At 40.8% G+C, this 71,756-nt stretch overlaps 1 protein-coding gene across 1 annotated transcript; it reads right to left on the bottom strand.

Moving 5' to 3' along the window:
• Positions 1–27,895: 27,895 nt before the first annotated feature.
• On the bottom strand, positions 27,896–47,125 carry PI16 (peptidase inhibitor 16). The gene is made up of 5 exons (XM_042461477.1): positions 46,955–47,125; positions 34,526–34,744; positions 33,354–33,463; positions 32,168–32,259; positions 27,896–30,381 (listed from the first exon to the last, which is right to left on the bottom strand). Exons 1-5 carry the CDS (start codon positions 47,123–47,125, stop codon positions 29,522–29,524), a joined length of 1,452 nt encoding a protein of 483 aa, XP_042317411.1. The 3' UTR covers positions 27,896–29,521.
• Between the last annotated feature and the right edge of the window lie 24,631 nt (positions 47,126–71,756).

Here is a 71,756-nt window from a genome sequence, read left to right as displayed (position 1 = left end):
TTCAGGTATTTTTTCAGATTAGTCAAATGTTTTGCGAGCTGCTCATTTCTTTTTGTTTTATTTTATTTTAAATATTTGCAGAGCCAGCATGGTGGTGTGGTTTGAGCACTGGCATAGGACTGGAGATCAGGGTTCAATTCCCTGCTTTGTTATGGAAACTCACTGGGTGACCTTGGGTGAATCACATACTCTTAGCCTCAGAAAACATGTGTTCCCCTTAGGGTCGCCATAAGTTGAAAATGACTTGAAGGTACACAACAACAATGACAAAGTTGCCAATATATATATATATTAGAATAGGCAGAAATGATCAAATTTATTCATTTTCCTCCAATCCAAAAATCACATTTATTATTATTAAATAACATCTAGTTATATGTAAATGAACTTTAAATGTATTTATACTGACAGCAGTTAATAGGATTTTGATTATGACATTTACTATTGATACTGAACTAAAAGGATTGATTATGATACTGATTATCTTATTGGCTGTTCCAATAACTATAGTGCATTTAGTTAATTGCTATAGTATATGAAGGGCTTATTCATATGATGAAAATAATCCAGGTTGAATTTGTTTTGAATCCCAGTTGTTCACACATACCCAGAATGCACCTAAATCAGTTTTGGGAGAACTACCAAAAAAATCACTTAACCTAGGGCAAATGCACCTGGGAATTTTTCTGAGTTTTTAAAAAAAGATTCACATCATTGACAGTGTGAATAATGATGTGAACATACCCAGATTAAACTAAGCATACCTTGAATACATTTCTGAAGTTAAACAGTTCTGAATACATTTGCATCACCAACTCGTTGGTGGGGCAAGGATCCACCCAGCCAGCTTTACGAGGAAACACTCCTCCTTTTCCTCTTTCCCTGCACAACTGGTTCCAATGCGTGGCTTCTGGGGGATCCCCAGGAGGAAAGTGGCATGTTCCTACCCCAGACCATGGAGGACAAGCTCAGGACTGGCAATGGGAGATTCCCCCCCCCTTCCTCAGCTGCTGGCTCCCTCTAGAATACCAAAGATTGATGCCATTTCAAAATGCGAGCAACAAAACCGGAATGCATGAGTGAGGATATTCACATCATTCTGGTTAAAAAAAAAAAGACATATGAATGACCCCCTAGTTTCTTTTCCTATTGACTATACTGCATTTACTGATTTGCCACCAAATTTCAATTACCAATAATGCCTATATATATATATATATATATATATATATATATATATATATATGAAAATAGAAAAGAATAAATTCTGGAAAGTACTGGGGATACTGGGAGCAACATGCAATTTATGGGCTCAACTTGATACCCCCCACTTTCTAACGTAGGTTTGCCTTTTTATGTCATAAAGCTGATGTGAGGTTGCTTGTAGGGGTGTGGATGGAGGGAATAATGAAAGTCCTATATTAATAACTTCTAAAATCACCAAGGATGTATATGAAAATCAAAACTACTCCATTCCTTCCAATCTGAATGCGCACGCATGCACACAGACACAGTGTATACCTCTTCCCACATACCCTCACTATTTGAGCTGTTCCAAGACTCAACCGTTCTCCATAATTGGAAAACCAAATGAAAAACCAGGAAGACATAACATACATTCATTTAAAATTGGGGGCAGTGTGCATAAATTATACCTGGATTTACATACAAAATATCAGTTTCAATTTCTTCTGAATTATTTATAGAATATCCTTAGCTGTATGTAGTAGTGCCCCAAGAACAAAGTTTTCTGCCATTTGAGGAAAATCCATTTTCATCCTTGTTGAAGTATCAAAACCAAAATTTCAATTCAGTGCATGCAAGGCTTTGCCCAAGTTTTTGCAGAGTTCTATCCTGTTATGAAAGGTGGTGATGATGATATTATCTGAAAATTAAAAGCTGGCTGCATACTAAGGGGGCACACACATCTTAATGCTAAATATAAAATAAAGGCACCTGGGTTAGTGCTACCATATGTCAGAGTCAACAAAACCAGGGAATTTATTAAATAAATACATTTGGTGGTCACCTCCAGCAGCTGATTTGGAGATGTTGTGGAAATACCATTTGTTCCTCCTCTTTGCTAAGTTTCTTCTTGAAGAAAGCAGTGATAATTTTAGCAATTTTCTTCCTGCTGCAAGAAAGTGTTCAAAAATGACACCGTTTTCAGTGCCTTTTCATAATTCGGTACCTGTTCTGAGCAAAATTTGCATATGGTTATTCTGCAGTTACAGCATATAATAGTTTATGTGTAGGAATACTATTTTCTGTGCAAAAAAAATGCTGTTTCTTTCAAAGAAGATACTGTAATTGGGGACATATTGTGCACAAAGAAAACAGCATTTTCTGCACAGTTACTATTTTCTATGCAGAAAATGTTGTCTACTGCACAAAAAATGCTGTTTTCTGCACAAAACAAAAATATACAAATTGGTGCAGAATACGTCCCGAACTGTGAATATTATCACCAGTTGAGGATTCTTCTCATCAAGGCTTTTCAACGCACAAAAATATGTTTTTCAAACATTTTTGGAAGATTTTGGAATATTCTTTCCATACCTACCTGAGCCAGTCCTACTTCACATTCAGTTATCTTGAACCAATGGCATTTTGGCAAGTCACTACAATGACAAAATACTTGTTTAAAAATATGACTGTGGGAATGGGATGGGAGGGAAAGTGTAACAGAAATACAATGCTAACAGAATATGAAAGTGCTAAATACATTAGGTTAAGGATCTATTTGGTCATGGCACTTAGTTTGGGATACTCTCCATCACTCTTTGCTCTCAGCTGGAGTTTTGATATTTGGTTGTTGTAATGCTGAAAATTAAGTGTTAATTCAGGAACATGCAACTAGGCTGATGGAAGCAAAATTCCCATAACTTCCTCCACACAGCAGCTCCTCCTGCCTTTTGAAAATATTAATGGGGACCATAAGGAATGGAGCGACTTGTAGTGTTAGTGGGTAACCCCTAAAATGAAGCAGAAGAACCTTCTGTGAGTAAAATCCTTCTGTCCACAGAAGGCAGGTTCTGCTGGATCCAGTCCTATAGGTTAGTGTGCTTGTGTTTTGTACAGCTTTCATCTTTAAATGTGGTCTGTTGTTTAGCTTTCTTATACCATGAGCTACTTATGGGATCTATACAGCTGAAAAGTAAATTAAAATACTTTTAATGGATGGATCCAGAGAAATTCTAAGGGGTGACATTTCTCCCAGCACCTCTCCCCAAAGGTCTTTCCCAAGATCTTGTGGGACCTGATGATTGGAGTAAGTTTGAAAGGAGGGCTGAAGGGAAAGACAGCATTACCAAGAATTAAGCAGAATTAATTTTCAGGTATCTGGACTGGCTTTTCATAAATGGAGTGGGTGATAAAGTGACCTTCCACCAACCTTTCCCACTGCTTTTTTTTTTTTAGAACCAGTACCATGAACATACTCTGGCCTATTCAGTATTTTTTATTTTACTATTATTATTTTAATTGTTTCTGTGATATTTACAGTAGGCATGTGGGTTTTAGATCAAGGCAGTATGTATTACAAAAGGAAAGCTTCACCTGTAAGCACTACAACTTTGCCTCTCATTTGTAAAAGAAGCCCATCACTAAGTTATTTCCAAAGACAAGGCTTTTGTCCCACAATCTGTCTCCTCAGTCACTGAATATTATTGCGTATGTGTGAAGATGAAAACATCCTCTGTTTCATTCCCGTCATTTCTCCCCTCTTTTTTCTTAAAAGAAAAGAAATGAAGATGGAGTGCACAATGTCTTTTGTATATTTAATCCCTCCCTCTGGAAGCACTTCTACCAGCTCCCGTGGAAATTAGACAAAATTAGAGATGGATTCATCTCAGTTTTGGTTTCTCTCCTTTCCTCATTTTCCTGTTCTCAGATCTGCTGTCTCACATGAACATTTGTATGCATCTTTCAGTGAAGTTAGGCTAGATGTACTTGCTTCTGCAAACAATATCCCTAATGCTTTTAAAATAATATTTTCAATGCTATCTGAATTTGTGTGTGCACTTCTCTCTAATATACATACAACATGGTATTCTGGTTGAGGAACTCAATTCCAAAATTGTGAATTGTGAACAATAATTGCATTTATCCCAGAAAGCTAGGCTGGAGAGGCTGCAAGACAAATCTTTCTCTGCAGTAGAGTCTTTTGGTGGAACTCACTCCCAAGGAAGGTCATGCTGGCTCTATCCATACTGAGCTTCTGGCAGGCAGCTAAGACTGCACTGTTTTATATGGCCTTTGGTAGTGTTCTAACTGTGTATATATTTAAAACCAGATTTAAAGATTTTATCTGTTGTGTGTGTGATTTTTTAAAAAATGAATTCTGTTGTACATCACCTCAGAGTCTCTATCATGTTGAGAGATGATAAATAAAAACTAAAAATAATAGTGTTAGTTTTAAAGTGTCAAATTACATAAGTTTGCATTAAAATACTAACTAGATGAATATTTCTTCTAGAAAAGGAAAGAGCCTGCCTCAGTGTTATTGCATTGACTGATGTTTCCTAATCTTCTCCTTTTACAGGTTGCACTTCACCAGCTTCCTGTCCCTGGAGCAGCCAGACCATCACCATCCTTCTTAACCATCGCCTTGTCAAGTTTGCTATTCGTTATCAACCAAATAATGCTGTCCTTGAGGCTGAGGTAGTAGATTGAATAGTTGTGGAGCCATATTCTCCCTTTGAGCTAACTATACAATCTACTGTCTTTCCTAAGGAGACAGTAAAGTCATCTGCTCCCATCCAACCACCCTCTCTTGATGCTAGGCTACTTGCATCCAAGTCATCTGCCATGGACTACTTCAATGCCCAGCACATGATTCTTCGGCTGTTGCAAAACATGTGAGGCCTCTCTCCTGCTCTGTGGAGGTGAGGTAGTAGGTTGTATAGTTTGTGGGAGGGATTATATCCCATTTCAGGTGATAACTATACAGTCTATTGCCTTCCTTAAAGAGCAGCAAATCTGGCTTAGAAAACAGGACATAAACATTTCACGAGGCACAATTACTGTATAATCTTACAAGGACGCAGCCCCTTACTAGATACTTTTTTTAGAAGTACAGCGCGCCTGCATCATACATGGGCGCGCTTTACGCGGACTTGAGCATACACGCTCAAGCCGCGGGGTGCGCACAGGGCGGAAGGGGCAGCGCGTCCCATTCAATTGAATGGGCACGTGCACCCGTTGCGCCCCTTGTGCCGCCGCGCCGCCATGCACAAGCCCCATTGCTTCCAATGGGGCTTGAGCATAGGCGGAATTCGCCTTACGCGGAGGGATCCGGAATGGATCCCTGAGTAAGGCGAGGGCCGACTGTACTTATATATCAGTAGTCTGTATTGGAGGAAAGCCTCCTAGTACTTTGCCCTTCCACCTCCCCAAATTTTCCCATACCCTAGGGATTCTCCCTTTCTCAACTGAAATTCCACATTATATCCAATCAGTAAATGAAGACTGTATTATTGATATTTATCTATGTAGAGTCCATAGTGCAGTGCAGTACAGTGTAACAGTCCAGTACAAGTGAGCTTATGGTAGAAGCAGGAGTAACGAGTCTGATGCTCCAGTAAAGTAAGAAGGAAATGTACTTTAATTCTCTGTGGAAATCCATTCAAGAATAGGAAGATATATATATATATATATATATGAAGGAAGGAAGGAAGGAAGGAAGGAAGGAAGGCAGGCAGGCAGGCAGGCAGGCAAGCAGGCAGGCAGGCAGGGTTACAAAATTCCCTAACACTGGCTGTTATGTGGAAATAAGTCATCAAACACTGTGTTTGAACGCCTGACAAAAGGAACAAAAATAATTGTCTGACTTCTTTGAAGAAGAAGAAGAAAGTGACCTCAACTGGTTGAGAAGAAGCAAAAAGCCTGAAGTGCTTATATCTAAGTAAAAAAAAGGGGGAAATTCCAATGATTAATATTTACCCATTTCTCTTTCACATTGATAGATGTATTGATGTCTTTCTTTTTTTCATCAGGGACTCCTTTCTACCCCACTAATATTCTGCATTATTGAGTGGAGGGCAAGAAGAACAACAGGGATCCCCACCCTTTGCCCCTCATCATCCAATGGAGCCAAGTCTAAATGACCGTGAAGTCGAAGGCTTTCACAGCTGGCATCCTTTTTGGGGGGGGAGTAGGTTTTCTGGGCTATATGGGCATGTTCTGAAAGTGTTTATTCCTGACATTTCGCCTGCATCTGTGGCTGGCATTTCTCTAAAGATAGCCAAAAAACGTAGCCACATAGCCAAAAACCCCACAAAAACCTAATGACTTTCTCTGTATCAAGAGAGGCATAGATTATTGTGCTTCTCCCAGCACAAAGAAAGTAAAAATAGAAGATGGAGAAGGGTTGAGCCTGTGAAGTCAGACCAAAAGACAGGGCATGGGAGAGAACATTCCACCTACCTGCACATATCATCCTATCCATTAGTCTGGTTTCAAAGGCAGTCCAACCCCTGAAACCAAACCCCTAGAATAGGTAATGGCATTACCACAAGTCATTCCTTCTGTCTTAATTATTAAATAATTCATTAGTCTTATTATTCCTTCATTGAATCACAATCATGTTATTATTCATTTGCTAAAATCATATTTGTTTTGTTACTGACATCCTCCCTCCCTCCCTCCCTCTATCACCTGTAGCAGCAAGAAGACTGATGATTTTGGCTGCCATTTTATTTTCCCAGAATATCCTGGATATTGCATCATTCCAGGTCATTTTTCAAGGGAATGAATAGCAGCTGCCACAATACATGGTAGCTTCCATGGCTCAAACATTCAAGGGGGGGAAATGGCAGCCACCAAAATCAGCATCACTATGCTGGAGAAAAGTACAGTTTCCACTCTTGCCCTGCCTTTGCTTTTGCACTGCCCTGCCCTGCCCTAGCAATGAACAGATGCGATACAACATGAAGCATGGCTGAGATAAGAAGAATGACTCTGTTCATATCTATTCCTCATTAATGGCTTTTATTTTATAAGTGATTCAAGCAGAGCTGAATGAGACAAAACAAACACATGCCTCCTAATGGTGTACAATTCATCTGTCTTACAGTGTTTTAAGATGACACCTTTATTGTGGAACCTCCTGCTTCATTCACAAAATGGGGGGGGGGGGTTTCCTGGAAACACTGCCCTCCACTTTGTATCCCTTTCATCTTTTCCCAGTCCTTCTGCTTTTTTCTTTATACACACACACCATAAAGGAGAAAAGATGGAGTAGCTGCATTGCATCTTATACCTGGCAGCTGCCTATCTGAAAACACCCTTCATTTTATTTCATTTCATGTTATTATGATAATCTTTTATCGTATTTTTCTGAAAAAAATAAGCATTTCAAAACCAAATGATTAATGGGGAATGTTTTAAACTGTGCTTGCACAGTGGCTGTACAAATAAGGAACTTGGCATGGGTTCTGGAATTCAAGGAGCATATTCTCGGTGCTCTCAGTAGCCACTCCTTAGCTCTCCTTAATAGTTGTACATGGTTTCTGTACCACCTAGTTTTTTCTCTTTTCTTTCTTCTGTTTCCTTCCTTTCCAACTGCACTTGGTCCCATTGTCCTCCAGAAATTCAGTAGTTAGTAGGGGGCAATTCATTTTGTACACCTTATCTCCTTCCCTGTTGCTATTGTCTGTTACCAAACAATGTATCCCTAATTTTATTCCTAATCATTTCTTACCATCCAGTACTCTTGTTCTCTGCATTTGTACAATATCCTGAAAGATACCAATGTTGCAATGAGAATTGTGTATGTAGCCATTTGAGGAAATTTACAGGATACATTCTGAATGCAAAATTACATTTGGGTGCATTTTGTCCTAGCCCTAACCTGACATGAAGACAACAGCTTGGCGTTTGGTAATAGATTTTTTTTCTGAGCAAAAGGGATTGTTTTAATTCTATAGAGCTGCTGGCTCCAGTCCTGGACCAATAGCATGACCATTGTCCAAAGGAAATGGCAACTGGAAATCTTACAGGGAAGCAGCATGGTAATAATGCCTGTTCACAACATTCTCACTCTTTTTCACTTTCTTTATTTCTTGCTAAACAATAATCTATTTTCATTTTTTTGGATAAAGGTTTACCAAAATTTGCAGGTGGGATTTTTTTTTTACTTTCATTTGATATAGTACAAATTTCAGAATAAAACAATTTCAATGCAGGAGAAAGAAAAAATGGCAAATTCAGGCCCAGGACATTTTCCTTAATTATTTAAATCCTGGGAGTAAATCCTTGTGTGTTTCATCACATTGCTTTTTAATTAAAGTTGCCGGTATCTTTTTTTTTCTGACCTTATATTTAATATCTAAATGACACATGTTTAGAACATAGTCCTCTCCTTTGTAGAAATAATTGCACTTATGGAATTTTACCCATACAAAATGGGGGATAATTTCAGTTTAGTTCATCTTTGAAGAATTTACAAAACTTTGCAAGTGACATATAACAAGGAAGGAATTCAAGCTGTTGTTTTTAATGCAAATGTAGGAGAAAGCAAAATTGACAGATTTTCATATCTGTGGGTGTGAGTGGGTGTGATGTACCCTGTAGTGCTGGTAGGTGGGAATATTCTTCAAAAAAAGAACATGAAAGAAAAATGAAATGAAAGTTTTTTGCAATGAGGAGACATCACTACAGGGGAAGTATATGTGAGAAAGTGATAAGTGTTCTTTACTCTTTTTGAAATGTTGAAACAATTTGTATGTAATACATTTTTAGCAACATTAAAACTACACAGGCATTTAAGGTGAAAGGTGGTTGAGGGATAAGTAGTGACTTGACACTATTTTTCAGCTCCTGGTGACAGTCATGCACACATCTTTCACAGGAATCCTGGTGAGATGGATTTAAGCATTCACAAGTATCCACTGAAGTGCTAGGAAAACTTTGAAAAGCCAATTTCTCAGTGACAAATACAGTCTCTCATATTTGTGGGATTTTTTTATGCAATGAAAAGAGGACAAGAACGACCCTTTCACAGGGGTCAATTAAGGCCATCGGAAAACACATATTTTTAATTACAGAGGAAGTGTATTAAAGGGCCACTGCATTAGGAAGGTTGAGAACCACTGACATAAAGCATGTGTTCTATACATGTGTTCTAAACATGCCCACTTGCTCAGAAGCAAAGGAAATAAAAACAAAAATCTCATTCCATCTTGACACATTTTTAGGACAGACACTTTGAACTGGAGCCAAGTGGATCTCTCAGAAACCTGTAACTTTGAACAAATCTGACAAAGCTGTTTTGATTTTAGAGTAATGCATTATACAATACTTACTGTTTATTGTTAATTTATTGTTAATCATGCTGTGCGCATGTATGTGTGTGTGCTCGCACACAAAATAGTGAATTTATTGCCTTGCAGTCCCCCACCCCCACCCCTTTTAAGACTTTCACAGACTCAGTACATAAAACTGCAATGTTTCTCTTCCTAAAACAGTAATTCTGTCAGTTCTTCCTCATTAATAACTTTTGACTTCTTGTTGCCTGGTCACATCCTTTTGACTGCACTCTGATGTTGCTCAGTGACACATGTCCTGGTTTTCATATGTAGTCTGTGATGAGCTAAAAAGTAGTCTATAGACCACTGTGGCTGCTTGAGCCACTAGTACCAGAAGATCGATGAGTATTTGCAAACTGTACCTGCAAACCCTAATAGTTAAGGGCAGTACACAGTCCCAGAAGTAAACAGTGCTTGGGAAGTGCCTAACTTGTTTAATGATTCATTGTGACTTCTTTGGCATAGCAACATGGCAGCAAATTTGGTAACATGGTAGTGGGAGATGCAGCCCCATACAGATTCAAGAGCAGGCAGATGTTGCCCACCCCTGCTTTAGGGGAAGTGTAACCCCATGCATAAAGTGAACACCATATATCTGAATAAATGCTAAACAACTGAGTGATGTTTATATTTGGTGGAATTAGGATCAGGAGTCTTTAGACTCACAGGATGAGGTGCTGATTCAACTTCCATAAGCTCTGCAGCTGACCAGCATAGTGAGGCAAACACCCATAATGAACCCACAGAATACCTGAACAGAAGACATTCTGGAACATTTGCTAAACCTGTCAGAAAGATGTGATGTTAACTGTCTGTATCAAATCTTACAGTTGTACCCTCCATCTTGAAAGAGACCAACTGCTTGCTTTTGGTTTCTTAGGAGCATCCAACAAGCATCTAACAAGCAAGGCTTATCCCACTCATCATCCATTGGCCAAGGGGCCCTGCAAAAATTCACTTGTGCTTTATTAAAACTGGGTAGTTTTTTGTGCTGTGGTGGTGCACATCAGCTTAAATATGCAGTACCAGAAAATAGAGTGCAAGTATAGATCAGGAACCTTTGAGCAGGGGTGGTGGGATGTGTATGAGCCCACAAAGTCCCCCAGTACAACACCCCCTTCACTGCCTCAGAGCTCACCTACACACTGTGTGAATGTGCCCTCAAGTTGCTAAGGAAGACATCAACTTCAAAATGGACACTCTACTCCAGTAGCCTCCAGAGGGTAGGATTGTTCTGTTTGAAACTATTTCTCTACCTCCATTTCCACCTAAACTTGGAGCCTGAAATAGTCTTTTTAAAAAAAGAAGAAAGAAAAGAAAAGAAAAAAGTTAAGTTTACCTTCTTGTCACTTCCAGTTTCAGAAATGGTGAGTGCCACCTGTGGAAGTATGGTGACATGTAAATTGGGAAGGTGAAGATGTCAGACCCTCTAGAATTGCTCTCCTCTACTTTAGAGGATGGATGAGATTTGATACTAATAATGGAAAGCCTTTGTTGTGTAAGCTGCTCCAATGCACAAAAATATGAATTATTCTGATGTGTTAGTAACAAGATCCCCTATAATTCATCTTCTGTCTCTTGCAAGTGTAACCATGCTATAGTTGTGCATCAGGCTCTTCTCATTGACGGAAATGAAACTTATAAATAAAATGATTGTAAGATGGGGAGAAGCAAAAATATAGTTATTGCCTGTCAGTAGCCCTAGCTGTAATTTTTTATTAGAACAATACACACACTCTTGCGCACTTAGTGCATGTGTCAGGAATTTCATACTGCATGGTTATACCACTATGATTCCACTTTAACAGCCATGGTTCCATCCTGTGGAATATTGGAGCTGAAAGTCTAGGAAGGTACTAGAGATTTATGGTTGAAAATTCTGAACACCCCTTCCTATTCTTCTAATACAATGAGTCCATGGCAGTTGAAGCTGAATCACTGGTCTACAACTGTGCAGTGTGAAAGCCCCCCCCCCATTTTTCCAACATGTATTTGCCTTCAAGGCATTTTACACCAAACTTGAAGACAATAGAATAGAATAATACAAATGCTGGCCAAAGAAAAATGTTTTATATTGATGTCTAAAAGCAGTCTGGCCAAGGTATTCAAGGTGCAAGATATAACCCAGGGGTAGGCAACCTTTTTGAGCCAGGGGCCGGGTTGCTGTCCCTCAGACAACTGGGGGGACCGAAGCCAAAAAATAAATAATTAAAGTTTTTTTAAAATTTAAATAAATAAATAAACCGGGACAAATGTAGGACAACATTTTCAAATGGTGGACACTTTTTTTAAAAAAAAGTGGAGGACATGCAAAAAAAAATTGCTGGTTTTAAAAAAAAAAGTTAATATAAATGCATGTTTCTGAGGCGTCTATAGACAATTGCCCCCCTTGCCCCTGCGCGCGAGAGGCCAAAGGCCCCGGCGGCAATCGGCGGCAGGACCGGGCTGGGGCCGGTCCCAAGGCCTCGCTGGGCTGCATCCGGCCCGCGGGCTGCAGGTTGCCTACCCCTGGTATAACCACTGAAACATCCCTGTGTTTGCAGCCACCTCACCTCCATTTTCAAATGTGAACACAGGGCCCCAGAACAAGGTCTGCATACGTGTGGAGATGTCTTTGGACACTAAAGTTATGCAGTTTATGGATCCCAGTTGTCAACTTCCCATACTTTGTGCCAGCTGATGTTTTGAAACATTTTCCAAAGCAGTCTCGTATTTAATATATTGAAGCAGTGCAGTAACAATTTTACTAAATCATAGATATACTATAGCAAAAGCAAGTTTGCTAATAACATCAGTTTCAATCAGTGGTTCTTGTAGCTATAAACATACTTTTGCATCCAGATTTGATGAATGTCACAAATATCTCAGGCAAAGTGATCTTCTAGTTTGATCTATCATGTACTTGCATTATGCTTCTCCACATGATATATGTCTAGGACAAATGGCAAGTGAAATATTGTTCCTTATGATTTGCTGTGAGGGGGCAGAAGCATAATGGTACATTTTGATCAGTGGGTGCCCATAACAACACTCCAGACATCTGCACCCCTGCAGAGAGTCAAAAATGTTGGCAGCTGTTTTGACTAGTAGCAACCAACCAGTTCTAACTATTTTTCATCTTGACCAATAGCAGGTCTTTTGTAAACCCAGTAGGCCTTAATTGCCCATTCAGGCCAGGCACAAATAACCCTGCATGACAATGGGAATAGCTTGCAACAATATGCAGTGGCTGGGAAAATCCATTCTGCTGCCTTCTAGCAAGCAACTGCAAGGCTTGCAACTGAGGAAATGGGACATTTGGCAGGGGGTGTGAGGTGGAAGATTATGTCATTGTCCCTAGTAATCAGAAGGTCCCACCACTTCCAACTCTGAGATCCCTGGGTCCACTGCATCACTGGAACAGTGAAGGGCAGCAGGATCCTAACAGAACCTTTGTGAAGCTCTGATTTTCTGTGGTTGTGACTTTATATATTGCCATAGGAGTGCATGGCTGTCCTTTACGTGTTGCTGTGAGATCAGCATTCTCCTTCATCTCCCTGTAGACATCAAGCACCTCACACCAGCAGTTCAGCTCTTAGCACAGCAACAGGGAATTTCAAGAAGCTATCTCCTGAGTCATGAAAATCCATAGTGCGGCTCTGAGCAACATCAGCAATGACCTTGGTTGGAAGACAGCAACCTTTCCTTTGAAGTGCATGCAAATGGCTTCATTGGTGCCTGGCTGCATGCAACTGCCTCACCATTGGTGGTCACCATAGTGAGGGCTGTAACCTCAGCCACACACAAACCAGCCTCCCCAGATCTTTGCTCTGCCTTCCTATGTGCAGAATGTGTAATTCAGAGATGCATGAAGCCTCTGACAGAGTGAGGGGAGGGGAAACTTGGAGTTGGGCCATAAATACTAACAAAAGGGTTTGTGTTTGACAGTTTCAGCTGCTATAGCAACATGGCTGCAGATAAAGAGTGTTTGCTGTCCCATCCTGCGATTCTCAGTGCCTCCAATACACAAGTGTGGGCAAAGAGGAGGGGTAATTCATGCCCATGGCCATCAGGGCAGGCAAAGGGAGGGAAAGAGGCATTCTCAGTCTCCTGCTCATCTCCCTGCAATAAATGATTAGTGCAGGGGCAACTTATCGCTTCTGTAGTTCTTAATGTGTAATGTGCTAGAAACCAACCAGTTCTATAGTAACTCTTGTTTTAGTCACTTATGAGCAGACATAAAGCTTTTGAAAATTCATTGTACCTTACAAAGGCTTGGTGTATATGTGTGTGTGTGAGGGGGAAATACTATTTTAAGCTTCCTTCCCCAGTCTCAAACCCCTCAATGTCTCAAAAGTTTTCATAGAATCATAGAATTGGAAGAAACCACAAGGGCCATCCAGTCCAATCCCTTGCTATGCAGGAATACTCAAACAAAGCACTCCTGACAGATGGCCATGCAGCCTCTGTTTAAAAACTTCCAAAGATAGAGACTCCACTACTCGCCAAGACAGCATATTCTGCTATCAAACAGCTCTTACTGTTAGAAATTTGTTCCTAATGTTGAAGTGGAATCTTGTTTGATGTCGAAGGCTTTCATGGCCGGCATCCATAGTTTTTTGTGGGTTTTTCGGGCTATGTGGCCATGTTCTAGCAGAGTTTCTTCCTGACGTTTCATCAGCATCTGTGGCTGGCATCTTCAGAGAATGTTTGCCTGGAAAGGACTTGGCTATATATATTGTGTGATCTGGAAAGGCAGGAGTGATTTGCATGTGTATTGTTGGTGGCTAATGGCAGTCCTCAGGGTGTGAGGGTCTGCACAAGAGGATCTGTTGGGACTGTTTCCCAGCAGACAATGAGCACTAATCAAGCAGACATTAGTCCTCTTGTGCAGATTCATTAGACATTTTAAAATTCATTAGCAAGTACATTTCTATACCGCTTACTGATGTACTAAGCAGTTTACAAAGTGCAAGCTAATTGCTCCCAACAGGTTGGGTACTCATTTTAGTGACCTACAGAAGGCTGCCAGGTTGCCCTGGCTGGTATTGAACTCACACCCTTGCGGTTTGTGAGTGAGTGGTTGCAGTACAGGCATTTAACCACTGCACCACCAGGGCTTCTTCATAACATTTCCTTTAGGATGAATCAAGAGATTTGTTTTGCTCAAAGACACTCTTCCAGTTTGATCTAGAGAGTGTTTGTAGCAATTTCCTGGACCAGCACTAGGATTCTTCCAAAGGTTTTTGAAAACTGGTGCATGGTTTCTTGAAATAGTTCTGTGATCTGAAAGTGCATATTTTCACATGTGGTTATTTAAAATAAATAAATAAAAATCAGTTATAGTGCAAAAGTACCATTTCACAAATGTTTTGATGCTCTATAAACTGTAGGCAAAAATGAAATGGAAAGGAGGTAAAAAGGAGACTTTTTTGCTCTGACCTTTCTTGGAATTAAAAAAAAAGAAATAATTTCAAGGTTAGGAATATTCCACCAAGAACCAGAACTATGGTCAGAAGCCAAGGACATAATTAAGGAGGAATGCAGAAAGATGCTATCGGTGGCCAAAAAGAAAAGAAAACAGACAAAACACTTCAAGCAATAAAGAAAAGAAGTGCAGCAAAATAAAAATAAAGGGAAAGGAGATATGAACAAAATCAGAATCATGAGTGCAATAGTACAGTGGTTACTGTGCAAGGATAAAGGTAACTATTACAACAACCAGTGCAAAGAAATAGAAGACAACAACAAAAAAGGAAGAAAGAGAAACTTCCTCCACAAGATCCAGGAACTCAAACAGAAGTTCCAACCAAAGGCTGGGATGTTCTGTAACAATAAAAGGACGATATACAATAACAAGATCAAGAAGAAATAAAAAGACATTGGATGAAGTATACAAAACAGTTATAAAAGTGATGAAAAAATGAATGGCACATGGAACAAACAACCATATGAAGATAAACCCCAAATACTAAAAAGTGAGGTGGAACCTGCAGTAAGCAAAACTGAAAAAAATAAATCACCAGGAACAGATGATATTCCAATGGAACTACTACATCCAAACAGACAGAATCATTGCTAGTGTTAACTAATGGATATCAACAAATATGGAAAACAAAATGGTGGCCAACAGACTGGAAATGATCAACATACATTCCCATCCACAAAAAAGGAAACACAAAAGACTGCAGTAACTATAGGACCATAGCATTAATTTCCCACGCAAGCAAAATTATGCTCAAAATTATGCAACACAGACTCAAATCTTATATGGAGAGAGAAATCCCAAAGATGCTAGTGGGATTCAGGAAAGGAAGAGGCATGAGGGACCACATAGCAAACATAAAATTGTTAATGGAGCGTACCAAAGAATTCCAAAAGAAAATTAGCATGTGCTTTATAGACTATAGCAAAGCATTTGAGTGCATAGTTTATGAAAAACTATGGAATGCTCTTAACAATATGGGAACACCACTGCATCTGATAGTCCTGATCAGGGATCTGTACTTAGGACAAGAGGCTACTGTTAGAACAGAATATGGAGAAACAGAATGGTTTTCCACTGGCAAGGGGATCAGACAAGGCTGCATTCTATCCCTCTATTTGTTCAACTTGTATGTAGAAAATGCCACAGGAAGAGCAGAGTACCATATGAAGTGCAAAAAGAGACTCCCAAAAAAAAAAAAAAAAAAAAAAAAGAGGAGGGAAGATAGGATAAAGGAATAACAACAATCTAAGATATGCAGATGACACCATACTACTAGCAGAAATTATTGAGAACGTGCAACAATCATTAAGGAAGGTCAAAGAAGAAAGTGCAAAGGCAGGCTTAATGCTGAACATAAAGAAAACAAAACAAAACAAAATGACCACAAGAGGAACTATATAATTCCAACCTGGACAATTAAAAAATTGAAATAATTAAAGAATTGTCATACTCTGGAGTAATCACTGAATAAAAAGAAGACTGCAGTCCAGAAGAAGAATAGGAATGTGAAGGGCAGCTATGAAAGAACTAGACAAGATCCTAAAGATATACAACCAAGTACAAAAGTTAGAATCATCCAAGTCATTGATGTTTATCACACTATGCTCTTAAAGAGGTACTATTCCAGTGTGACTCCTCTAGCAGCCTCCTGTTGCATGCTGGGATTGGCAGTTTTAAGGAGGGGTATTTAGAATTCTCAGGCAGAGAAGTTCAGCTCCTTAAAACTGCCAATCCCAGCATGCAACAGGAGGCAGCTAGAGGAGTCACACTGGAATAGTACCTCTTTAAGAGCTCGTCTGATAAACACCATAGTATTCTCCATCACCAAGTACGAATGTGAGAGCTGGACAGTGAAAAAAGCAGATAAGAAGAAAATACATTTGTTTGGTGCTAGAGAAGAGTACTGAAGATACATGGAGAGCCGAGAAGACAAATAAATGTGTCCCTGAACAGATCATGTCATACTCTGAACACATCATGAAAAGACAATAAAGCTAGGAAAGGTAGAAAGAAGTAGAAAGGAAGGAAAGCCATATACTAAATGGACAGACTCACAATTAGGGTGGTCATACGTCTGAATTTGGAAGGCCTAAGCAGAGCAGTAGAGGAAAGGCATGTTAGAGAAAAAGATCTTTGGGATTGTTGATGTCTCGTTCTGCCGGTGGTTCTGAACTGGTACCAACTGGAACAGATGTAGTCTTCTCAGCTACTCAATATCAAAGTAACTTCCACACAGATTTTCACTCAAATGAGGGTTTATTGACTTTGTTGCTATTTACACTTTACAGCAGGCTACTATACATCTATACTCTTTCAGAGTCCATGCTAGAAGCTCGAATGTGACATCAGTCTTTGTTCTCTCAAAAGATCAACCTTCCCACCAAGTGGACACACCTCTTTCCCATGAAGTCACCATACTACACAAAAGCATAACAATAATACATTTGTTTATATTATGTCTCAGCACATGTCCTTGAAGACTTGCTCTTCCAGGCCTAGACTTTCTGGCCTGCAACAGGAACCATTTTAAACCTTAGTTAACCATTGACACATCTGAACATTTTCAATACAATTTAGAAATATATGTTAACAAGGCAGTCTTGGAGATGTTTCATCCACAGGGTTGCCATGAACAGGAGTTGACTTGAGGACAGTTAACAACAACAGCAACCATTTACTTACAAATCCTGATTTAAATCTATCCTTGACTCATAATAATCCACCTGACTATTTTAAAAAAAAGGATTTAGGGAAGGAGAAGTGCTGGACAGTTGTTAATGGAGCTGTTAAAAGTCTTCCTGTCTAACAGTTCTTTTCCCACTGCTTTCATGTTGTTTATTATTCTGAAGAAAGGCTGCTGTATCTCTTGTGCCAAATGGCTAGACAGCTGCAAAACTGTTCATATTGCCAGTCTCAAGTGTGGCAAAATAATTGGGAAGAAAGGGGTGACTCTCCGTACCACTGCCTTTTAAAAATAAATAAACTGATCCATATAAAGGTATTCTTCTACCTCCAGAAAACTAGCCAAGGCAAACTAAACATTCTAAGACAGAGGAACACATCAATCAAAGCATTTGTCCACCTAATGTCTGACAGCCAATTCATTAATCTGTGGTACTTTTATATACCTAGTAAGCAGATGGTCTCAAAGTCAAGTCCTGATATCTCCATATGAACTTAGCAAAAGAATTCTGGCTGAAATCTGAAAAGCTGCTACCAGACAAAGTTGAGATTACTTGCCTGACTTTACTATTGATCTGAGTCAGTACAAGCAAGTTTCAATTTACATTACCGCCATTTGCAACATTTCAGATTTACAAAATTTCTCCAGAAATAAACTAATGTAGTCTCACCTGTGCAGTTATAAAAAGTGGGAGAGGTATGAGTTTAGAGAGAGTGAGGTGAGTTGGAGTTTTGGCATAAGAAAAGCTGGTTGGACTGAATTACTTTTATCTACTTAAATCAGGGAAGCAAGAAGAGAAGAAAGTAACTGCAGTCTTGGCATTGCCAGAAGGAAGGGATTTCCTTTCCTTGTTTAGAAGAGGGTATGTGAGGGGAAGAAAGAGACTGGAATGTGAGCGTTTTGAGTCTAATCTACACTGCAGAAAAAAATACAGTTTGATACCTCTTTAACTGTCATGCCTCCATCCTATGGAATCCTGGGATTTCTAAGTTTACTGTGGCACCAGTGCTCTCTGATAGAGAAGACTATCACACAAAGCTACAGATCCCAGAATTCCTTACCATTGAGCCATGGCAATTAAGACAATGTCGAACTGCATTATGTCTGTTATGAAGATTAGACATAGTGTTAAGCACCCCTACGTATCCCACACCGTATTTTGGGGTCCTCATATTTTCGTATCTCATATCTGGAGATACCATGTTTTTGAGAAATCAATTAATTTACAGTAACACTCGGTCATGTTCTCAGGGGAAAAAAGGAACATTTCTCTCAAGGCATCGGGACATCCAGGTAAACAAAACAATAAAGTCCTCCTTCCTTCCCCCAAAGAATTATTATTATTATTATTATTATTATTAACCTTTATTTATAATAATCTGCATTTCCTCTTGAAACTAGTGACAAAGGATCTCTTTATCCCAAAGCAGTAAGTCAATCTCTCTACCTATAACCCTGTTGAGTCCCCAGCCAAACTTCCCCATCCATCTATCTCTGGGGTATCTTGATCCAATCACTGTCATACTAAAATTAAAGCCATCAACCAGTCCAAAATTCCATTGTCAGTTTCTGAGAAAAGACATAAAGCCTTTGTTACCTGACTAGATAGCACATCATTTAAGGCTAATTTTAAGGTACAAATATGGTTTCAAAACCTAACCACTGTGCATACAGCCAGCACACAGCACAGCCCACATATACACCCACACTCTTGTGTATGTTCTGAAGATGCCAGCCACAGGTGATTGCACTCTACATTTTTCAAAATAAAACCTTCTTAGTTCACCCAAGACCTGGAGTCCTCCTTAGTTAGTATTGGTATACAGTAGTGCAAGTGCTACAAAGGTTACCGAAGTCTCTTACAAAGTTAATTTCCCCAACATTTGTAGTAACACTGACAGTAGAAGAGGATCCCCCCATCCCCTACCTGCTCTTTGGGTAACACTAGATGTGCTGAGAAAAAGGTTTCCTCTGCCTGCTTAACTGGAGGAGTTGTAATGAGGAGAGAGCAAGCAGGTAACACTAACATTGTCAATAGAGTAATTCTGCTAAGCACATTGCAGTAAAAAAAAGACCAAGACCCTTGTGGTCTGCTTATCATTCAAGACTGAGGTCTTTATCACACATGGCTTTTAAACCGCCATAAAAGTTCAATAAGAGCACCTTTCACAATATCTATTACATGACACCCTCGCCCTCTCATCTCTACTTTAACCTAGAAGCATCGATAATAATTATTTCTTACCCGCCTCTCCCCATGGATCAAGGTGGGAAACAACAACAATTAACAGACACACCACATCAGTTAATATACACATCAGTTTAGAAGAACAAAGAAGATAAGCACATATTAAAACAATCCACATTTGAAATTCATGATTTAAAATTCACAATTTAAAATCATCTGGATAAATCTGCCAGAACAGACTGGTATTTAATGCTCTTTTAAATTCAGACAGCATATTCAACTGTCAAATCTCTTCTGGCAGGTCATTCCACAGTCTAGGGGCAGCTGAAGAAAAAGTCCTCTGGCTGTTGCCAAACTAGTTATGGCTCACTGGAGTAAGCATCTGTCAGAGGACCTGAGGCAGATAATATGGGAGGAGGTGATCCTGTAGGTAACCTGGATCCAAACCATGTAGGGCTTTAAAGGTAATAACCAACATTTTGTGCCTTGCCTGTAAACTTACTGGCAGCTAGAAGAGTGATTTTTATGTTGGTGTAATTGTGATCACTCCCGGATGTGCCAGTAATCAATCTGGCTGCCATGTTTTAAACTAACAAAAGTTTCCAAATTTGGTACAGCACATTGCAGAAGTCCAGCCTTGAGGTTACCAGTGTGTGCACTATCATATTTAGGTCCTCCAGCTCTAGAGGACATGCTGGCATATCAGATGAAGTCAATAGTAAGTATTCCTGGACGTCACATCTACCTGAGCTGTCATTTGAAGTGATGTATCCAGAGGCACCCCCAAGTTGTGAACACAATTTTTCAGGGGGAGTATAACCCCATCCAGGACTGGTTGACACACCTCCAAACACAGATTAGGCCTTTGTCAGCCCACATTTCACAATTTATGGAGAAAACCCATCAATCAGCTCCCAATCATGCTAATCCAAATGTGCAGTAAATAATCCTGTGGCAGTTCCAGGACTGTATGGTCACATGGTACCTATGTCTCCTCATCTCCCCTGCACTCCTCCCTTTCACTATTCCAGAACAGCCAAGGTGGTTATGTTAATCCTTTAAAATCACAGAATTTAAAACCATGGAGTTAGCATAACTTTGGGATTGCATTGTGGAAAACATAACAGACACACACACAAATGCAAGGCACAGTAGGTAGGGCATTGGTCAGGGAGTCAGGGTTAAGAATGAAGCCAGAAGAGAGCACAAGTGGCCAGCAACAGCCCAGTTGTGCCAATGAAGGGACATGTGGTAGGAAGTGCTTCCAATCCTGTATGTATGCACTTCTCTTCAGTAACACCATCAGGGCAAGAATGGGGATGGTATACTCAAGTTCTCAGTGGGAAAAGAGGTAGCAGTGGACATTTTGTGCAATGACTTTTTAAAAATCTCTTTTCTTTTTCATGCAGCTAGTTATCATACAGATGTGCTGCGTATCTCTTTGGAGCTGCTACAGATGACACAGAAAGAGATGTGATCTCTTGATCTCTCTCCTCTGATGTGAGACGATTACCAGAGAAGGTACAGCAGAAGAACACAATTCTTCCTAGTTGCTTTCTGCCTGTGTATGCTCCTCTAAAAAATACTGTCCTCTAATGGCAAGCCAACAAACCTCAGCCAAGTCCCATTGGGATCAGCAGTTGCTACTGCTACGTCTGGTCCCTCTATAGAACAACTGCACATTTTTCTAGTTTGGAAAATATGACCTCTGATGTTTTATGCTTTAGAACTCTTTAAAACTGGTGGTAGCCTGAGTAAGATTGATAACTCTATGGGTACTTTAGCTCCATCCAAACAAATTTCCCCTGATCTCCAGTAGTTCCCTTATGGAACCGGCTCCCCTCCATATACATCAGTCTTAATTTACATCACAAGTCCAGGAATGTAACCCCAATGTAAATTGACAATTGGCTGCAAAGTCTAAAAAAACACCATTTTGTCATAAAACCTTTTTATTACAGTACAGAGAAACCAAACGGCACAGGGGCAAACAAGACAATATCTCTGCCACATTTATTTTCAAAGGTGGCCCCCTAAATTGTGACAGATTTCTGTTAATCAGGGTATGTGATTTTCCTTAACTCTGTGTCTTTCATTTATCTTTCTGGAAGATAAATGTGGATGTTGCAGGTTTGATTGCTGAGACATGATCTTGTTTGGGAAGAAAACAGTTCAATCTCAGGGAATATGCATTCCCCTTAATGAAGCTGGCTGCAATCCAACAAGCCCTCAATATAACAAAAATATCCACATGTAGGAATAGGCTGCACCAGCACTACACCACCCACATGCAGGATAGCAGCATTGCGCAACACATGCCAATGAATGAGTGCCACTGTACAATGTGCAACCACAATTCACAATGTACAACCAAGATGGCTGTAGGTGCAACTCCATTTCTGCTGTTGTCAGAAGAATATTATTGATGTACTATGACAAATAATTCACCCCACATGTGTAGTGCAATTTATGAGTGTTTATGGCACTAACAACCTCTGTAGCCAAGTTCCCAAATTGGCATGTTTTTAATAGAACGGAATAAGTGCAGCAGTCAAAGCACACAAGGTTGTGTAATCATTTCAGCATATGCCATATGCACATCTCAACAGACATTGGGGGGAGGGAGTTGATTTATGGTCACTCCTGAAATATTAATAAGTCTTCAAGTCTTATTATGTGCACAGTATGAATTAACTCTCAATTGATGCTGAGTTCAACTTATGGGAGCACAATTTGATTTGATGTGTAAATACAAGTGAGTTTTCTGATTAATTAAAGAAGCTAAACTCTCTGTAGGTCTGTGCCAGAAATATGCTTGCTCTTTCTTTTCAGTGTGGCTCAAGGGTATGCATTTGCTTTTCTGGCTTAAAAAAATAATAGTGTGCCTCCATTAGTGCCATCTACTGGCTACATGTTAGAACAGCTGGTGGGAATACGTGACCCCAAAAAACCTTGGTTTGTTATTATACAACTAGTGGAATATCATCACAGAGATATTAGTAAAAGAAGCAGCAACCTACTTAATGCAGAATTACCAGAGACTGGTAAAGACCCACTGTACTGCTCTTACTGAAATACTTTGTAAGTGTAATAGCAAAACCCTGTGTTAAAATTATGTTACCTCCCAAAGCAATACTCCTGTACTCTTATTATTTAGTGCAACGGAGAATGGACCACTGTTACAATTTCAGCAGTGTTCAAGCATTATAATTACCACTAGAATTGCCTCCTCTTTCTAGCCTTTGAAATTCTGCAGGAATCATTACTCTTCATTTAAAATGCAGCTAATGTTCTCATTGCTTCATGTTTGGATGGCAGTATAAAGTGGTTTGAAATTAATTCCTAGCCATGTTTACTTCCAAACAGGTTGCACTGAGATCAGCGTGGCTTACTCCAAGCTAAGTGTGAACAAGCTCATACAAACCATAGTTATTCCTTATGTACCTGGGTGTAAATCAGGATTAAATTTTTGTATTTTTCCTATTTTCATCTCAGAAATTAATAGAGAGAACAGCCATTACTGAGTGAATAAAGAGCAACTGTCTACACACACACACAGTGGTGCTGGTATAAGTGTGAGGGCATAAGCACTTATATATTACCTGAATGCTTGTGTACCCCCTCCTTCTGGGTACCATTTAATGCAGAAAATGATTTATCTACCAGTGTCCTATACCCTGGTTAAAGAAACAATATTAATAGGGTGGAAGGAGGGAGGACTTGCATTTTCCCCTTCTTAGTTGTCCTCAGTACTTCTGGCTAGGTAAATGCAACATTTCTGGTAACTACTATGTCCTGGTTTCTGAGATATGTAACCTATTTAGACCATCTTAACTTTTTATGCTGGACCTAGCCTAGCATTAATGGAGGAGAAAGTCTAATAACAGGCCCTTCAACTGTCCCAGTTTGGTAGGAACAGTCCTGTTTAATCCTCTGCCATCTCTCTTTTTTTTTAGGTGCTTTTAAAATGTCCCAGTTTCTCTCTCTTCCTCCCTTTTGTTTTCAGCAGCAAACTGAGTTGAAAGTATAAAAATAATTTGCATTCAGCTATCTCAGCAAAAGGGAGAAGAGAGTAAAGGCAGAATCTTGTCCTTCCCAATAGGCTCAGGTAAAAGCAAATGATCGCAGGCTCTGTTAGTTTGTGTGCTCTTCCTCATTAATAACATTTGTCATCTTGACTATACTCTGATCTTGCTTGGAGCCTAATCGCATAAGAAAAAGAAGCAAAAATGGAGCCAGAGAGTAGTGGCTTTCTCTGTGCCTTACTGCACAATGCCATAGCACTTCAGTTCTCTTCCTACAGGAGACAATTGTAAAAGCACATCTTTCTTCTAACTGGAATATTCTGTTCAACAAAAGACACACTTTTTAAACCATTTCCTGCAGGAAGAGAACTGGAGTACTACAGTAAAGCACAGAGAAAACTGCTACACTCCAGCTCTGTTTCTGGTTTGTTTTCTTGTGCGATAACGTTCTTGGACACATGTTTCCTCTATGAAATGTTGGAGAGCATGTAGTAGACTGGCTGACTGTAACTGCCACTGCTCAAGAATGATACAGTTTGACCAATGGCAACTCCCTACATCATGCCACTTTCTAAATTTTACTTCATCACAGAGCCTTAACCTTATAATAATAGAGCTTTTGCAGCTAATCAAAGGCGTGTTACAGACGCGCCAAAGCAGCGTAGTAGGCTTGACTCGGTGCGTATTAGGGTTGAGAAGGGGCGTCCCTTCCAGATGCCCTTAATCCTAATACAGACTGAGTCTGTACAAAATGGCGGCGCCCGTTTCACACGGGCTCCACCATCTTGACGTAGTGGACGCATTGTGTCCGCACATCGCACGGTGCATATGATGCCGCGAGTGCACCATTGGTACCTCGTGACATCATAATTGCACCGCAAAGAGAAGCACCATTTTGGCGCTTCTTATTTGCAGCGCGGAGGAGACACGCGGTTTTGATGCTGGGGTTCCTCCACGCTGCAAATGGCGGCAGCGACAGACCACCCATTTTGGGCGGTCTGTAATGCGCCAAAGGTGAAAAAAAATCTCCCTTTGAAGCAAATCATCCTTATATTTGGTACATGGGTGTATCCACAGTGAGGCAATTAATAGTACCAGGCTTCTCAGCCTGGGAGCACTAGTGCTGTAAGACAACAAATATCTAAGTGCTTCACTAAATTAGCAATGCCAGGATTCCATATATACAGCCATGGCACTTCTAGTACTGTCTAACTGCTACAGTTGTGTAGTGCAGCTATCAGCCATGTCTCTATCTGATGGATTATCTTGATTAGCTTTTTCGAATTCCCTGCTCTAGTACCTTTAAGCCCATCCTTTATAGCAATAGCAATAGCAAGTACATTTCTATACCGCTTATCAGTGAACTAACAGTCCCTAAGCGCTTTACACTGTGTAAACCAATTGCCCCCAGCAAGCTGGGTACTCATTTTATCAACCTACAAAACGATGAAAGGCTGAGTGGACCCTGGCACCCTGCCTGGGATCAAACACACAACCTTGTGGCTATGAATGGCTGCAGTACCAGCATTTAACCACTGCGCCACCAGGGTTCCTTTCATCCTTGTGGCCACAGGCTACTCAAATGCCACATTACTGTCCATGTATTTATCTACAAAATGCTAGCATTATTAGGCAAATCTGCGATACAAAGACAAATATCCTCTTGAATCTATCCCTAATTATGTATTTTAGTATTCCTGCTCACAAAACAAAAACATTTTTTCATGGTTGTTTCGTGAGGAGCTAGATATTTAACTGTATTTCCATCTGTCTAATGGGAAAGCTCTGGTAGCTCATGATAGAAAATAAAGTAAATTTAAGTCTGGAGTATTGACCTGTCCTGAGAGCAGCATTACACTGTAAGCACACTGTAACATCATAGCATTGTTATTTCACAGTTGTCAGACTCGCAGTCATTTCCTGTATTCTTGGCATGAACCATTGGGAATATAAGAAGTGGGACTAATTTGCTGCTTAGCTACCTGAAATATGTACCTTTTACCAGGGCCAAATCATGACTGAAGGCACATAACCTTTATGGATCTTCTCCCTTGCCACCATCTGCACTAAGAATGGAGGAAGAGTAAATGATGGGGATGAGCCAGCGTAGGATGAGATTTTAGGCATGGATAAACTGCAGCTGCTGGGTGTTCCAACATTTATTTGCAGAAGGTTTTAAAATGCCCTGCCCAACAGCTGCAGTTTAGACATGCCTGAGATTTCATCCTACGTTGACCACCCCATCAGCTTTTCGGGTAGCTGCTTCATGTGAACTGCCTGAGAGTAAATCATCTTCATTTCCTCCGCCCTTTCAAAATCTTGCCACAGAAACATACCCCTCAGGATCTACCAGAAATGCATTTTTAATAAATAGTTCATTTTCCAGACCAATGGCTTTTAAAATAGCTTTTATTATTAGCAGCTCTTTCCATGTGCATTTAAAAAAAGCATGCTTTACAATGCTAATTCATTGTACATTAAAAATGCTACCCCTTCTCCACAACTGTCAACAACAACAACATATTTGCTGATATGAAGTTCAAGTGGCACCTTCAACTAGATCTTAGCTGGACCAGCTGAGGTTTGTCATGAGATTAACACAAATGCCTGAAATAGTACAATGCACAAATCCACCAGCAATACAGTGAGAAAAGATTCCTGGTTGTGATGTACAATTGACCTAACTGCCCAGCAATTTGGCCATGATTCTTCATAAGAGTAAAACCAATTCTATCGGGTCTCACCCTCTGAAGAATTTTTGACTTATTTTAAATATTTCCAAAATTAGAAAAATTCATATTAAGCACTGCAAATCACACCCCACGATGGTGTGTGTGTGCGCGCACCTTCAAATCGCCTGCCAACCTATGGTGACCTCCTGAATTTCATAGGGTTTTCTCATGCAAGGATACTCAGATGTGGTTTTGTAGTTTTACAGACCAACAACAAAAACATTCTGCTAGATGGGGATAGGATAGAAAGTATGGATGTAACAGGTAAGGCAAAGCTGAAGAACAGCATCAAAACTGAATAGAATTCCTGACGTGGAATAGTATTGTCTTTGCATGAAAGAATTTGCACTGAGTCATAATAAGTTTCCTTAAAATGCAATGAAAAGATTAGTCCTGCATAGTCACTGAGTAACATCTTGCTCTCTAGAACAGAATTTGGAAGCATTACTTCTTTGAACTATAACTCCTAGAATCCTCAACTAGAATGGTCACTAATCATGCTGTGTGGAGATTTCTGGGAACTACAGTCCTAAAACCTTTCCAGGCAGCAGAGACTACTAACTGAAGAACTATAGGAAAGAATCTAAATGTTGCTGTCATGAAGTAACTTTGGGTCCAACTGCACTGTCAAACCTGACCCCCAATCCCACTACACAATTATAGCACTTTTACTCCAGTTTAACTACCACCATTCCATATTTGGTGAGTTTGGTGAGACACTAGAGCTTTCTGGCTGAGAATTCAAAATGCTCCTTCCTAACTGCTAATCGCAGGATTCCATGGGACAAAACCATGACAGTTAAAGTGGAATCAGGGTGCTTTTGATGTGGAACAGACCGCCCAAAAAGGGTGGCCTGCCGGCGCCTGGATTTCTGCCGGAGGGAAGCCCCAGCCACCAAACGGCGAGGCTTCCCACTGGCGGAAAAAGAACATGCAAAAAGTAGGTTCTTTTTGCGTTGCGCTTGTGACGCCCAAGTGCACAAATGGCGCACTCATGACATCACACGTGTGACGTGATGTGCGGATGCTATGCATCCATCATGCCATAATGGCGGTGCCTGTGTAGACAGGGCACTGCCATTTTGACGCTGCCAGTACGTACTAGGGTTAGGGAGTGTCTGCATGGTGTGTGCTCCCTAACCCAAGTACTGCCACTGTTACTCCACATTTTGCCCATCTGTAACAGGCCATAGTTTAGTAGGCTGCTTGTGTATAGGATGGAATAGAATGACCGCAGCATTTGCACAGCACATAGTGTTGCCAACCATTTCAGGTAATTGCATTAAAGCACCATCTAGGGTTGCCATTATGGTTAGAGTAAACAAGGAAGCTTGCAAGATTCTAAACTCTTACCTTTACTTACATTCTTTATACTTCCAAACACCATGTGATGAAAGAAATCACTGGTATCACAGCAGAATGAAAACCAGGAACAAATTATGTAGCAGCCTTCAAGAGAGAAAGCTACGCAGAATGGGAATGGTCAAAAAGAAAAGAGAAGAGAATGACAAGAAAGAATTGCAGTTTGAACAAGTAGGCTGCTCAGACTCTTCCCTGGGTGGATCCATCAGCAGATCTTCAGTATCACTGCCACCTGCTTTAATTTTTTCAAAAAACAGAAGAGGAGAAATCAAGCATCAGCTGAAGAGAAATGGACCTGTACTGGTTCCATGCAGATCCAAAACAATGGAAACAAGGAGGTGTGTGTCATGCAAGACCTCTGCATACAGCTAAAGATGCATATGAGAGAGACCTGATCCTTATTGTGAATTCAGGTCAATGCAAACAAACCCTCTGAAAGATCATGATATTGTGTTAGTGCGGTAAGGATGAAACAAGAGGGCCAGCTCTTTAGATAGGCATTTGGAGAATGGGCCAACAGATCACTAATAGTGCTGTGTGAACTAAATAATTGTGGCAATGTAGACTTCTGTTAAGGAAGAGAAAGAACCTGGCACAACTAATTCAGCTCAACATAGGTATAATTCAGTCTCACTCACAAATATTGGAGCCTTGTGCACGTCATCATTTATTTATGGTCAGATGTAGCTCATATACATACACTATGTTTCTATAGAGCCTCACATCAGTCTCCCTAATCAGGTATTCACTTTCCTTGCATCCACACAGGCCACTTCAGCTTGTGGGACATTCCCACTGGGCATGACCAATTACCTTATAAGACCACAGCAATATATTCTGGGCAAAAAAGTTGTTACCGGGGGAGGGGCACAAATTCACAATTTGGAATAAACTGAAGGTTTATACATTTAAATATCCTATATAATTTGTTCTGCTTGCAATATTCAGGTTCTTACCATCTATGGTCCTTTGGACAAGGAATGGGTTGACAAGCAGAAACTGCTCATAGTTCATGTGTGGACTTTCTTGTTCCCAGGCAGAATGGAAGACAAAGGAATAATATGCAGACATAATCCTATAAATAAATATGTCCAGTGGCACTCAGATAGAGGGCATATGGAGTAATATGGATAATTATGAAAACTCCCATGCATCACAGTTGTGTCCCTTGGTGGTATGGGGTTTCATGACAGTCTTATGTGCCTGGGCTCTAGTCATTCTACACACTAGCCCCAGAAAAACTTGTGCAAAAGGAAAGTAGAAAAAGAAACCTGACATGTGCCGCATGCCTTACTGTGAGAAAGCATGAGGTCTATAAAAAGAAACCACATCAACCCAACCCCCCTCCAGCTTCATTGAAAGCCCCATTGCCACTGTCTACCCCTAGGTCAGACCCCTGGACATGCAACATTCCTATTGCCCTCAGAAAAGTGCAAAAAAGAGAACAGACATGCCTGCACATGTGCATGCATGCACCAAATGTACATGTGTGCACCAAAGATGAAGGGCTCTGCTTATTGCTGTTGTTGTGTACCTTCAAGTCATTTCTGACCTGTGGAGACCCTAAGGCAAGATTTTTTCAGAGGAGGTGTGCCATTGCCTTCCCCCTGAGGCTGAAGGCATGTGACATGTCCAAGGTCACACAGTGGGCTTCATGGCCGAGCGAGGAATCAAACCCTAGTCGTCAGAGTCACAGTCCAGCACTCAAACCACTATGACATGCTGGCTCTCTAAATACCTTTAATTATATACACTGCTATAAAGTGTTGAGCCAGTAAGGCCTAGCTTTCCTAAGTGCATTCCCCCAAGTGTGTCCACACCAGCTGCACTTGCTATGCCTCTGCCACCGGGGAAGGGAGGAAAAACAAGGAGCGTAGGGGTATCGGAAGGTCAGCTCTTTCAGTGCAACCTTTATTTCTTCAGGTTGGCTAATCTGTTTACATCCAAGGCAGGGCAGGCAGACAGAGACTGAAGCTGTCTTACCGGCAGAGGACTGAATAGCATTGCTTTGCCTCTTTATAGCTTTGGCATAAGCTGACAAACGATGACTTGCAGGTTTTTTAGAGATGGGGGGAAGCTTGGGGTCAGAGGGAGGTTTAGGGTAGGAAGGAGGCTTAGCAACAGAAGGTGGTTTGGGGATGGATGGCGGTTTGGGAAGGGTTGGTGGTTTAGGAGTAGAGGGTATTTTGGGGCTAGAATGCACTGGTGCAATGGTAGTAAGAGTCTGCTCCATGGTGGGTTTGGGTGCAGCTAGGTCATCAGATGGCGGACTCTCTGAATAGGTGTCTTGTTTAGTTCCTGTTTTTAGGGTGCCAGGACTGACAGTTAGGTCCTCTAGGAGTCCTGTAGTCACCAAAGAGGGAACAGTCCCATCCGAGTCTCTCTGAAGTTCTGGAGATGCTCTATGGTCCAAGTGTAAAGTTGGGGAAGCAGTTGGCCCTTCAGCCATTGGGGTTTCAGATCCTATTTCTATGCCAATTTGTGTACTTTCTGATATATCTGGTGCTGAACCTGTTGTGATGTCTTGGGGAGCTGCACTGTCACTCAAGGTAGCAGTTGGTTCCGGTTCTGAAGGTTCAGGGGATGCAGTAGTTTCTTCCTCATCAGCACTGGGTTCTGGTGAGAAACAAAGAAGTTAGCAGCAAAATCAGCACTCGCACACCCACACAGACACACCCAGAAGGTCATGCAGAAGAACAAGCTGATATTTTGCTTTCATGAGCCACATTTTTGTGCTAATCACAGGGTTGGCCCTATTATGAGACAGAGTGAGGTAACTGTCTCTCAGGCAGCACATTTTGGATGCTCTTAAAGGGCACTAATTTGTCAATCATTTTGTTTGTTTATTTACAACTTGCATTATGTTGCCACTTACATTTTTTGTCACAGATGCAAAGTGTCTGTGGCCCAGCCTTAATAAGTGGCATAGCAGCCAAAATATAAAGTACCCAAATTCAGACGGTTAAGATGGCTTGTCTCAGATAGAGTACCATTAATAGCCTGCCAGTGGCAAATTATTGCCACTGATTTTGTTTTAACTGTGAAGGATATGCTATTTGCTTTTTATGCCAAAAAAAAAAAAAAAAAATCAAACCCAAAACTCCAGAATGTGAACTGTTTGAGGGGGAAACCAAATGGGTTGAACTGAGCATTGTTTTCCTTTTAGGGAGAGACTGAGGCAAAGAAGGTATTAATAGTTCAGATTTCTCTCTATTCCATGTTAGTATTTCACCATCTTCTTTATGCAGTGGCCTTATTTGCTTGTTCCTCCTGCTCCAAATATAGCCCCCCAGACCCTTTTCTATTGTTTTTAACCTCTCTAGTGAGCCTGAGCTCATTCTGAGCTTTAGCTTTTCTAACTTTCCCCTTACAAGAATTGGCTGTTTGATGTATTCCTCTTTCATGGTTATTCCCGTCTTCCATTTCTTATACATGTCTCTTTTATTTCTCAGCCTGTCTGAAAGTTCTTTGAACACCCCATCCAGGTAAAAGGCATACTCCCGGCATAATTACACAATCATGCTGAAGATTTTCACATGATATTGCGCTCATCCAGGACTTCATTCATGAACATCCAAGGATGCTCCAGCAACAAACCATTCACAGGGAAGTCCTGGGAATGGTTTAGTTGCAGGAGCATTCTTGGATCTTCACAGGATAAGTTCTGGATGAGCATGATGTGTCTGAACATTTTCAGCACGATTGCACAATTATACTGGAAATATGCCTTTTACTCCCAACTTTTTTCGCATGTCCGATAATTTCCAGTGTCTATGTTTGGCTTTCTCTTTACTTTGAATTTTTTTTTTTTTAGAAAAGTTCCGTTTGTAATGCTTGATTTGTTTCACATACAAAAGTCATCACTTGATGTTGCCATCACTGTGCAATGAATGTTCACACAATGGCTACTCATATTATGAGTAAGATACTCGGGGGGGGGGGGTACTGTATTTTTAAAACTTTATTTTTATGTTTTAATATTATTCTACACTTAAAAAATTAATGGTATGTTAATATGATAATTGTGTGTTAACTTTATGCTATCAAGTTTTTAGTATTTTCTTGTTTTAGCAATTCTGTAAACCACCTTGGGTCTCATACCAGGAGGAAGGTGAGATATAAGTAAAATAAATAAATAATACTTAAATAAATACTGTTGAACAAAACTGGAAGAACATAAGTCATACCAGAATGTATTCACAGAAGCTTTTATTTATTGGGTCATTTGTGCAGTCACTCAGGTTGGAAGTTTGCTGTACAACCAGATAACCTGCACCTCTTCATCATGATAAGTTTATTCAACAGTGATTGGGGGGACAGCAATCTGAAATGCACATAAGGTGCACACTGTCTTACCTGCTTTCATATGAGAAGAATTGTTTTCTCTAGTTCATTCACTTACCACAGAGAGGTGAGTCCTTACATGAGTAGCCTTCTGGACACATGGAACACGGCTCTCCTTCCTTGTACGGTTTGTGTCCTTTTACATTCCCCCTAGAAATTAAGCAACTCACATGTGACTTAGAAGAATAGGCATGGTGACCAGACGTAATAACCTCAAAGGAGAACAAGGCATCACAAAATGTAGAACATTCAAGAAAAATTTAGGACATTGTCAGATAAAAGCTAAAAACCCATAATGGAGGACAGAAGGTTGAAATGTAGGACATTTCCTGGAAAAGGAGGCTGTCTGGTCACCCTGAGAATAAAGCATTTCCTTGGAGAAGAAGAGCTCCTTGTTGAGCAAAATTCTTCCAGAAAGTAATTGTTTCACCGATGTAGCTACAAACGTAGTTAGTGAGCCCTAGTGGCATGGTGGTTAAATGCCAGTACTATAGACATTCACAGTCACAAGGTTGTGAGTTCGATACCTGGCAGGGCCCCAAGGTCCACTCAGCTTTACATCCTTCTGTAGGCCACTAAAATGAGTACCCAGCTTGTTGGGGGCAACTAGCTTACACATTGTAAACTGCTTAGGGAATGCTTAAGTGCACTGAAAAGCGGTATGGAAATGTACTTGCTACTTGCTATTTGCTAGCTGAATGAAACCAGAGATCTGCATTAGCTCATGGCCAAAGACAGCCAATGTGATGTAGTGGTTTGACCTTTGGAAAACAACTTTGGAGATCAGGGTTCAAATCTCCATTCAGCCATGGAAATCCAATGTGTGATTTTGGGCAAGTCACACACTTTCAGCCTCAGATGAAGGCAAAGGCATTTCCAACAAATCTTGCCAATAAAACCCTGTGATAGGTTTGCCTTAGGATTGCCATACGTTGAATGACCTGAAGCCACACAGCAACAACAACAGAGGCACATAGGCTGCTAAAGATTACTAGCTACGTAGAGTGTGTTTATGAACATTTTGTATCTGGGATTCTAGAATGTGGAGACATAAAGGAGATGAAATACTTTCCTTCTGTTACAGCAGCATTACAGTGGGCAGCATTGCTGCACTTAACAAATAATTAGTTTGACCTGATCAAAGGTAGATTCAGCTGGGACATGAATGGGCCTTCCATATTGGAATAGTTCCTCATTCCCAGTTTCAGCACAAAAAGAAAGGAAGGAAAAGAAAAGGAACTTACGGAGGCTCATAGTTGCAGACTACCAAATGCATATCAGTGTCATTCAGAACTTCCAGGGTTTCACAGAAGACTGTCCCGCAGCCAACGCGTTCACTGTTTGCCCAAACCACCTAACATAGAAAAGAAAGATGAAAAATGCAAAAGATTTGGGAGTTTACAAATGGACAGCAAATTATTCATCATTACTTTTGTTACTATTGGATTTTACTGTCAGGGACACGGAGAGGTTCTTGTGGAACTGTGTATTAAATTACAACTCCCACCAATCTGAATCAGTATGATGAAAGTGTGCTGTAGTGGTTTGAGTGTTGACTATGACTCTGAAGACCAGGGTTCGAACCCCTGTTCAGCCATGGGTGACCTTAGGCAAGTTGCACTCACCCAGCCTCAGAGAAAGGCAAAGGCAACCCACCTCTGAACAAATGCTGCCAAGAAAACCCTGTGATAGGTTTGCCAAAGCATCGCCATAAGTCAGAAATGACATGAAGGCACACAAAAGCACACATTAAAACACATCTGGAAGGCAACAAGAGGGGGAAGACCATCTTGTCTGATTCAAGTAAGAGAACTTTTATTGAAAGTTAAAATATGTACTAGTCAAGTGTACACACATCCTTTCTTTTGGAACGAAAAATTCCCAGTCCCAGAAGCAGCAATAGTGATGTCAGGAGCTCTTTATCCAGAAGGCTATGGCTTTTGTGGAGGCTATATATTGCACATTTGCAAGGAGAACAGCATTAGCTCCCCCCACACAGTCTAGAACTCAGTGATGGCTGGTTGCTCCCACCAGTGGGGTGGTGAGTCCACTCTGTTTTACATTAAAACTTTAAAAATAGCTATCCAAGGTGCTGAATCCAATTTAAAGGATAATGGTTCATCACCTTCGATAGCTACTTTAAAATTTGGACTAAACCCCAGAATGGATTTGCCACCTTCTTGATGTACTTCCACTGCTGAAAGTATCCAAATGTGCTCCATATTAGACTATGGGAATGATATTGCTACTGAAGTCAGAACCTATGGAGATCAGAGCAAAACATTGTGTGATTTCTAGGCATAAAATCTCTGTACAATTCTGTGCAATGAAACAGTTTTTGTGAGATGCCATAGTTCCCACTCCGGGAGAAAGCCAACATATAAATGATACGTTGATAAAGAAATAAATAGGATACCTGTGTATAGTGACCACACATCTGTCCTTCTTCACATGTTAATGTAGTCATATTATAATACTGGTACTCATTGTACCAGCTTTCCACAATTGTCTTCACCTCCAGGTCTCCAGACATGGCAAAGAGATTCTCGCCTCGACGGCCTCTCTCCTTGTTGTGTTCCCAGATGCATTTGGTTGCATAGTCTTTGGCAAAGGTTTCCAGTTCTGGATCCCAGTTCTGGAATCACAGCAAACCAGGACATCATCACCACACAGAAGGGCTTTTCACATAAGCCAACAGGAGGAATGAAAATGGGTCCAATTCCCTGGCCTTCATAGCAACTGGCAGGCCTGGTGTTTTGTTCAGGACAAGCAAGCAGTTGCCATCACAAGGGAAAATGGGGATCAATATTTCAAATAGTTTTTCCAGCTTCATCTGTAAATCATTTGCACTTTGGAAGTGAAATACTATCCAGCCCAGTCAGCTATTAGTGTGATTTTTTTTAACCCCATCAGTAGAGCTGTGAAGCTGTGCTTAGTCTGAATGGAGCTATTCAATGTGTTAAATCTATTTGGGGGATAGGGTTCAGGACCTGTGGAGTTCGGACTATAATCTAAAGAGGATACACTGCTCCAATGAGATGGAAGCCACAAGCTGCCACTGGTTTGGGGAAAGATTATCGCTGCACTAAAGAATGTATTATTGTAGTACAGGGCTTTCTGTTCCTTGCTAGAATGGATAATCTGCAATCAGTATCCCACATCCCAGTTTATTCAGAGACCACTGAAAGGACTAAGTGATTATAGGCATCAACGTTTTGGTTTTGGCTCCAGGAAAAGAGTGGATGTATCTGCAAACTTGTACACAGTGTCAATAGGGAGTAAACATACTGCAGCCTTGTTCTTCCCATTTTGCTGCTGAAACACAGAGGTGCAGGAAGCATATATTGGTCACACAAGATTATATGTCTGTGTTTATAAATATATGCTAACCTCTAAGGCTCAGGCATTGTTTTACACTAGGCAAAACATGTCAAACAGGTTGGTTTAAAACTTAACAGCCAATGTCCATGTATAACCAATGGTAAAATTCTAAACTGAATACTCCCATCTGTAGTTGAGTGTCTGTATTTTTAAGGCTCTGAAAAACAACCCCTCTTGATAATGATTAGAACAGAAGGAAGGAAGGAAGGAAGGAAGGATAATTAACAATTACCCTAGTTACCCCAATGAGCTACTTTACTACATTCAGGAAGATTGGAGTCCCCTCACCCCTTATTTTTTAATGTAGAGAAGAATTTAAAATGCTTCCTAGATTTTGTAAACTAGCATACTGCAGAGAAGGCTATGGTCCAGATCTCACAGCCTACCATCTCATTTGGCACATATTCATCATTAGGGTATACAGAATGGTTCTGAAGCCAGTAGCTGGGCAGTAATCCCTACACCTCCCTATTTCAGCCATGCAAAGAGGAATGAATAGTAAATACTCAGTACAGTACTCCTCCCTGCTGTGAAGAGAAAGGCATGCCCAGTTTAACAGCTGTGTCCAGCCGGAGCCAATGCAAACATCTGGAAAGCTTGTTACTGAACAGAGACCAACATCTGCTTGCCAACTGATCCCTCCAGTGTAGTGAATGTGATAGGCAAGTCCCTTCTTATCCAGCTGGGCTTCATGGGCTCCTTTAGTGGTGGTTGCTAAGCAAGAAATGAGAAGAGTTTCCATGCACAGAGAGTGCTTCATGAACTTTGTGGTACAAAACTCCAGCTATTTCTTTTAAAGGCAACTTCCAGGGTCTGAGGCTGCTCCTTTCCAAAACAATCAAGCAAAACCACAGAGCCTTGATTAACAGGTTCTGAGGCACAAGTGCAAAGAAGCCTTCCTTAAGTTGGCTGCTTGCAATGTGGAGTTGTGTCATCTATTTGGTCAGGAGAAAGAATACATTTGCTTTCAAGGAGGCACAGGAAATGGTTCTGTTTCCACTCAGCTTCCAAGCATGAGATTCAATATCGGTCTAGACACTATCAGCATCCCTGGGGTGAATTTCCCACTTTGTTTTGGTCATAGCATTGTACAGAACTTTCCACAGTTTTACAAAGACATTCAGGAGGATTTAACCTGGTGGAATCTGCAAAACAATACAGTCGAGAAAGATACTGTTATACTGTGATTCCTAGCATCCCTTGCTATTGGCTGGTCTGGCTAGGGTAGTGTTTTCTAAACAGCAATAATGGACAGTTAAAATTCATGATATTCAGGGTTGACAATCAAGAAGTAGCTATGTACAATTTGTGTTCTACCTAAACATTAAATGAAAGTATTTATTTCAGTTAACTTAGCCATGTGTTTCTTGATAAAAATTAACATATTGTTCCCATTCATAAATTACATGATGCATACATTTGTTTCTTTATGAACGGCTCATACGCCAGAACACAGGATTTTATTTTATTTTTTGGCATTTTGTTATTGTTCTTGGGAAAGCTTTCCAGCCTTCATATGACAGACACCCCGTATAATAACAGACACCCCTAGGCTAGGGCTGATAGGTGCTGCAATTCAATAACACTAGAGGTGCATCTGCACTGTAGAAATAATGCAGTTGGATGCTACTTTAACTGCCTTGGCTTCATCCTACAGAATCTTGTGATTTGTACTTTTGTGAGGCACCAGCATTCTTTGGCAGAGAAGGCTCAAGACCTTGTAAAACTGCAAATCCCAGGATTCCATAGGATGGAGCTACAGAACTTAAAGTGGTGTCAAACTGCATTATTTCAAGAGTATAGATGCAGCCTAGGAAGGCCCTGTATTTCCCACTCCTGCAATGTTGGTTGAAAAATATATCTCCTGAGGCTCTGGGCCCCTTCGTACTAAACAGTTATAACATTATGATCTCACTTTAACTGCCATGGCTGCACCCTGTGGAATCCTGGGACATGTAGTTTGATGAGGCACTGGAGCTCTCTGGTTGAGAATTATAAATGCTCCTACCTAAACTGCAAATCCCAGGATTCCATAGACTATTGCCATGATAGTTAAAGTGGAATCATAGCTCTATAACTGTATAAAAACTGTGAAAGAGCTCCACATCTCACTTTTCTACACTGAATTTGTTGAGTGCTTCCAGTCCCTTCTGCTTTGGGGTCTAACAAGGATCAGAACAGAAAGCAATGACTGATGACGGAGGGCAAAGGTAGCAGAGATTTCAGGCACTAGGCCAGCACTTAGCACAGGAAACCACATAATGGACTGGCATCTATCCCACGCAACATCTCAAGTCAAACAGGTGCCTAATGCAACAAAGCACACACTTCATTTCCTAGAATGGCTCTGGAAAAATAAAGACAGCAGACATGTGCCTTGAGTTTCAGCAACAGTCATTTTGCTATGCAGCACACTCGTTTTACTAAATGTTGAAAGGGGGGAAGGATATTAAAGGCGAGCTGTCTATTTCCTTTTACAACTTAGGATGGGATGGAAGACTAAAGCAGCCAGAGGCCCTCTTATACACCATATTATAGTAGTATGATTCTACTTTAACTGCCAAGGCAATAAATCCTATGGAATACTGTACTGGTATTTTCAGTATTTTGTTGTTGATGTATGAGTTCGAGTCATTTTCAACTTATGGTGACCCTAAGGCGAATCTGTCATGGGATTTTCTGGAGCGGAAAGTGTCACTTGCCCAAGGTCACCAAGTGGATTTCTGTGGCCAAACTGGGAATCAAACCCTGGCCTTCAGAGTCATAGTCCAATGCGTGAACCACTACACCATGCAGGCTCTCATTTGCAGTATAGGGAGGAGCATTTAGAGAGCTCAATCAGAGGGCTCTGGTGCCTTATCAGACTACAAGTCCCTGGATTGCATAGGATCCAGCCATGACAATGAAAGTGTTATATAGTGGGCCCTTAAGATTCTCTGGGGTTTGGTTCCAGAATCCAGCAAAATCCATGGATGCAGCTCAAGTCCCATTAACTACAACGATACAGTGAAGTGTGTCCATTATATAAAATGGCAAAATCAAGGTTTGCGTTTGGGTATATATATATATATATATATATATATATAGAGAGAGAGAGAGAGAGAATCATATGTTCAAGCCATGCATGGCTGAATCCATGGATGCAGAAACCATGGGTACGGAGGGCCAACTGCAACAGCATAATATGAAAGGGCCCTAGGATATGGAAAAGCAGGGAGAGAAAGCAGTGGGACATGGGGCATTGCTCCAAGGGCTGGGTGAGGGAGCAAGGCAGAAATCACCATGCATTTAGGACACACCTGGAGGCACCTGGCCATCAAACCAGACAGAGCCACTGCCTTTTCTGTTTTGAGGAGCTAACTGTGCAAGAAGGCACTCAAAAATATGATTTGCCCACCTATAGTCTGACATGGTCAAGCCTATTCTGTTTCCCTTAAAACTCTACTGCTTCTTTTTTTGCTGCACCAGTAGCAAAGGAGTAGCAATTAAAATGTTTCTAGATACAGTATAGTTTTTTGTGGATTTTTTGGGCTATGTGGCCATGTTCTAGAAGAGTTTATCCCTGACCTTTCACCTGCATCTGTGGCTGGCATCTTCAGATAATGCTCTGAAGATGTCTGTTCTGTTGTCCAAGTACTAACTGTGGATGGGCAGTTTCAAGGGCTTTCCTAGATTGTCTTGAGTCCCACTCTTGGCGAGAAGGCAGAAGCCAGCCACAGATGCAGGGGATCTAATCTAGAGCATGGCCACATAGCCCAAAAAACCCACAAAAAACTATGGATGCCAACCATGAAAGCCTTCGACTTCACATTATTTCTAGACAGTTTTAATTTAGTGTAGTTGTTTATTATGGTTTTTATTCAGTTCTTTAAAATTAGGTTTTGTTATTATGATTGATTTTACTGATATTCTGTTTTAATCAATGTTGTAAGCTGCTTGGGTCCTGCACTGGGACAAATACAAATAATTAATTAATGTGTAATGTAGGCCATGTTTTTAGAATTGTGACTAGGGTCTCCATGTGTCCTTATTTATAGAAGTCAATCCTCTATTTGAAGAACTGCCAAACAATCATCCTTTGTAGACCTCTTCCATTAGAGGGGATGTTCAATCCAGTCTAACTCTGGTTAAAAGATTTTAAAAACTGTAAGATGGGCAGCCAATCAATCACTTTATTTCTATCCTACCTTCTCTCCATGAGTGTGACTCAAGCCAATCTAGGAAAGGCCTTAAAATTGGCCATCCTCAGTTAGTACTTGGACAACAGAACAGAGAACAGAATAAGCACACAAATCACCTGGTCACATTCTTCCCCACTAAGATGTATTTCAATTTTTTAAATTATTTCAGAATGAACCAATTATATTTCAATCAAGGGCTGCTGGTTTTATTCAGCTCTTTTCCTTCTTTTGTCCTATCTTTTTGGTGACACTCTTCCTCTCTTTGATCAATGTTTAAGAGGCAAAGACCCCAATTTTTTTTATTGTTATAGGTGTTTTCAAATTCACATGTATAAGCTGCAGAAGTGTAAAAAGGAAAAAAAGCCCCATCCCACTATCATCTCAGAGCTTGACAACTTTCTTCCCATTTAATCCTGCAATGTAGAAATTCTTCTTGTTGTTTTTAAAAGCCATTCAGAATCAATTTTGTCTCTGCATGTACTAAAGATGACTTTGAATAGTGGGGAACAGGTTCAAGCCATAGAACCCATATTTCTTCTCCCAGTAGAGTAGAAGCATCCCTCTCTATAGGCTCTGGGAGGGACTGAAATAGCAGACCTAGCTTGAGTTTATTAGTCCCTTTATGTGATGTAAAGCCAGAATCCATATACAACAGCTGTGTTTCTTGTTCCATTAAAATATAGTTTGGCAAACATCACTCAATGTATATAAGTAGTTCCATGGCAACCGGTTCTGCTGACCCAAACAAAAAGTGAAAAGTGTGACTTCAGAATTAGTAACAGGAGGACTGTGGAAATGTAACTCCTGTTCTACCAAAATAAACCTCAAGCAGTTGAAGGAAGTAACTTTACAGCACCACCCATGTTTTGGAGCAAGGTAGCTTCTTCAGCATCAACAAGACCACACAGAAATTAGGCATGGGTACGATGAACTAATGGCACGATCTGCTCTAGGTGCCAAACCTATGACCATCACAATGATGTCTACACCACCTGGGTTGAGCCAACTAGAGGCATACCTCGGTTAAGAAACCCTCTGACAAAGAAGCACCTTTTCATCAAGCTTTTTATGCACCCCCTTTTCAGCTTTCGCCTCTGTCTAGCTAGAATTCTTTAACTGCATCAACATTGGAAAGATAGTGAAGAAAGCCTGGAGAAACACAAACTTTTGGTGCCAGGTTGCAGCAACATGGCTGCAGTGAACAATGGATTAAAGCATAAGCTGGGAAAGAAGAGGATCATACTAGCCTATCCTACTGTAGCAGTGTGTGCTTGCCTATAACTGACAAAGTAGACAGCAGCAGCCTCCAAAATCCCTTGCTGAGCATGTGTGAACAGCAAAATGGAAAAGCAGGAAGCAGATTAGCCTGCCTCATGCCAGGGACATAGCCAGGGGAGGGGGTCCACAGGGTCCAGACCCCCCTTCTGTTAGATACAATGAATGGTGCATGCCGCTGCGCCGCCATACCCAAGCCCCAATATAATGGTGGCACTTAGTCTGGAACCCCCCTTCCGAAAATCCTGGCTACGTCCCTACTCACGCATCTTTAAAAAGCATACAGCTGTACATTTGACCACCAAAATAGAAATCATAAGAAATGTTGAAAGTGGTGAAAGGGGAAAAAATATCTTTGGTGGATTCTGGAAGAAGCTTTCAGGTGGTCTCTGGAACAATGGTTCAAATTTGGAGACAAGGGAGAATTAAGTAAATGCACACACTCCAATTGGAACATTTTATTGGAATGATTCCAGTCATCATCACCGTCACCATCACCACCATCACCAGCATCATCATATCTGAACACTCAGCTGTGGCCTAATATTACCTGGCTGGTGCTACATTTCACTTACAATCCTGCTTATATCAGGCTTAATTGCTGAAACTTGGGCAACACTGGAGTTCAGTGGTGTAGCTATGAAGACAGCTTCTGACTGTATGCACAGTAGCAAGAACTGTCATGTGCTTTCTCTCAGCCACTCAGCGTTATTCACTTGGAACATGTAGGTTGGAAAAGCCAGGTTTTATACGAACAAGATAAACTAAGGTTTTGTTCTTCATTTCCTTTCAGTGGCTCGCAAGAGGAAAAAGCCACTGTAGCTTTCAACCATGTCTATCTGTCGACCATCCCTCTGTCTGTCCATTGCATAACTCTTGAACTGACATATCTTAACAAAATTTGGTATGAAAATGCCTATGATATCCAGATGATATTCCTTATGGTTAATGTATGACTGTCTGCCCATCTGCCTTTTGTTTGCATAAATATCTTTTAAATAATGTCTGAATCGCATGAGAAACATTTATATTCCAATGTGTTTTGAACAGTTTAAGATATTGTAATGAAACTTTGTACAAATGATGTCTATCACTGTAAAGGACTCTTGCTCTTTGTGGTCAAGGTATGATTCCTCCTCTTTCTTTCTTTCTTTCTTGTAAAATCTCATAACATTTCTTCAAGCCTTTGTTGTCCTCCTGTGAGGACACTGTGTTCCCCTCAGGGATCAATGGACCACAGGTTTAAAAATGCTGCTCCAGGAGGTTCTAAATGTTTTTGTTTCCTTATGCAAGATTTACCTGACCTGGTTGTTTTGCTTCACAAGCACAAATTGTTAGTTTTGAATAAAAGGTTTGCTTTTATTGAACTGCCTTCTTTTTTGTGGTTTAGGAATATCCCTATTCTTTCCATGTTATTTCTGCATCTGGTGCTTAATGCCCAGAAGCACATCTGTGTCATTATTGGTATATCTGCAGTTCATTTGGGCTTGTAGCGATCAGCACCCGTCTCCATCTATATCACAAACGTAATTGAATGAGAAGTTGCTGTGGCATACCTGATGTTCCCCAGTTCCTTCAAGATGGAAGCAGCCTGTCAGCATCATTAGGTCTTTCCCATGGTTTAAGCCAGATGTGAAACTAATTATAATGTCACCATTCAATACGCTAAAGGATTGTAAGCCCGAGGGCAGGGAACCATCTAACTAAAAAGATTGCATGTACAGCACTGTGTAAATTTGCAGCGCTTCATAAATAAAGGTTAATAATAATAATAATAATAATCTAACTAATAATTTTTCACAGGTTTTTTCCTCACTGCTGCCAGATTATCAGTGGCTGGCCAGATGGAACATACTAGCCCAGTAGCATTTTTTTTCTGCATTGGCTACTTATTTGTGTTTTGGCTAAATTGAAAGTTCTGTTTTTTACAGTTCTAAAGAGGCTAGAACCAAGGTTCTCTAAGGAATGGCTTTGCCCATAGATTCCCCACTATTCACTCTGATCAGTAACAGAAGTCCTCCTTTGTTTTTTCCTACATTGCTCATATACCAACTGAGAAATGTTAAGTGAGTACAAGAAGCAGGGCCTTTTTAGGGATGGCATCAATACTTTGAAATTCTATCACCAGAAAGTTAGCTAGGGTGATCATTGTACTGGCTGAGGATGCCTTTGGAGAGCAGTGGTCAACAAAGATCATTATTCTGGTCATACTTCTGCTATATGCTTACTGCATTGCTTTGCTGATGATGATGATTTTAAAATAGACAATCTGCTACTGAAAATCACAGAAAGCGTTGGCATAGAAGATATCACATTCTACAGTACATTTGTGATTAACATTTGTTCTTCTCCTATGTACATCCTTCCAAAATGTGAAGAATTTTGAGCAACAGATCTTGGCCTTCTTACTGGGAATACGAATATATAGCATGCCACAATATATAAAAGCAGCTGACTGGACATTTTAAAAAATGGTTTATGTTAAACTCATTACTCAAATTGCAATTCAATAATTACATAAGTACTTGACTCCCAAGAGTTTCTGCTCTTTATTCCCCCACTCTTTTTCTTTCATATTGTCCCTTCTCTCCATCACATCTTAGTGATTACTAAGCTTTCTTTTGCTCACCCCCAAACTTTACCTCCCTTGCCAGAAACAGGACCTTATGTAAATATATCATACCCTTTTTTCTTTTTCTTTTGTTAACTGTGAAGTCTTTATGTTTCATTGGACCTGCAAAGAGAAGCACTTATGGAGTTGCTCATAAACCCTCTGGAGAAATTAATCTGCCACAGTCTTGATTTCACCTTTGTCTTTAGGGTAGGATAGAAATTTCTGTCACCTAGTGACAGAAGGTAGTACTGCAGAATCAGATAAATTTTAATTAACTAAAACAAATGAATCAATTTTAAAAGCAAAACTATCCAAAGTGCACACTCCTGGAACTCCCTTAGTATTTGTGTCAGCTAATACAGTGTCTGGGTTTCATGTTCTTTGAGCTATGGCAGATATAAGACAAACCTGTATTCTTTTTTAGTATTAATGACAACCCACTTTCCTTATAAGGAGCTTAGGGTAGTGAATATGGTCCTCTCTCCCCTCGGACATTATATTCTAACAACAACCCCATGAGACAGGGTAGTCTGAGAACTGATGACTGTTAGAAGGCCACTAAGTGAGATTTATGACTGAGCTGGAATTTGAACCTGGGATTCTGAAAGCCTACTCCAATCATTACAACACATTGGTTCTCATCTACATTCTCATGTTTTGAAAGGGAATGAATATATGCATGCACCTTTTTCAGTGAGTGCAGCATCAAATAATGGCAACCATACCTCATGTAAATCATTTTCCAGAGGGAAATAGTTGCTCTGTACTCAGGTATGACTCACTGGCAGGCCAATCTAGCACATGCCAATTGAATGATAAACCTCACTCAGTTCAGTGAGGCTGAGGCATAGGGTTGCAACCTCTTGATGTAAAATGGAGTAAATGTGTACACATGAAAATCTACCCCAAGCTAAAATGGTTCAAGAAGCAGAAGAAAAGAAGGAACTAAGGAAGGTGTTAGCCTAAAAGGTATTTATATGGCAATTGCTTAATAACAGGAACTTCAGGAACTCAACATCACATATCACTTATCGCACAATAATTCACCATAGATACTTCCATACTATCAAGAAAAGATGAGATGTGATAAACCTGTGTAAGACTAGCTGTCTTGCTCATCTGATTTGTACAACTCACATTGAAAACATTAGCTTATCTAACTTTATTTTTTAAATTAACCTAGTTTGTAGACAGAATTGCACCAGAAGCAGGGCAGTCCATGGTGACAAGTGGAGTGGCTAGAGGGCTATTTAACCATTCCCATCTGTTTGCTTACACTTACAGAAAATTCTTTCTACCTGATCCACCCTTGGAAGCGCCACCCATAAGTCATAATTGCTAAATGGTGTCACCATGTTGAGGGGCTGTTTAGTGCTGAATGCCAGAGGCTTGGGAACAAACAGGAGTTGAATGCTGTTCTCCCCTTTGTTCTCTCTGAAAGACTCAGATGCATTAAATTTCCATGGTTGGGACTGTTCTAAATGTGATGTGGAATATCCCAAATAAATCACAAAGGAATTTGCCTTATACTGAGTCAGGCCATAGGTCTCTACCCTGTATTGTCAACACCTGCTCGCAGCTCAGATTGGCATCCAGATTTCAGGCTGCATCCTTACCTGCAGATCCCAGGTACTCCCTGGCAGCCTCCCATTCAAATATTAATCCAGCCCAACTCTGTATTTCCAAATCAGACAACCTCAGGTATGTCACAGAAAATGTACCTATTTTTTTCTTTCCTCTGGGATCATAGCAGCATACTGCCTTCCAACACAAAGCACATATCAATGGGGGACTTTGGCTTTCACCACAGAAATGAGCAGGCAGAACATCCTGGAGGCAATGTTTGGTTCCTGAGGCTAAACAAGGATGGACCACCCTCTTTAAGGAGAACAGAGTAGAAAATGGCAACCAGGATGAAAAACTGCAATAGTGAAAACAAAAGAAGCATGGTGGTGTAGGAAGGGGGTTGGTGGAGATAAGGTGGCTATGGCACTATGGAGGGCTCAATCTCAATTTGATTGATTGATTGATTGATTGATTGATTGATTCCCCATCTTTCTCCTAATATGGGACCCAAAGCAGCTTATGATACCATTTAAAACAAAATACAGCTATAACAATATGTAGTGCAAGTTTTTAAACCACTAAACAAACAATGAAATTCAAATACAGTATTTAAGTCAGAACAATTAAAAGCACATTCAAAACACAGTAAAAGACACAGCACACCTCATTTTTAAAAATTGGCTCTAGCCAGTTGAAAGCTGAAGTCCTGTTCAGATTAATGGATCTTTACTTGCTGGTTAAAAGACAGCAGAAAAGGAGCCAACAGAGATTCTCTTGGGAGAGAGTTCTCTAGCCTAAGAGTAGTTGCGGAGAAGGCTCTCTTCCATGTGTCACCAGATGAGCCTGTGCGGATGGTGGAAACACTTGAAAGCCCTCACTCAAGACTGTAAAAGTTGGATAGGTTGATATGGGGAAATACAGGCTTTCAGATAGTCAATGATGTGACAGGCACTATTCAGTAGATAGCTGAGGCAATTACACCATGAAAATGCACACAAGATTTCCATAGTTGTAGTCTGGGAGAGGAGGGAGCAGGAAGGAGGAGGAGAAGAGGGAATCAAAGGGAATTAGCAGTGCCAAACTGCTCTTTGGGAGCTGATTTGCCTGGAACAGTAGCAAAACCTAAATGGAAGAGATCTGCTTTGTATCCCCTGCAGCTAATGAACTGCACATGTCCAGCCATATCTTCCAAAAAAAAAAAAAAAACCACCAACCAACTGCCACCACCTGTACAAGCCCAAATGATGCTCTAGCAAGGACTGGGATCCAAGTAGCTATACAAAGATAAGGGGGGGAGGAAAAAGAAGAATTGGAACTTGCCCAAGTTTATAGAGCAGCTCAGCCAGGATCCAAAGTCCTGTAGCCAAGACCACACTGCCTTTCTTGACTCAATAATCAAATGCTAATTCATAACAGGATGCAGATAAAATATGGATAATCCTTTCCACTTAAACATCCCAATAAAATGCTTTGTGCAAACATATCAAAAGATCCCAAACTAGTTAGCTATCCTCTAAAGTTTCACACACATATTTATATTGGTTATAACAAGCATTTGTCTGGCAAAATGCACCAGGAAGCATTAAGCAGGTTTACAGATGTCATCTACCTGGATTCAGTTAGATCTCAAAAGCCACCATTCCTTTACCTCATCAGTTAGCTACAGATGCTTCAAAGAAAGGACTGGGGAGGAGATGGAGGAGTCATAATATAAAACACGAGAGAAGTTGCTGTTTCAAAAGAAAGGTTCATAGCACGTTAGAAACAGAAGCCTTCTGCATTCCCACATTGCAGCAGCATCCAGGGCTGTTATCCATCAATCACTTACCATTTTCCTCATGTCTGCAGCTGGAGGCGAAACCTTAGTCCGGTACTGATTGTGCAGGTCCACGATCAACTTCTTGTCCTCACTTGTAAAGGACCAGCTCAGTTGCATGGCTGTGAGCAACAGGAGGAGGAAGGGGGGGAGCAGGGGAATTCGCAGGCCTGAGCTCAGCATTGTGGCACTGTCTTGTTTTAACAGCCCACGGGTCTGGCAGACAGCTTTAAATCCCTTCCCAGAATAAGGAACACCCAAAGCCCAAGATTGCAAGAAAGAAATTTATCTTTTTACTAGATTGTCTTTCAGATCCACAGAGGGGACACACCCGTTTCAAATAGTATCATGGATGGAAGAAGAATAATGGTCCTTGAGGGAAAGTCAGGAGAGCCATGCCCATTTGCTGGAATCAGTTGAATGCGTGAAACCTATACAGTATGTGTATCTGTTGTTTCTTCAGCAAGAGGAACTTGGTTTGGGGACCATGATCATGTAATCTGATGCTCCACCCTAATGTCCAACCCACTCTAACCTGCGCATACAAGCCCCCTCCCTATGTTATTATCCACACATTTTTAGCACACAAATAAGAGGGGGAGAATCACTCAAAATGAGGTATTTGCCAATTTCGTTTTTGAAAAAGGAATAAGCATCAGGACCATGTGATGATTCAACAAGGTAGTAACAATTAGGTTTTTGGCATATTTAAAAAAATGAGGACTGAAGCCATTTCTAGGCTGGTTCAAGGCCTGTGTTCTTTCCAGACCATTGTTTGTCTACAGAACTCAACTTCTAGTAATCGGCTCAGCAGTTATGAGTTCCACTTCATTTTGAAATTGTAAATGAATAATGCAGAGTACTAGAAACATACAAGTGGCACTTTGTACCAACATCAGTCATCAGTAAGAGCAAAACAGTGGGGAAAGTAACAAGGTGTGTTTATATTGCTTTGACATTCTCTGAAATTTGAGCACCACATGATTGATTTGCATATTGACTATATGATCAAATGGTTCAACGAAAGGATCTGTGACCCATGAGGGCTGCCCTCTAACTTGAAGAACCAAAGTTAGGCAGATATATTTCAAAGAAGACCACAGTGCTGCATTTAGAGCTAAAGTGACTGTATTTGAAAAGTACATGGTGCACAAGACAAGCAGCTCATAGAGCTAGCAGTGTTTCACAATGACTCCCCACCCCCATAACACTTGTACACTTGTTCCATGTTTCATGAGATCCAGACTTATATCTGCAAGATGTTCCTTGTTGGTAAAAATCTGTCCTTTCTCAAAAGAAAACCTGAAAGAGCTTGTTCCAGGAAAATGATGCCTGTCTCATGAGAACAACCATTTCAATTTTGAATGTTGTGTAGACTATGGCTTCAGGCCACGGGCACTTACTGGATTTTGTTTATGAAATCACTAATGATGAGAAACAGTTGACTCCTCTCATTCCTGTACTTTGTGACTTTTTTAAAAAAAATGCATTCAAGGCTATGCTTCTTTAAGCATGATAGAATTCACCACAATCAGAGTAACAGTGCTACCCCTTTCCCTTTCAGCAATGCCCCACCATTCTGTGAACTTCCAATTTCTCTTTATGAATTATTTTAAGTAATATTCATTGTTTCTTGTTTGAAGGTTGCATAGTCCCTAGTCCTGTGGTGGCAAACCTATGGCACATGTGCCAGAGATGACATGCGAAGCCATTTTTTGTGGCATGTGGAAGGTGGGAAAGAGGAGGAACAGATGCGCACCTATTCCTACTCCTTCTTGGCTGTCCTGGAATTTCAGCTGCCTCCAGAGAGGCATCTGAAGGCACAGAAAGGTGGAGAGGCAGAGAGGAAAAGGCGCAAGCCTGTTCCGCCTCCTTCCTGGCTGTCCCAGATCTTCAGCTGCCTCCAGAACCTGAAGTTCCGTTCCCCTCAGAAGTCCCACTCCCAGCACCGGGGAACACCCAGTGCCGGAAGACCTTTTAGTTTGGGCATTCAGTCCTTAAAAGGCTTGCCATCACTGCCCTAGTCTCTAGCAAAGGAAAACATATCTACAGCAACCATTTTCAAAAAAGGGAGTCCTGGTGGCACAGTGGGTAAATGCCAGTACGGCAGCCATAGCATTGTGAGTTCAATCCTGAAGGGCTCCAATGTCGACTTAGAGAATTGGCTTACATATTGTAAACCACTTAGAGAGTGCTTAGTTCAGTATGAAGTGGTAGGGAAATGTAAATGCTATTGCTATTGCTAAGAGGAAAACATGAGATGTGGGATACCAAGGCATATCCTTTTATTTTTATACAGGATATGTGGCCAGGGTATTATTCTACTTCATAATGCAAATATGATACAATATGCTAGGAAGTACAGTCATCCCTCTATATTTGTGGCTTTGATATTTGCAGATTGGTTATTCACAGATTTCATTAATATGTTCTCTCTAGGACTGTCTAGGTCCTCCAGTGCAACTCTGTGGTCAACTTTAACTAAAAGTTGCACTGAAAGACCATTTGTAGCTACTCCAGTGCCATTCTATGGACAGTGTATGTTGGACATTGACCACAGAGTTGCACTGAAGGACCTAGAGATTCCTAGAGAGGTGTCCTCGCAGGTAAAAACAGTGTTTTTGTTATTTGTGGTTTTTCTATATTCACGGGGGTCTTGTTCCCCTAACTCTAGCGAATATGGAGGGACAACTGTATATAGAGAATAACAATGCTGGAATAAATCCTGAGAGAATAATCCCTGTTTAAATATACACAATTATACTATTGTTAAAACTCTCACACTAGAATTCTATATCAATCCTCTTCTGAGTAAAGGAACCATCCACCAAGCAAGATGCTGACAGGCTTTCACACACTATTGTTATATTATGTGGAGTTGGCACAGAATTCCATATTCCCTTGCTAGTCATTGGACTGTATATACCATTTTAATGAATTGGCAAACTGTAATATACATGAATGATAAGCAATCTCAGTCTGTTTGTTTTTTCATTTTGATTGGTTGGATGCTTGCACATACAGCAAAATAAGATGGTCTGGTAAGGGCATCTCATTGTCATTTTAGATCACATTAATGCAAAGTAATTTCAAGCAGAAATGAAAAAGATAACAGCTGTTTCTAGGACTTACCAGAGAAGACGTTCATAGTCATACATGGTCAAGATGAGTTGTGAGCTAAAGCACAGTTCATCTTGACCACCAATGACTAGCTCTGTTCAAGATAGTCTCCATAGGTATAGTATTATTTCCGTTTCATAGAAATCAATGTGGCAGGAAGGTTCTCTACTGCCCCAGGTCTAATGGTTGAAGTTACAGGAGAGTAGATAATGATTGAATGTTAGAAAGAACTTATTGACAGCAAGAGAGGTTTAGCAATGGAACCAACTGACAAGAGTAGTGATAGGGTCTCCTTCTCTGGACATCTTCAAAAGTAGGCTACCTGCTGAGAATGCTTTAGTTGGAGATTCTGCACTGAGCAGGGACTGGACTCAGTAGCCTCTTCCAATTCTATGATTCTCTTTCAGCCTTAGGCGAAAGTAATGGCAAACCTCTTCTGAACAAATCATGCCAAGAAAACCCCATGATAGGTCCACCCTAGGGTTGCCATAAGTTAGAAATGATTTGAAGGCACACAACAACAACAATAACAACAACCACCTACATCAACAGAAATCCAGGATAGTGTGATGGTATAAGTTCTGGACTATGATTCTGGAGACCAGGGTTGAAATCCCTGCTCAGCCATTACAATCCACTGAGTGGCCTTGGGCAAGTCACACTTTCTCAGCTTCACAGGAAATTTCATGTCACCTACAACAGATAGTAGCATACAAGGTTGAAGGGGCCCAAAATGAACAGAATGGCATAGGCCGTTATGTAGCTTTTAGAGATATATAAAATATGCACAATTTGCTTCACTCCCCAAATATTTTAGTCGATCAATACTTCTGTCCATTCCATTTGCAAAGCATTCTCTTCAGATACCTTCCCTGGCCATTCCCACGCACTAGCCAAATTAGGGTGAAAAACAAAACATGTTGATATAAAGCAACTAATTTGTATTTGCATACGAAAAATGTGTGGCTTCTTCCTTCTCTTTGGCATTCTCTTTCATCATCATCCACTGTTTTCAAAAGTAGCACAATATTTTCTACAGGCATAGGTGTGGACACTGTATCTCTGTAAATTTCAAGGGCAGTGGATCCTTCTGAGATATTGCTGAGATAAGACAGCTTGGCATCATGAAGACATCACCCTTTTGAAACAGGGACAGTTTGGTACAAGTAGGTTCCATGGTGGATTCAGCTGACAATCCTAGTAGTAATCCTGGCCAAAGAGTCAGCTGCAGAGATAACCTCCTTCCACGAAATTACTTGTGTGCGGATCTGTTATGCCACATCTTGGTAGATTTCTAACACTGGGGACAAGAGTCGTGACACATTTCTTCTCTAGGCAAAAATGGTATGTGTACGAGTCCACAATGCAGCCATGTCATTTTTTGAAAAATGTCTGTTGTGCTGTATGTTGTTTACTCTGAGCTCATAAAGAAGATTGAAGAAATTTTAACTATGCTCAAAGATGATATGAGAACAGTTTGGAGAAAGTGCTAAGTTTCTAAGAAGATAACCTCAGTGTTACATTTAGACAAATGTTTCAGTGTTCCCCAAGCAACAGACACACACTTAATTTATCCATATATACATAGTGTCTACTCTACCAAGCTCCAGACTGATTTTTAGAAGACTACTAGAGGGATTAAAAACTCAATATACAAACAATTATTTTAAATGGATATTTCAAAAGCTAATACAGCAACTTGAACAAATTGCATAGTTTATTGGTCAACAGCACAAAAGAAATTACTCAGTGCAAAAGCAGATCATGAACATTTTGAAAATTCATCAGCAAAACAGGAAAAAAAACATGGAGACAGAAAAGGGGCAGTCTAAATCCTTGCTTGCAGCACTTCATCAGGTTACTGTGAGGTGGGTGAAAAATGTTAAGGGGATAAACAAGCAAGTGAGCAGGCATTCCAGTAAGAACAGAAAAGAAACAGAAGGATGAAAGAAGCAACAGATAAGTTGCGGTGTCTTTGGCATTGCATGATTAATTTTAAAAGAGCTTCAGAGTGGAATTGGGGGGAAGGGATTAGTGGGATCAGGATCATGGTGCATGGCAAAGTCAGAAGCTTCCCTTTGGCAAAGGAGGAAAGCTGCCATTGGCACCATACAGGAGCAGGGACAGCATTTTCAGTGGCTCTACAGGAACAGGGGAGAAGAGAAAACCTCTCATTGTCCAAAATCTATTATCTTCCTCCATTCCACATCCCACACCCCTATTTAAAATTATTATTATTATTATTATTATTATTATTATTATTATTATTATTATTATTATCCTTAATTTATGAAGCGCTGTAAATTTACACAGCGCTGTACATGCAATCTTTTTAGTTAGACGGTTCCCTGCCCTCGGGCTTACAATCTAAAAAGACATGACACAGAAGGAGAAGGGAGTGGTGGAGGGAAAGGGTAAGAGGTCCAGCAGTTCTTCTCTACCTCCAAGGCCTGGACCAAGGCAGATGGACTGGAGGGAGGGCTTGGCTTCATAATGGAAGGTTAATCTTCATCCAGGGAAAATACATACTCTCAGGTAGGATATTACATATACAATACATAGCAATACAGGAAATGGTTTGATAAACAGGCACTAAAAGAACATCAGATGGTAAGCGACAATTATGCAATGCCTGGGAAGGCTTCTCTGAACAGGATGGTTTTCAACTCCATTTTGAAGCTAGTTAAAGAAGTGATGGCTCTTGCTTGTAGGGGAAGAAGGTTCCAGGAGTGAGGGGCATCAAGTGAAAAGGGGCGAATCCGGGATGGGGCAGAGGAAATCCTGGGCTGAGACAGCAGACCTTGACTACCAGAACGGAGGGCCTTGGTGGGAAGGTGAGGAGAAAGAAGGTCTGATAAGTAAGGAGGGGCCAGTCCATGGAGGGCTTTAAATGTCGACAGCAGGAACTTATACTCAATGCGGAAGGGGAGAGGGAGCCAGTGAAGAGATGCCAACACAAGAGAGATGTGGTCAGAGAAGTGGGTGGAAGTGATAATGTGTGCAACTGAATGCTGGACAGAGATTAAAGGACGGAGGTGAGAAAGAGGAAGCCCAGCCAGGAGGACATTACAGTAATCAAGTCGTGAGATCACTAGGGCATGGACCAGGATCTTGGCAGTAGAGGCGGAGAGATATGGTCGGATTTTGGCAATATTGTACAAAAAGAATCTACAAGCCTTGGCTGTGGTCTGGATCTGAGGGATACACGACAGAGAAGAGTCAAAGATAAAACCAAGACTGGGGCTTGTTGGACTGGTTGAATAGAAATGCTGTCCACAGAGACAGAAAAGGAGTGTTGAAGGGTGGGCTTAGGAGGAAAGTCAAGAAGCTCTGTCTTGGACATGTTGAGCTTCAAACGCCGATGGCGCATCCACTGCGAGACAGCTGTGAGGCAGGACAAGACTTGCTGTTGAAGCATTGGAGAAAGGTCAGGGGCGGAAAGATACAGCTGGGTGTCATCGGCATACAGATGGTAGGAATAGCCAAAAGAGCTAATGAGTTTTCCTAAGGACAGTGTGTAGAGAGAAAACAGAAGGGGACCCAGAACAGAGCCCTGGGGAACTCCAACAGATAAGGGAACAGGAGACCCCCTGCAACTACTGCAAAAGATCTGCCAGACAAGTAAGATCTAAAGCAGTCAAGAACAGAGTCTGAGAACCCAAGGTCAGAAAGTATATCCACTAGAAGACAGTGATCAACAGTGTCAAAGGCTGCAGACAAATCGAGAAGGATGAGAACAGAGTAGAGGCCATTAGCCTTGGCCTGTAAAAGGTCATTCGAGATCTTAGTAAGAGCTGTCTCTGTGGAAATTACATGGCACAATGCCCAATGAACTTTTTAAATGTAGCATGAAGTTTTCCTGCAAGACTAGTCACAAACTGCAGATTCACGTGAAGGTGAAACGGTCTCTTCATAGCAAGTGTCAGATTACTTGGTCCCAGGGACAGAATCTTCTTGTTGGTGCCTCTGCAACTGTGGAATTCTCTTCCCAGAGTATTCCTTTTCCTACTAGAAAAGAACAGTTGGCTTAAATTTCTCACTGCATTTTATAGGTAATGTTCTGTTAACCCTTGCTTATTGTTTATACTGTACTTTCCCCCCATCGTACTATTTTGTCAGCTTTCTCAGAATGTTTTTAATTGGGCAGTATTTAAATCATAAATAGGAGTCAGCCCTCCACATTTGCAGCTTTGACTTTTGCAGATTTGCGGATTTGATTAATATGTTCTCTCTAGGAATGTATAGGTCCTTCAGCATTACTGTGCCAGAAGGTGACAATAGAGTCATGCTGGAGGACCTAGAGATTCACAAGAAAACATTTTGCTAGGCATTTGTAGGTCCTCCAGCATGAGTTTATGTTCAGCTTCTGGTGGAGTGGAAAACCTAAATATTCCCAGGGAGGCATTCTCTTAGGTTTAAAAAAGTGTTTGTTTTTTTAAAAAATGTGTTTTTTTCCACTTTCACAGAGCCCTATGCCCCTGCACCCACAAAATGTGGAGGATGCACTGTATATACATAAATATAAACATATGAAATACCCACAATATAGCTGTCATGCATCCTGTACTATGAATGTCTATGTGCACAAATGAAAATGCAGGAAACAGTAACAGAAAAAAAGTGTGACTACAAATATCATAGTGATGGGATGGTGGGGGTGCACTGGATAAAGCGATCTGCAGAAACAAACTCACAGAGTCAGTGGAGATGAGAGCCCACACAATGACAAGGTGTGTAAATACCTCTTGCCCCTTATAACTTCCTCCACTTGTAGAGTGCATATGTAGTGCCCTTGACAAACCAAACCTCAACTTCCACATATGCTCTCTTGTTATTTGCCATCAAATTGAGTTTGATTCATAGTAACCATAACCATACATATGAGGAACCTCCAAAAGACCTGGTCATTAACATACTCAAATCTTATAAACTCTAGGTTGTGCCTTTTTCAACTGTGTCAATATAGTGCAAACTTCCTCTTTTCTTACTATCTTCAACTTTGCCTACCATTATTTGCCTTTTCTAAGGAGCCACATCATTTCATGGTAAGCCTAACACACAGTAACCTCACTTTAGTCATTTGGCCTTTTGGTGAGCATTTAGCTTGATTGTCTCTCAGACCCATTTAATTGACTTTTGGGAAGCCTATCATGTTCATAGAACTCTTCTCTAGCAGCACATTTCAAATTATTTCTTTCTGTCAGCTTTTTTCACTGTCAAGCTTCTGCAACCATAAATTGGAAATACAATGGTATGGACAATCCTGACTTAAATATCTAATAATATATCTTTACTTTCAAGGATCTTGACTAATTCCTTTGTAGACCTTCTTTGGCTTGAAAACTGGTTTCGTTAAAGTCTTATATCTGAACATGGTGGTGATATAAACAACATTACAGCGAACTAGAGTTTCCGTTGTTGTTGTTGCATGCCTTCAAGTCATTTCAGACATATGGCAATTCTAAGGCAAACCTATCAGGAGGTTTTCTTGACAGAATTTGTTTGGTTGGGGAGGGGATGCCTTTGTTTTCCTCAGAGGCTAAGAAAGTATTACTTGCCTAAGGTCATCCTGTGAGTTTCCATGGCTGAGTGGGGATTTGAACACTGGTATCCCAGAGTCCTAGTCCAGCACTCAAACAACTGTACCATGCTGGAGCTCCATAGAAACAGAAAAGCATGCTCTGTGAAGAGGATGGCTGTGGGGTTATTCTTGTTGCGTCCATCATCACTAACCTTTATATTCTATTCTATCTCACATGGTTCTGTAATGTAATTGTCCAGTGGATTCTCCAATTCACCAGTTTGCCATGAGGATGCAGGTTCCCAGATTAACACCAATCAGTATGGTGCATTTGGAAAATGTACAGTGGGCCCTTGGTATCCACTGAGGTTTGATTCCGAGCCCCCCTGTGGATACCAAAACCTGTTGTTTCTTGAGTCCCATTAAATACAATAGCATTGTATTTATAAAAAACCATAAATATATAATATTTATAATATATAATATATAAAATGGCAAAATCAAAGTTTGCTTTTGGAATTTATTTTTATTTTTATTTTTTTGGATATTTTCAAGCCATGAATGGTTGAATCCATGGACAAAAAATCCATGGATACAGAGAATCAATTGTATAGCTTAGGATGTTTTGATGTTTTGATGTGGTCTGTACAATTGTTCCCTGTGTGTTTGTATATGTTTTGCTGAATTGTTAATAAAAAAATTTTTAAAAAAAAAATACAGAGGGCCGACTGTATATGTACCCAGATAATTATTTATAATTATTATTTTATTTATTTTATCCTGCCTTTTTCCCAATATAAGGACTCAAGGCGACTAACAAATTTTAAAACTGTACAAATTAAAAGCGATACAAAAGCATTAAGGAAGTATAAAGTTTAAAAATTAAACAATTTATAAAGTTAAAAACATTAAACATTTAAAATATTAAAATGTATTTGAAACTCTATGCAAACCTTAAAAATCTGAGTCACACAGCACCCAACCTTTGTCAATTTGAAAAAGCCTGATGGCACAAAAAAATGTTTTAGCCTGCTGCTGAAAGGAGAGCAGGAAAGAGGTCATCCTGGCCTCTCTAGAGGCAGAGATCCAAAATCAAATAACTTGGACCCAAAACATGTAGAGCTTTATTGGTCAAAATCAGCACTTTGAATCCAGAAACTGACCAGCAGCCAATGGAGCTGTTGTAAGAAGGGAGCTGTGTGTTTCCTGTAGCAATCTGGCTGCAGCTCTTTGTGTCAACTAAAGCTTCTGAGCATTTTTCAAAGGCACCCCCACATGGAGTGTGTTACAGTAATCCAAATGGGATATAATAAGGCCGAAATGACTTCTCCAGGAACAGGTGCAGGTGGCACACTTGCTTTAACTGTACAAAAGAATTCTTGCTCATGGCTGAAACCTGGGCTCAGAGTTGAATTCAGGATTACACTCAAACTGCAAACCTGCGTTTTCAGGTGAGTGTAACCGCATCTAATACAGGTAAAATCCCTATTCCCAGATCTGTCTTTTAACTGACCAGGAGCACCTCTGTCTAGTCTGGATTAGGCTTTAATTGGTTTAATTGATGATAATACCAATTGGCCTCTAACTGTTGTAGTGAACATGCTAGTAATGAAAAGTGATTTGGGAAGGTGTTGCCTCAATTTCAGATCCCATCCACAATTGTTTATATATGCAGCACCACATTAAAAAGCAGAGATCAACTTCCCACACACAGAGTGACGAACATGTCTTCTACAGGATCTGCTAGACAAATATTAGCTAAGCACATGAAGAATGTGGCTTTCATTATTATTAAGTGCTTTAACACAGTAATATACGATCCAACTATAATCATTCTGGCTATAGCTGCAGGAAAAGAAATGTGGCTACGTAACAGCTGCATGTGCTTTATGCCTTGACACATTGTGGACTTGTAGCCAAGATGACAGGCTTTCAATGAGGCCCTGTACTCCTGCACATAAAACCTTAGGAACATATGAACTGTCCTACTGGCTCAGATCTGATGTAGCTATCCCCGTATATCCCCTCAAAAGGCAACTAAAGCCAGATGTTTCAGAAGAATGCCAAGAATCCACAGTGGGCAGATGTGGTCTAATCTGTGCACATGGTTGCTTCATCCAAGAGCTTGATTTTGTTTCAAGCCCAAAAACGCTTTGTTTTGAAAACATGAAATACGCTCGTTCTGAAAATGCATTCCTGTCTAAATAACAAATCACTCTTTTGAATCTTCCCAAACTGCACATTTTAAATATTGTTCTATGTAAAAGCCGTCCACATAAACATGTGAAGATCTTTGGGCTGGAGTACTAGCATTACAAGAATTCTTGCACGTGATGTAAAGACATGAAATCTGACACATAGTCCAACACACCCTAAACATTAATCATATCTGAAAGGCATTTGTACATCTCTCTCTCTCTCTCTAAGACAAAATTTTGTGTACAAATGGCCCACTGCACCTCGGTTTGTAAAACACAATGAGATCAAACAAGAGAATCAGCTATTATGCTTTCTTGAAATTTGTACACTCATATCCCTACACCTATCATATTTTGATACTTTGGAACTGGAATACAGTACAATTGAAACCCCATATCTGCAGGGGTTACATTCCAAGATTCCCAGTGGATGCCTGAAACCACAGATAGTACTGAATGTATTTATTTTATTTATTTATTTCAAGGGTGTATATCCCGCCTTTATCCCACAATGGAAGAATCCTATACAGTAGTCCCTAGACATTAACTGGGGTTAGGGGTGCAGGACCCCCATGAATGTGAAAAAAACACAAATGAAAAAACCCAGTTCTTTTTACCTGTGAGAACACCTCTCTAGACATCTCCAGGTCCTCCAGGGCAACTCTATGGCCAAAGTCAGCCAGATGTTGATCATAGAGTCATGCTGGAGGACCTACAAATGCCTACAAGTTTTTTCTCTAGGAATTTCTAGGTTCTCCAGCACAACTCTATGGTCACCTTCTGGCAGAGTTGCACTGGAGGACCTAGAGATTCCTAGAGAGAACATATTAATCAAAGCAGCAAATAATCAAAGCCCCAAAAGTGAAATCCACAAACTCGAAGGGCCAATTGTACTAGTAACGTTCTCAGACCCCAATTGACTGTGGGCAACCTAAACCATGGGGAAATATGTTATACAGCCCTCCCTACAAATTTGCAGGGGATCCGTTCCGGACCCCCTCCCCCTTGAATTTGTAAATTCACGTATATTCAAGCCCCATAGCTTTGAATGGCCACATGCTCCTGCATGCAGCCATGTGCATGTGATGGGCACATGCACCATTAACTTTAATGGAGGTCACCCCTCCATGAATTATCAAAACTGCAGACCTCAAATCTGTTAAAATGGAGGGGCAACTGTATTTTCAGACTGTGGCTGATCGTGAGTAACTAAAAATGTGGATAAGTGTTAGACTCAGTTAAGATTTTCAGGTTGTGGCTGACTATAGTCAATACTGTAGTACTGAGAAAGAAGTCAAACTAGACATGGGGCCATAACACTCCTTTGAATTCAGATTTGACTTGAAAGATTTGCTTCCAAGTAGGAACCATTATCTATTTGCACAATACAAGCTTCATTTACTATTAAGCAATTTTGTACTAACATTTCCAAAGACTGAAAGCCTTTTTTAGAAGACAAACTCCAAAATCATCATGTCAGTATTGGCTGGGGGATTCTTGAAGTCATGCAGTAGTCTACAAATATAACTTTCCTTAGTTCTGCTTTTACATAAACTGTACATATCATATGATCCAAGCTTCCAGTCTGAATCTATTGTTACATTGGAAAAGTCAAGTTGCAGTGCGTTCCAAAAATTTCATTCACTTGTTTTACCTGATGAAAAAGCTGGAAGGAATGTAAACCAATTATTACTGACTCCTAACTATCATGCTGTCTTCGTTGGAAGTCTGAGGTGATGCAGAATGTGACAGCTTCTCTGGGGGCCATTTGGGTCCTTATTTTGTTTTCAGAAACAATTCAAAGCTATTTTGGATCTAGAAAACTCATTAAGTTGTTGAAATCTCTTTTTTCCCTCCCCATTTATTCACCAACTTTCCATTAAATGTCCTTCCAACTGGATACCATGACAATTAGAATTCCAATACAAAAACAAAGAGGGTATTATTATAACAAAATCAGAAATGAGAAAGCTATTCATTTGCCATTATCTGTCAGCTAAGATATTTCAGACCTATCCAAAAAGTTTAATCAACCATTCCTTAGTAACAACTGTTTCTATGCAGGATAGCTACATCAAATCTGAGCCAGTGGGACACAATTGGTAGCAGCTTTTCCAGAATAAAGACATTCAAAAGGTGATCCCGGCATGAAGCCAATGAATTACACCTCAAAAGGTCCAGTGCTATCACCAGTGGCATAAACTGGGACAATGCTTATTAATTTTATGATGTGTATTATCAATACTCCTTTGTAAATGTGTACTGGTTGGATAATTTTATACAGTGTGCCCTCTCCTTAGTGGGGATCCGTTCTGGATCCCTCCGCATAAGGGGAAATCAGTGTATGCTGAAGCCCCATTGGAAGTAATGGGGGTCGTGCCCATTAGTTATTCTGGGGTGCGCAATGGGCTCTTTTGGTGAAGCTTTTAGCGTATGCTCAAAGCCACGTATGGCATGCCCACGTAAAACGCGGGTGCACTGTATAACTTAAACTTCAGAACTTTCCTGAATTCATTCATTTGATTTGGGTCCTCTCTTCACTTGCCAGAATACTCCTGGGTATCCAGAGAGTATTCTGGCCCTGAATTATGCCTCTGCTTGCTCTCTTTTGCTGCAGATTTTCAGCTCTTAGAGCGGGCAGCTCCCTTCCCACTCAGTCCCTTTTCACTGCTCAGCACCACTATTGAAGCCAGAGCAAGGTATCCAACCATGTTATCAATTCTGGACACCTCATTCTGATTTCAGAGTGGCTTGCAGGGACCATGAGTGAAGGCAGCTGCAGTTGTTGCTGCAAAGACTGGAAAACCTGCAGCAAAAGGTGAATTACCATATTTAAACATAAATTATGGGGATGAAGCCCTGAATTGGGTGCAGGTGTCATGAGGACAGTCCGGATCCTATTTGGGCTTTTGGACTTGCATCATAAACAGGATCCAGTGAGTTTGGGGAGGGGAATTCGAAGTGATTCGTTCCAAGGCCTTCCTCTCTTAAAACTTTATTAACTATTTGCATATATGTGTGTGTGTGCGCGCGCACGCTCTAAACATCTAATAATATAGACTCTAGACACTGGAACTGTTACCCCCAAGATCCCTTCTCCTTTCACACCCTTCCTTTCTGATATTAATACAAAAAGGACTGACTGAGGCATGTAGCCGCGAATGCATCCCCCGAGATCGGAAACAGCCATACAATATAGGGAGATCCAGAACCTTATTTGGAGATCCAGGAGGCTCAGCATGGACAGGCACAAGAGCATGTAAATGAGATCAATCAAGATTGGAACCTACATAATTCCTTCATAGAATCATAGAGTTGGAAGAGACCACTAGGGCCATCCAGTCCAACCCCCTGCCATGCAGGAAATCCAAATCAAAGCATCCCTGACAGATGGCCATCCAGCCTCTGTTTAAAGACCTCCAAGGAAGGAGACTCTATCACCCTCTGAGGGAGTGCATTCCACAGGAACAGCCAATACTGTCAGGAAGTTCCTCCTAATGTTCAGGTGGAATCTCTTTTCCTGCAGCTTGCATCCATTGTTCCAGGTCCTGTTCTCTGGAGCAGCAGAAAACAAGCTTGCTCCCTCTTCAATATGACATCCCTTCAAATATTTAAACAGGGCGATCATATCACCTCTTAACCTTCTTTTCTCCAGGCTAAACATCCCCAGCTCCCTAAGTCGTTCCTCATAGGGCATGGTTTCCAGACCTTTCACCATTTTTGTCGCCCTCCTTTGGACACGCTCCAGTTTCTCAATGTCCTTTCTGAATTGTGGCGCCCAGAACTGGACACAATATTCTAGGTGGGGCCTGACCAGAGCAGAATACAGTGGCACTATTACTTCTCTTGATCTAGACACTATACTTCTATTGATGCAGCCTAAAATAGCATTGGCCTTTTTAGCTGCCGCATCACACTGTTCACTCATGTTCAACTTGTGGTCTACTTGGACTCCTAGATCCCTTTCACACGTAGTTTCATTCAGCCAGGTTTCACCCATCCTATATCTGTGCATTTTATTTTTCCGCCCTAAGTGCAATACCTTACATTTCTCTGTGTTGAATTTCATTTTGTTACCTTTGGCCCAGCTTTCTAGTCTATTCAGGTCATTTTGAATCTTGATCCTGTCCTCTGGGGTATTAGCTATTCCCCCTAATTTGGTATCATCTGCAAATTTGATAAGTATGCTTCCAATTCTGTCATCCAGGTCATTGATAAAGATGTTGAATAGCACTGGGCCCAGGACAGAGCCCTGTGGGACCCCACTGGTCACTTTTCTCCAGGATGAAAAGGAGCCATTGTTGAGCACCCTTTGGGTTCGGCCGGTCAACCAATTACAGATCTATTTAAGAGTTCCTTTGTCTAGCCCACATTTTACAAGCTTGTTTGCAAGAATGTCATGGGGAACCTTGTCAAAGGCCTTACTGAAATCAAGATATACTATATCCACAGTATTCCCTTCATCTACCAAGCTGGTAATTTTATCAAAGAAAGAGATCAGGTTTGTCTGGCATGACTTGTTTCTCTGAAACCCATGTTGACTTTTTGTGATTATGGCATTGCCTTCTAGATGTTCACAGACTCTCTGTTTAATGATCTGCTCCAGAATCTTTCCTAGTACTGATGTCAGACTAACTGGACGATAATTGTTGGGATCCTCTTTTTTCCCCTTTTTGAAGATGGGGACAACGTTTGCCCTCCTCCAGTCTGCTGGGACTTTTCCTGTTCTCCAGGAGTTTTCAAAGATTATTGCCAATGGCTCCGATATTACTTTTGCCAGTTCTTTTAATACCCTTGGATGGAGTTCATCTGGTCCCGGAGACTTAAATTCATTTAGATTAATAAGGTGTTCCTCTACTATCTCTTTACTTATTCTGTGCTGAAATTCTCCTATTCTGTCCTCTGCTCCATTATCCTCAGGTTGAGCACCCTTTTCTTCTTCTGAGAAGACTGAGGCAAAGAAGGTGTTGAGTAATTCTGCCTTTTCTCTGTTTTCTGTTAGCATTTTGCCATCTTCTCCACGAAGTGGCCCTACCGTTTCCTTCTTCTTCCTTTTGCTGCGGACATATCCAAAAAAGCCCTTTTTATTGTTCTTAACCTCTCTAGCAAGCCTGAGCTCATTCTGCGCTTTAGCTTTTCTGACTTTACCCCTACACATGCCTGCTATTTCTTTGAATTCCTTTTTTTGTGATTTCTCCCGTTTTCCATTTCTTATACATCTTCCGTTTCAAACTTAGCTCGGTTGAAAGTTCCTTAGTCATCCATCCTGGTTTCTTGAGACACCTCCCGTTTTTCTTTCTCCCTGGAACTGTTTGAAATTGTGCCTTCAGTATCTCCCTTTTGAAAAAGTCCCATCCGTCCTGAACTCCTTTATCTTTTAGTATTTCTGACCATGGAATTGCCCTCAATACTTCTCTAAGTTTACTGAAATCCGCTCTCCTAAAGTCTAGGATGCGTGTCTGACTATGCCTGGCTTCTCCTTTCCACTGTATTACAAACTCCAGGAGAACATGGTCACTTCCACCTAATGATCCCACCACTTGCACCCCATTAACCAAGTCATCCTTGTTGGTTAGGATCAGATCTAAAATAGCTGACCCCCTTGTTGCCTCTTCCACCTTTTGGACCATGAAATTGTCTTCCAGGCAAGTGAGGAATTTGTTAGGCCTTGAGGATTTTGCTGAGTTTGACTTCCAACAAATATCAGGATAGTTGAAGTCGCCCATCACTACTACATCTCTCTTTTCTGACTGTGTGGTCATCTGTTCTAGAAAGATATCATCCAATTCCTCAGTCTGACTTGGGGGTCTGTAGTAGACTCCCACCGTAACATCCTTGTTGTTTCCCTCCCCTTTAATTTTTACCCAGATGCTCTGCACCTGGCTTCCACGATTGATGTCCTGGATCTCTTCACTGGTGTAAATATCTCTGACATATAGTGCTATTCCTCCTCCTTTCTTGTTTGGCCTATTGCTCTTGAAAAGGTTATACCCCTCTATTTCCACATTCCAATCATGAGACTCATCCCACCAGGTTTCAGTGATGCCTATTATATCATATTTGCTTTGTTGTACTAGGAGTTCGAGTTCATCTTGCTTATTTCCCATGCTCTGTGCATTAGTGTAGAGACATCGCAGACCATAGTTCCCTTGTACTTGCTGCCTGTGCAAGTTTTTTTGCCTCCCACTGTTGGGTCCTTGCACTTTTTTTCTTGTTTCCTCTGTCAATTTGACTATTTTCGCCATCCCTTTCGCCTTCCTTAATATTGTCTCCCTTCCCCTCGGAACTCAGTTTAAAGCCCTCCTGATCAAGTTCTTGAGACTGTTGGCAAAAACATTTCTTCCAACTGGCATGAGATGCAACCCATCCGTTGCAAGAAGTCCCTCCTCGTGGAACCGCAGCCCATGATCGAAGAATCCAAATCCTTCTCGGCGGCACCATCTGCGAAGCCAGTTGTTCACATCCACTATTTTCCTCTCCCTTCCTGGACCATGCCCTTCAACTGGCAGAAGAGACGAGATGACAACCTGTACATCCATTCCTTTCAGCTTCCTACCAAGCGCCTCGTAATCCCTTTTGATGTTCTGAAGGCTGTGTCTTGCAGTATCATTAGTTCCCACGTGGACCAAAAGGAAGGGGTATTGGTCAGTAGGCTTGACCAGTCTTGTCAGCCTCTCTCTCCTCATTGAGGAGTGCAATTTTGGGTGATAAACCTTGTGTTTACAAGTAAACAGAAATCCAAGTGTACCTTCCTCTGGAGCTATATTCCTTTGTTCAGGGACGTTTGCCTTGATTGTCGGACCATTCCCAGCTTTCCTTTCCATTCTTCCCTCTTGCAAAATTCACTCTAATCCCACATTCTGCCCCAGGCTAGGTTTTACAATATAAATATGCTTGCTAGGACAGCACCAATTTGGTCTTGCTTGAGGTCAAACTTTTTGTCCACATCTCACTTGACTCTTCAGCTTGCTGACCATGTCACAATCCCTGGGAGCTTCCTGAGCCACTTCCACTTCATGGTATCCCAATAATAATAATAATAATAAATTAATATTCCGCCTTTTCCCGAAGGATCAAGGCAGATTACAAAACAGAAAATGACAATAAAATGCAAATTATAATTAAGGAGAGCACCTTAATTGGAGCTCCTGGAATCAGTATAGTATTGCCCTCTGTACCCCCTTAATTTGCTGTCTGCTAACTTTTGTATCATTAGTTCTTGGATGTGTCTTTGTGTGGTCACTTCTTTCCAATTAATAAATACAGTGGACCTTTGTTATACGCTGGGGTTTGGTTCCAAGATCCTCCGTGGATAACAAAATCCATGGATGCTCAAGTCCCATTAAATATAATGACATAGCAAAATGGTGTCCCTTATAAAAAATGGAAAATCAAGGTTTGATATTGGAAATGTATACTTTTTTTGAACATTTTCAAATCGTGGATGCCTGAATCCGTGTATAAGAAATCCGTGTATAATAAGGGCCAACTGTAAAACTAATTTGGACTTCGCTCTCTAGAGTTCTATTTTCAAAACCGGTATACACAGGCTAGATCTCCACTTCAGTTATCCAAGCCCTCTCACTGCTTTCAATTGAGCTAATAAAATCCCCCTATTTAATATTAATTGTGGGCGCCCTCCCAGGACCTTTGCATCTGAATAACATAACCTCTGCAATAATACATTTGTCAGTATTTAAGGCAGGAGTTATGAACATTGGGCCCTCCAGATGCTTTGACCTACAGTTCCCACAATCCTTTACCACTGGCCACACTGGCTTGAACTTCTAGAACTTAAAAAGTTCAAAATATATGGAGAACCAAAGCAACCTAGCTTTAAGGAAAATAACAAATAGTCTTGTGGCACATTAACTGAAGCTACCAACTCCACTTTCTAACATTTATCTAGAATACACTTAGCTATTATAACCAAGTTAAGTTGCAATAATTTTAGCAGCAACAAAGTTATCATCAACATAGTTCCACATAAAGGATAACAAATTTAAGTTGAATCCTTGTTGTCTGATGAACTGACACGTGCTATGTATCTAGTTAAGACATAGAAAAAGAGCAGCTTCACACCCAAGAGAAATATAGTCACTATGATGCATTTTATGTTCCTAAAGTAATAATGTGACTTTCAAGCTGTAAAAAGTACTAGTTTTTTCAATTTTTTTCAAACAAATCCCCCTCCCTTCCAAAAACAACTAGAAAAATCACCAAATTACTGCAAAAAAAGAAAAGGTTAATGGTCTATATGTAAATTAGCATAGATATGGCAAAGAAATTAGTGGATTTGTTGGTGTGTGTGGATAACATGAACTGCTTTGATGCTTCAAAACTGCATAGTGGTTGAAATTCCTAAAACACTTTCACATTTCTCTGAGCTTTCCTTAATCCATGAGGTGACACAGAGAAGACAGTAGCTCTTAGTAGTGATACAGGTGAGTTTGTTTTTTTTAATAATGAAGAAAAGTCATGAGGAAAAGTGCACCAACAGTTGTATTTAACTGGAAAAGGTAAAAATTGACATGGCCCCAAACATACAAATCTCTTTTATTTACATTTTTTTACAGTAATTTCCCAAACATTTAAAAAAAATTGCAATATATTACTTTATAATTCTACATAAAACTCTGCATCTATTCCATATTTACAATCTTTCATATGAAAAGTTCCATAATTTGGTGTACTGTATATTATTCTCCCATATATATATATATACACACACACCACACTATTTCCCTGTCACCCCTGAGCCATTACAATGTATAAGTGAGTAATTTCACTCATATTCCCTGCAAGGAGAAACAACAACAACAACAACAATAATAATAACAGTCGTTCATTCAAGTCTCAAAAGCAACAGGAAAGCCCAGCATTTCCCTCATTCAATGAAAGAACAAATTAGATTGTTTTCATTTAAAAGCCATCATATAATTTGCTTTTCATATAAGTGCAAACTATATGCTTTTCTTTAAAAAGCTATCATTTTCAGGCTTTCCTAAACTACTAGTTTTTCAAAGAAAAAGAGATGAATACTCTTGAGATGTGAATGCCTTCCTTACAAAGCAACCGAACCTTTTGGCACCTGGGAGTTGGTCTGTAGGGGCACTGAATGCCTATAGTCCAAAACATTGCTGACAAACTGTAAGGATGTTCATCTACTGACAGAAAAAAATAGCTGCAATTCATATCAAGATTCAATTATAGTTTCCAGGATTGTCCCTTTCCCCCCCCCCAAAAAAGCTAAAGCTCTCCTTTTGGAGAGATGAATCACAGATTGTCAGCATCTTCCCCCATTTGGCAAAATGATGTTTTTTAATCTCCCTACAGTTGCTGAATGGGGGAAAAAAGCCAAGACTGATATTTTGGCTAGCAGTTCTACCTTGCTATAAAATGGCTGTTGCACAAAGTTTTAAAATTTGAAGTCTGAAGGCTACTAGGGTAGGGAATGCCAGAGTGATCTGAACACCAAATATCCATAGAAGTGGGTGTGTTTAGGCAGCTGGGAAATTCTTTGGATATCTTATGATCAACAAGCTTCTCCCCATCCCATTCACCTCTTCCCATTATGTCACATCAATTCAAATTACCAAGGCAATGTGATTTGATCATAAGGAAAAATCTTTCATTACTAAGAAACTGGCAAGTGAGCTTCACATCTTGGCATGTGAACTTTAACAATGAAACTTGCCAATTCATGGCACCATGATGAGCCCCTCCCTAGGACTGCAGCCACAGGAATCAGGAATGTAGTGTGAGTTCAGACAGATATTGCTCTTTCTAGATACTGCAGGAGAGCAGAAAACGCAGCATGTTTCTCCAAAACAGGCAAAGAGCAATCCAAAGTATGTAGCTAAATTCACAGAGAACCCAAAGTAGTTGGTGCATGAAAAAAACTATCAACTGTAAAAGCAATAGACAGGAATCCAGGGATGAGAAGAATGTGGGTATAGTGCCTGTGTCTAATAATTGTTTAGAAATTCTGTAACACTGGGTGTCCCTAGCCCAGACCAACACAACATGAGGCCTACAAAGATTTCAGGCAGCCTGCAGGGATGTGGAGGATGTTGGTGGCAGTAACCAATGTGCCAACTGCTGCCAGGAAGTATCCTACCCAGGGAACAACTGCTGGACCCACTGCCACCACCATTATTATATGAATCAAGATCCTCCACACCCCCACGGGCCACCTGAAATGCAAATATTGTGCAGGCCTGCCCTAGGCCATTACCAGCAGTTACAAAACCTAGAATCTGCCCACATTCCTCATACCTACTGCACACTTTTAGAAAGTATTTCTTTCAGCTTGTGCATCAAACACCAATTACTTTCAGGACATTTTAGTCTGGGACTGTTTTAAAAGATAGCTTGTGTACAGAACAGTTTTCCTTAATCTTTTCAAGAGTAGAAAAGCACTTTCAGTCTTAAATTTTAGCTAAAAATACAGTTTATCTTCCTGAGGTTTCCTTATTATGCTAATCTATGAGGGCTTCAATAAAGCAAGAAAGGTGACAACACTAGTACTCCAAGCACTGCAGAAAGGGATGGAAACAAGGGCTAAAAATGTTTTGGAATGTCGGTTTGCATGTGAAATTAGCACACATTTGATCTAATTAAATGCTCCTAATCAGCTGAAAATCATAGAACTTGGACCTCTTACTCCTGTTGAATGAGTACTTCTGCTTTTAATTCCTTGCAGCTTGTGAAAGAGAAGGAGAAAATGTACTGGATGTTTGAAAACAAATGATGTAAACTCCAGAGGGAATGTGGCTTGGACATGTGCATAGCACCTCCTAGACCCAGATCTGGAAACCTATGCAAAGAGAAAGTGCATGGGGAAAGCCAGTCCATAAGCAGGACAGAGTCATTATCTCCTCTCCAAGAGGCTAACTATCTCCTGATCTGCATCTGAGGTTGCAAGAGAAAAAATATTTTTATGCTAACACTTGTGTAGCACATGTATTCACTGGCCTTTAAAAACTACAGCACTCTAGAGACCCTGAAGCTGATTGTATAACAAATTAATTCTCCCATCCCCACCCTGCTATTAAGCCATCAGTCTCACTGATATATAATTCTCTAACAAATAGGCATTTCACTACCAAATCTGAAATTGTCTCCATACCTTTGTACATACAAAGTGCTGTTCAGTTCTTATATCTTATTCATCTGAAAGTCAGCTTTTGATTTGTTTCTTTTACATTTCTTGCACAAAAAGCTAAAAAAAAACCTATGCATACTACAGTTCAGGATGAACTGTACTCTTGATGTAATCCTTGGTGAAATACAGTATGACAAAAACTAAAAACCAGCTAACTTCAAAATGTCAGTTAAAAAACTAACATATATGAAACAGCAACCAACATATGCAGAGATGTCACTCATGAAATTTCCATTAAGTTATTTAGGCCCTTCATTCACTGCCTGATCTATGGAACAATCCTATGCATTCTACTAAGAGCTAAATACCACTGAATTCATTGGTGCTTACTCTAAGTGGGTACATTTATCCTACATTTATCTGGGAGGAAGCTCCACTGCATACAGTGGGATATATTTCACAGTAAACACTGCTGTGTCTTAACCAGATTATATCAACATATTCAAGAATTGCTATATGTTAAATTCCTCTCACACCAATAAAACAAGCAAACTATACGTATTTCCTACAGCTCCTTCTGTTATCACATACCTATTTAACATGATACTTTATGTAGAGAAGGAAGGCTAGTGTTTTTTCCTTTACACAACTAAAACCAGATTATAAAGCATGAGCATTTCTTTTATAGACAAAAGGAAGGGGAATCAAAAAGGACAGCCATTTGGTCAAGGGAAAATGCTGAGGAAAGAGGCAGATTAAAATGGTCAACTACTAACAGTTGAAGCCTCGACAGTGCTAATTTTTTAAACATACATGTTTTTCATTGTTGCAAGCTACTTTTTCATTGTATTTCAGAAATTTATTATGCATGTTTCCAGCACTCCACATTTGAGGAGTTAGGGGCATGACACCCCCTCCCCCATAGTAAAAATGGAAAAACTGTGAGTATGGTGAGCAGCAGCAGAAACAGCTGTAAGACTCAACTGTCACTCCTTAGGCGGAAGCGGGCAGTTAGCAGGCTCCCAAGGTTAGGGATTACACAGAATGTGCTTCTGCTGGTCAGGCCCCACCACTGCCACAGTCCAAGGCTACCAAATGCACATTCACACAGCAATCTCAAGCTTCAGGAGTCGGGAGCATGCAAAATGCATGACTAACAGCCATGCCTGGATCCATTTCAAACTGGCTTTGGGATAGGGTATAGAGTTGAGACCGCCATGGTCGCTTTAGTGGATGGCCTGACGGAAGAGATCCGACACACTACCAATTTCGATGGCTCTAAAAAGGTTATCGAGACAGATATCTTCCGACAGGCCTTCCCAGAATAATTCACTTGGACACCCACTGACATGGACCACCCCAGTGATTCTCCCAAGATGCCTATTTTCTGGTCTCTGGCGGGTTACACACCACCATGAAAGTACGGAGTCAGTCCGTACTAGGGTTAGGAAGGTGCGGTGCTTCCGCACCCCCTAACCTTAGTACGGACTGAGTCCGTACAAAATGGCGGCTCCCCTTCCACATGGGGGCCGCCATGACGACGTCACGACCGTGCCGCCTCTATACGGGGCAGCGCAGACGTGACGTCGTTGGTCCGCGCCAGGGTGCTTAGTGCGCCCTTTCCGCAGACCAGGAAGGAGCTCCGTTTCGGAGCTCCTTCCTGGTTTGCGGCGCCGCTTTGCGTCGCTGGGCGCAGCCTTCAGACGGCTGCGCCCAGCGAAGCAAGGGAGAAAGGGGCCAAGCGGCCCCTTTCTCCTCCTCCCCGCCGCTGCTTGAAGCCCCAAGGACACCCTTTTTCAGGCTGCGGGGAAGCGGCGTTTTGCCGCTTCCCCGCAGCCTGAAAAGTGGCGGATCGGGGCCTCAGCGACTGCCGTTCTGGCAGCTGAGGCCCCAATACACCGGGGAAAGGGGCGGGTACAGCCCGCCCCAAATGGGCGGTCTGTAACCCGCCTCTGATGGTTTTAATGTTTTATAATGTATCTTATTATTGTTATGTGGGAATTACTATATTCTTGTTTAAGAGAAAGAGAGGACAGTGGGATTATTTTTATACTTTATGAATTCTATTAATTTTATTATTATTGCAAACCACCTTAATCCTATGGGAGAGGCAGGATAGAAATAAAATACTGTATATTCTGGTGTATAAGACGATTTTTTAACCCAGGAAAATCTTCTCAAAAGTTGGGAGTCATCTTATACACTGGGTGTCATCTTATAGGGCAGGTGCTGCAACTTCTGAGCCGGAATGGAGAATCTGCGGTCGCCACATATAGTGGGGGGAGCTCATAAACAGCCACGGCCGCATCTCCACCGTATGCGGCGACCATATGAAAGCAGCAAGAGCGGTGCTGTACAAGTACGGTAGAAGAAAATCCACTCACCAGGATTCATGGAAAGAAGTGACTTAACGTGGTCCTGGTGACGGGGTGAGGGGCCGCCTCACCGGGAAGGTGAAAGTGAAGGGCGGAGCAAGCTGCAGGCGTCCAGGACACCCGGGGTATGGAAAAATGAGCCATGTTTGCGCTACCGCTCTGACTGTCTTGGAGACAGGGAGGGCTGGGCAGGCAGGGAGAGCTGACCAATCCAAGCAGGCTTTGTATACAACAAGTTTTACTGCTAAGTACCTACAAGTCATAAGCATTTGAATTAAAATTACCATATTGAAATCAAATCTGATTTTTTAAAATTTTTATTTGGTGTGCGTTGGAAGAGGGGTAGTTTTATACGGCAAGTATATCGCAAACTCTGTATTTTAACTAAAAAAGTTGGGGGTTGTATTATACACCCAGTCGTCTTATACGCCAGAAAATACGGTATTATTATTATTATTATTATTATTATTATTATTATTATTATTATTATTAT

This window comes from Sceloporus undulatus, chromosome 4 (assembly GCF_019175285.1).
Source record: "Sceloporus undulatus isolate JIND9_A2432 ecotype Alabama chromosome 4, SceUnd_v1.1, whole genome shotgun sequence".
Taxonomy (NCBI): Eukaryota; Metazoa; Chordata; class Lepidosauria; order Squamata; family Phrynosomatidae; genus Sceloporus; species Sceloporus undulatus.
This window is presented reverse-complemented; position numbering and strand designations above follow the sequence as displayed.

Excerpts from the sequence above, each read along its gene's own strand:
- PI16 (XM_042461477.1), bottom strand. The coding sequence starts at position 47,125 with ATGCTGAGCTCAGGCCTGCGAATTCCCCTGCTCCCCCCCTTCCTCCTC. Across the intron at positions 33,464-34,525 it reads TGTGTGGTCACTATACACAG|GTGGTTTGGGCAAACAGTGA; the intron begins GTATCCTATTTA and ends TTTCTATGTTAG. Across the intron at positions 30,382-32,167 it reads TAAGGACTCACCTCTCTGTG|AACCCAGTGCTGATGAGGAA; the intron begins GTAAGTGAATGA and ends GTTTCTCACCAG.